General features: G+C 39.2%; 1 long non-coding RNA gene across 1 annotated transcript; it reads left to right on the top strand.

Annotated features, from left to right (window-relative positions):
- Positions 1-38,772: 38,772 nt before the first annotated feature.
- Positions 38,773-60,970, top strand: LOC103280059 (uncharacterized). The gene is made up of 3 exons (XR_507127.3): positions 38,773-44,679; positions 58,912-59,006; positions 59,710-60,970. It is a non-coding gene; the product is annotated as an uncharacterized LOC103280059 (long non-coding RNA).
- The last annotated feature ends 11,119 nt before the right edge of the window (positions 60,971-72,089 follow it).

The following is a 72,089-nucleotide window of genomic DNA, read 5'->3' as shown; positions in this document are numbered from 1 at the left end:
GGTGTTGTCCATAGACATCTCCAAGGTCATGTGGCTGGCATGACTGCATGGAGCACCGTTACCTTCTCACCAACTGCTAGGTTGGCAGAAGCTGGGGCTAACAGCGGGAGCTCACTCTGCTTCCTGGATTCAAACCGCCGACTTTTCGGTCAGCAAGTTCAGCAGCTCAGTCATTTAATCTGCTACACCACTGAGGGTTCCAAGTGCACTACCAAAAAGAGATATTTCACTGCCCGAAGTAATACTGACCTGCTGCCAGCTTCTCCTTATTTCCACCTCCAGTTTAATCTTTTCCTTATTCGTTTTTTGACACAGGTTAATACATCTCCAGCCTTCATATCAGTGCTATGGCCTTGTTCAAAGCAAGAGGCATGGAGAGAAATGCGTTCCTTGATAGTGTCATTGGAGTTTCATTGTCCGTTTGCATGTCATTTAAACTTTACAAAGGATTTGTTCTCACAAAAGCAAAACAGCAATAGTGTAGGCAGATATATCTGCTCACTCAAATTGGGAAGTTTGACTGAAATGCTGACATCTACTTCAGATCATGGTTATGAAACAAAATACAATGAGCACTCCACATTTGCAGTTCTTACTTTTGTGGATTTAATTATTCACAGATTTGATTAAAATGTTCTCTCTTGGAATCTCTAGGTCCTCCAATGAAACCCTATGATCAACCTTTGCTAGAAGTTGACCATACAGTCATCACTTCTCTAGGAATCTCTAGATCCTACATTGCAATTTAAGCAGAAATTGATCATAGTCATACTGGAGGACCTAGAGATTCTAAGAAAAATGTTCTCTCAAGTTAAAAAAAAAACCTCAATCTTATTATTCACAGCTTTTGCAGGTGTGGTGTGCTCCTAATCCCAGCAAATGTGTAGGTCAGGCTATATTATTTGGTTTGGCATGTAGGCAGCGATTACTACTACAGCTCTGAGTGGGTGCAGATATGACAGCCATCTTTTATATGTTCAGTGTGGTCTGTGCTGACGTGCTATTTTTCTACTTGCTAGGCATTTGTTTCCTTGGGAACATGCAAACATTGCATTCTCTGTGTGAAGTGATACGGTCTATTCTGCCGCCTGTTTTGCTCCAGACACAACCTACTATCTTCAGAAACTCAATTAAACCTTTAATTTGACAATTTCCCTACCTTTCATTATTATTATTTTATTTCAAACATGCCCTCCACCACCCTTTCCTATTTTTTTATACCACCAGTTTGTCTCTACTGCCTTCAGGTGCTGCAATCTCAAGATATTACTCCTTAAGAGATCCGTCCTGGTCTTTTTCCTGCCTGCAGTTCCATCTTCTTCCCTCTTTTTTCTGGCAGGAGCTTCCTCCCATTAATAAACCATACTTGCTCATTTATCTTCTTGACTGCCTTCTTGTTGTTGTTCAAGTTCTTTCACCCTTAGCTGCTGTAAAGATTGCTTACTATTATATAACCACATTGAATCAAATTAAATTTTCAGTAGGCTTCCAATTACACTGGGGAAAAGGGATAGTTCAGCCAGTCCAGAAATTACAGTAAAAGCCACTTTATTCAATCAATAGGCACAATACAGGTGTGATATATAATCTTGTATGACTAAGGTAATGCACAATATATACACAGAGGCTAGGACAAACAGAGGCTGGAGGCAAACCAAAGAAACATTTCTAGGAGAAGGAATTCACATTTTTTGCCAGAAAAAATCTCCAAGGAGTTTGGAAGGATTAAAAGCCTCAGATAGTCTTGACCTCTATTTTGCTTAATCCTAATCTAGTCCAGTGTTCTGTTCCCACTTTAGTCAACCAATGACACCAGTTGTCTCCAGTTTTGCCAAGAATGCAGTCACTGGGAGGTTAAGCCCTAAGAGTTTTATACTAGAATAGATCATGGACATTTTCTCAGCAGCGTTATATTACTGAGGCTATCATCTGCTAATCGTCCGAGTTGCTCCTGCAGAATTCTGGGAAATATAGTTCAGGGCAGAGTCTTTGGAATTCTCAGATAGAGGGTACCTTGTGTGCCAGCTGAACCCATAACTTGAGATGCTAGATCTGGCCATGGTAGTCCAAGCCTTGGTCACATCCCACTTGGATTGTTGTAATGCGGTCTACATGGTGCTGCCTTTGAAGAGTGTTCGGAAGCTTCAGCTGATACAAAGATTTACAGCCAAACTACTAGTTGGGGCTCTGTAGAGGGCAAGAACCACTCCCATGCTATGACAGCTCCACTGGCTTCCAGTTTGCTACTGGGCAAAATTCAAAGTGCTGGTTACAACCTTTTAAGCCCTAAACAGCTCGGGTCCAGATTACCTGGCCAATCATGTCTCTATTTATGAGCCTGCCCAGATGCTACGGTCGGCAGATGGGGTCCTGCTCTCCACCCCACCCCCATCTCAAGTATGTCTGGTGGGAATGAGAGAAAGGGCCTTTTTTGTAGCTGTCCCTGTCTGTGGAACTCACTCCCTAGGAAGATCAAAATGGCTCCGTCAATACTGTCCTTTTTTTAAAAAAAAAAAACTACTGGAGACCTTTCTGTGCACACAGGCACATGGAGAGGAGGATATCTGAAATACTTAGTGTTGTGACTCAGCAGCAGAACCAGAGTGAAGATGAGGAAGGGGATTTTGAGTTTCAGATGCAGGAGCCAGAGGATGGGATGCAAAATGAATTCCAGGATGATGTCATGGGGCTGAGGAATCATGGAGTTATACAGGCTGGTTCAGAAGGGCAAGAAGCGCAGCCTGTGGATAAACTCCTGAACCAGCCTGTCATAGATAACAACCAGGGAGACATTCCCATGGGAAATAATGAGCCGGATTTGTCTCAGGCTCCTATTCAGGTGCAAGATAATGAATTAGTTGACCCTGACAATCAAGGAGCACCATTGCTATCTAGAGCAGATCGTTTGCAATGGAAAGGAATGCCTAGGCGCAGCCTGAGATTAGCTGGAAAATGGGAGGCCTCTGAAGGGAAGAGAAATGCATTTTTGGGTTGCTTTTAAAAGTGTGTGTTTAGAGACAATTCTTTGTCAAAGCAAATTCTCGCTTCATCAGAGTTGATGTGTCTTCCTGTTCTTGAATCCTTGCAACCAGTGGATTAATGTTTCTTTGGAAATGGACTCATGCTTTGTGACTAAAGACTTTTGGATTTACTGACTCTTTTTTGCAACTACTTTGGGATCTTTACTTCTGCCTGCTTTGATTACATATATTCTGCCTTAGCTTAATAAAATTACAAAAGACTATTGTGGTGTGTGACTTGGTGTCAACAGCAAGGTGAACTATTCTGAGGTATGACACTTTGCACAAATGGACAAGAAGAAGTGGAATATGGATTTGGCTTTTAAATGCTTTTAATTTGATCTTTTAAACTCTACATTTTAAACATCTGTTAAATATGAAATGGTTATAATGTAAATTTGTTGGTCTGTGTTCAATTGTCTGATTATCTTTGTTGTTTGTGTAAATGTAAATTGGGCTTTAACTTCTGGTTTATGTTATTTTGTATTTTATATGGCATTATATGGCAGTTTGCTTCTCTATATATTTTAAACTGCCCTGAGTCCCCACTGGGGAGATAGGGTGGGACAGAAATAAAGTCCCATTCTCATATAATCATTTCTTGGCTTCCCTAAACTACATTTCCCAGAATTTGGCAGGTGCAGATTGGACAATTGGTCTCCATTCTATAATGCTGCTGGGAAAATGTGTCATGTAAGAGGTTTGTGATTGGGTTAACCATCACTATTATCTATCATGAATGGAAAAAGGTGAAATGCTAGTTGGTTGCATTCTAGCAGACAGAATGGCCACTTCTTTTCCACTCCACATAGAAATCCCAAAGTGAACATCTTTAGTTAACAGCTCCCAGATATTTTCAAGCCATTACTTCTGTGTCATGTTAATTTACATTTTCTTCTACAATTGCTTAAAAATTCTGTTTCTAAGTAGATCAAAAGATCATCTTTTGAAGTGTTAACAGTTAATGAGTTTCTCAAATAAAAATGCAGAAATGTTAACAAAAACAGTTTAATTAATGTTTTAATTATGGGAATCGGACACATTACACTGAACAAGTCTGACCTTTGGTCCAACATTAGAAAAGTCTCAGGCAAAAGAAATGTCCCAGCCATGGTAGAAAACAAAGGTCAGCTCCTATCAAAAGATCTATATCAGCCCCAACTGTCAACAACCCAAGGCCAAATTAAGTGGAGCTTTTGATTCGCTTGACCTTGAATTCTCTATTGCTTTGTCCAAGAACACACAACTTATACAATGCCATAAAACTGAATGAACAACAGGGAATAGGCAAGTGGCTGCTTTTGCATCAAAACAAGGCTGAAGAGGGCATCATTCAACTCATGATACAATTTGTAATTAGAAAGAGGGGGAATTAAAAATTGGAACTGTCTCAGCCAGATTGTGAAAGTTGGGGAGGGGGCTTGTATCCTACGTGCATACACATTTTTGGGGAGAAGGGTTGGAGTGGGGGGGGGAGTCCATCTTATTCTCTTTTCCTCTCTCTTCTCATATAAAATGTATAGTTGTTTCAATGATACTTGAGGGGGTCTTCCACTCTTTACCTCTTCTCACTAAATAGTTTTTTGCAAGTAAATAGTCTTGGCCTCCATTAGCATTTTTATTCTGTTTTCCAAATTCCAATACACTGTTTTTGTGAATCCATGAGCTTAGTTTTTCATAACAAGGTACAACTAGTAACATTCCAGAAGACACCATCCTTTGTAATTGCTACCACTAAATGCTTTCTAAGAATTCTTTATAATTGTTTGTTTGGAATATGCTCCTGAGCTACCAAGCCAGAGTCCTCCGGGCACTGTTTTATTAAATATAGTGGGCCCTTGGTATCCACTAGGATTTCATCCAGGACTCTTCGTGAATACTAAAACCCATGGATGCTCAAGACGCATTATATACAATGGCACAGTAAAATGGTCCTAAGGTAAAGGTAAAGGTTAAGTCTAATTGTGTTTGACTCTGGGGGTTGGTGTTCATCTCCATTTCTAAGTCAAAGAGCTGGCGTTGTCCAAGGTCATGTGGCCGGCATGACTGCATGGAGTGCCATTACCTTCCCACTGGAACACTACCTATTGATCTACTCACATTTGCATGTTTTTGAACTGCTAGGTTGACAGAAACTGGGGCTAACAGCAGGAGCTCACCCCGCTCCCCAGATTCGAACTGCCATCTTTTGGTCAGCAAGTTCAGCAGCTCAGCGATTTAACCCGCTGCACCATTGGGGGCTCAAAAATGGTATATCTTATATAAAAAAGATATGACTTTTTGAATTTTTGGGAGAGTATGAAATATTTTTAATACATGGATGCTGGAATCTGTGGATACAAAATCCATGAGTTCAATCTATTTTTGGCTATTATTACCTATGAACTAGAAATGTGACTTTCCATTCCATATCATTCATATCAGCAGTTTGTATGTAGTGTATACATAGTGAATGTAATGTATGAAAAACTGCTAAGCCTATGCATACATGGCTTGCATGTATGTAACACATGAAGGCATGCTAAATGCCATTTAATAGATATAGGCACAGATGAACATTTTCCTACCAAACAGGGGGAGAATATAGTACAATGTTGGTCTTAGAACATTTTGACGCCAAATTAACTAGTGAAACATTCTATTTTGTGACTTTTGTGCCGCTTACACTGGCCACCTAACTTGGCATCAAGGTAGTTCCTTTATTGTTTGTTTGTTTGTTTGGGTGAGTTCTTAGACTGTATGTCCTTAAACTGATTCTTCAAAATAGGCTGAAAATTCACAGCCTTAAAAACTTTTCAATCAATACACAAAAGTGGTCTGTTGCTTTTATATTTTCATTTTTAAAATCATAGGTCATTTCCATTTTTCATTTTACAAAGAAAGTCATCCCCTCCCTCCAAAACAGTCTTCTGGATAAGTCTCACACACCGGCCAAATTCAGTATGTACAATTATTCCCATTAGGGTTTCATTTTGAGAAAAAGGTGACATATACATTAGTGAGGTAAATAATTTAAAAATATTCTATTCCTATTTGCTACACATCTCTTCAGGTTATATAAGCCTATGAGAAAAGAAGCAGTGGGTATTTGAATTCAGTCATCCAAGCATGGATGAAGACATAGAGATCGCCAACCAGATTGTAAAAGCTAATTACTCAGGAAAATTGTTATCTGGATGGGTGATTCTGTCAGTTTCACTTTCTCTGTCATTTGAGTTTTTTATATTAAAAATTCTCAAATTCTTCAGATTTATATAAAAAAAAATCTCTGCTTTTGCATGTTCAACTGAAAATTGAACCACTTGAATCTCTCTACTCATTCCCAGCAGTTATGAAACAACGATCATGACTGCTGGGAAGAGACACAGGACAATTGGGATGGCCAACTCCAAATGTGAATTTCTACTGTTGATTTTTGAGCACGCTGTGCTTCTTGTACTTCAGACCTTTGCTGTGTTACAAAATGAAACATCTGTCTGCTTTATTCTGTCGTCTGTGACAGTATTATTATTGCCTTTACATGCCAATTGGGTGAAATCTCTGACATTTCTTAGCGTGTGTCAGAGGTTTTGGCCACCACCTCCTCCCTTATCAATTTGTTAGCAGCAGTGTTATGAAAATTTTAGACCAAAGATTAGGAAGGGTGATGAGAGTCAGGATGTGAAGGGTGATTTATTATCTATGACATGCATTTTGGATTTATGCATTCATGAAGGCCATGCCTGCAAGATCTATAATGCCAGCTTGCACACACTGCAAAGATGAATAAATGAATAATTGTTTTGATAATATTAAACAGCATGTGTGATGTCGCAGAGCAACATCTGTTATTAACAGTATAAACAAAAGAAGTTTTTTTTTGTTTTTTAAAAAAACTGATTACGTGTCATTCCATAGAGAGGAACAATGTGCTGTGTCCAAGTGTCCTGCTATGATAGGCAGAAACTAGTTCAGTGAGGTAGAAGCAGCTCTTTTTTGCAAAAGAAGACTCTCCCGTTCTATTAGTCAAGGAAAAGAGAGAAAAATACAAAATGAATACAAAATATACAAGCATGACTTCATGTCTGCATTAATAAGGGACCTTTCAACTCTACTATTCTCTGACAGAGGGGGGAGTTATACAATCTTCCAGACTTTGATGGCCTCCCATTAGCCATAGTCAGTTTAGCTAATGGTGAGGAATATCAAGAGCTGCACAACATCTAAAGGGCCATGTGATTTCCAGCCCTATTTTATGTGATGATATTAGTTGCTACTTGAATCAATAGTGTGATGAGGCAGTCAAAAAAGCCAACATGAACACAGTGATCGAGGCCACTCTCTTCTGCTTTGGTCAGACCTCACCTGGAATACTATGCCCAGTTCTGGGCACCACAATTCAAGACGTTGACAAGCTGGAATTTGTCCAGAGAAGGGCAACCAAAATAGCCAAAGGTCTGGAAGTCAAGCCTATGAGGATCAGCTTATGGAGCGGGATGTTTAGCATAGAGAAGAAAAGGTTAAGAGGTGACATGTTAGCCATGTTTAAATATTTGAAAGGATGTCATACTGAAGATGGAACAAACTTATTTTCTGCTGCTCTAGAGACAAGGACATGGAGCAATAAGTGAAAATGGAGAAAAGGAGATCCCACCTGAATATTAGGAAGAACCTCCTGAGAATTTACTGCCTCACAATGTGATGTTTTTGGAAGTTTTTAAACACAGACTTTGATGCCATCTGTCAAGAGTGCTGTGATGGTGCATTCTTGAATGGAAGGGGGTTGGGGCAGAAGTCCCTTGGGATATTTTCCAACTCAGTGATTTTTCTTATAAAATTGTATGGTTGCTTCTATTGCACTGTAGTATTAGTTAAACAGAGTTCATGTACCTATTTCAATGAACAGACAAATCTTAGATTTAGGTCTGTCATTCTGAGTCATCCAGATCCAAGGTTGTGGTAAAAGTGGAGCTAAGCATTGCATGGCAGGTCAATACTACCAAAAGAATGTGTGTCAAGAAATTCATGGTCCTAAAGCCCTTAATACCTAGGCTACAATAGAACCGTTGCCTTTAGGGCTACAATTCTCAGACTTTCCTGCTCAATATAACCTGTCAGACTGAAGGATTCTGAGACTTTTAGACTTACAGTACCAAAACCCCAAGAACAAGGGTGGAAATTATCTCCCTTCTAGATGATGTGGTACTATATTTCCATGTAGTTGTTTACCTTTGGCTGTGTTGGCTATTCCAGCAATATCTTTTTTTATTAATAGTTTTTATTATGTTATAAGTGATATTTACAGTGAAAGTGGGGGGGGAGGGGAACATTGTGGAGAAAGAGAAGAGAAAGGAGGAAAAGAAACAGAAAAAGACGGCAATGGAAGAAAAAAAAAATATCTTGAAAGCAAATTAATTCCCATCCTTGGCCTAAAATTAACTGACCTGTCCCTTGATCATAATGACATTGCTACATTCACTGCATATTGTGTGATCTAAAACCAACATACATACATAAATGCATACATAAATGGTGGGATGAGTATTGGAAATCTCTTTCTGATCAGTCCATTGGAACTTCTTGAGACTTGTGAGGCTCTAAATTGTTAGGAACCATTATGATTCAGAGTGTCTGGTGTTTCACTATCCAAAATACACATAACATCTAAATGCACAACCTCTTTAAAAATGTAGCTGATGGTCAAGTTCATCAACATAAAGATACAGTTTAGAGAGGTACATTTTTTCAGAGCAGTACTAACCAGACTGTAAGTCTGCAGGATAACGAATCTGTTCCAAAGACTTGATGTTCTTGAGGAGGAATTGTTTGGCAGTTGAATCTCTCCCTTGAAATACTGAAATCTGTGTCAGCTGTTGCCTCCTTATGAATCAGATAATGATGCTTTTACTTCTTGGGACAAATGGAGCTAATGGTGAAATGGAATGAAAGGGCAATTACAGTTCATAAACATTGATTTTGTGTGTGCATTCCTTAATCTCAGGGAAAATGCCACACTTAAGTCTGACAAGGTCACTGGAAAATTCAAAATGCGTATCGCCCCAGTGTCATGCCACCCCATTCTCCCAAGCCACATTCTGAATAGCAATTTCAGGGATATCAATCTAACAGTAGCCAGGGTGCTTAAAGTCACGTATGTTGGCTGTCAATGGCATTATATGGTTCACTAGTTTTCTCAATGTGAATGACATGATTTCTGCTGCTTTGGCAGCTGTAAAAGGGAGTTTCTTTTAGAAGTAATGAAGTGCACAGACCCAGAAATGTATTGTCACTGAGGACGTATAATCAAGGGTATAATGGAGTAATGCGAAAAGGGAACTCTGTGGTAAAGTCTATCAGGGAGGCAAAATGATTACTCTGTTTTCTGCATGCTGATACTCAAAGCACTGGAACAAATATGCATTGGGAGGGGGAGTTTTTCATGTGAACATTTTAGGATTTTGTTTCACTTAGATTTGAAAATAGCCACCTGCCTCAACTATGAAGACTTTCATTAACCTGAAAGAGCATAGTGAAAGGTGCCTAGTTTACAGTTCACCTTGCCCAGATACCCCATATTTTTAATACAGTGAAACTTTGACTTACGAGCATCCCTACTAATGAGCTTTCCGAGATACGAGCTGTAGCTCCTTCAATTTTTGGCTTTGAAATACAAGCTGAGATTAGAGTTACGAGCTCCCTGAGTTGCTTTCATGAAGCCCTCCGGAGAGGCCTAAAAGGTTGTTGCCACCTCCACCACCATTTTGGGTATGAGAAGGAGGCCGTCCTCCCTCCAAACTCACATATGCCCTCTACCCTCACACACAGAAGTTCTCAGATGCAGGAGAACAAAGGCAGAGAGAAGTTAAGGAAGGAAAGGAGGGAAAGGAGGAAAGAGGAAAGGAAGGAAGGTGAAAGAAAGAGGGAGGGAAGACACACAGGCAATAACAGCAGCAACTCAGCCCCATCGTGCAACCCACGCTACATGCCTTTGGAGCTGCTCCTGGCTCGCCAATCATGAGCGGAGCCAGGAGTGTGGGAGGGAGCGGGGGTGGGGGAAGCAAGGTAGAGTGGTCTCCTCCACCTCCATCAGTATCTTCTCTGATCTTGAAGATAAATAACTTAATAAAAAATAGTGTGGTTTTTGGGAGCCGAAACAGATTAATAGCATTTCAATTCATTTCAACTAGAAAAATTGATTTGACATATGAGCAAATTGGTGACAGAACAAATTAACACTTGCATTTCAAGGTTTTACTGTACTCTGAAACTTTTACTGATAGGGAATACACCCAAATACTTCAGGAGATTTATTATAAGGCTAGTATGAATCCACCTGATACATGTCTCCCTCCTTTCCACCCCTCAGTTCCAAAGACTGAGATAGATGTACAATCCAACCCTGTATCTGGGGGACATAATATCCCAGCCTTCACATGAAACACATGAAATCACAGATAAGAGCAAAATGAGGAACTCTGGTCCAAGAATCCCATAGAATTGTACTAAAAATGCTAAGAGGTTATTATTATTATTATTATTATTATTATTATTATTATTATTATTATTATTGACTCAAAGACATAGTATGACACAGCAAATGAGATATATATGCTGAATTTCGTATCACAAAATCACAAGTCGAACACTTCCCAAGCGCTTAGGACTGTGTGATGTATTTTCGGATGATTCGCGCAGATCCCAATAAGGTGGCCTTTTGCATACAGATCGTGATTTTGTCCATGTTTATTATTTCCAAATGCTGGCTGAGATTTTTTGGCATGGCATCCAGTGTGCCGATTATCACCAGGACCACTTGTATTGGTTTATGGCAGAGCCTTTGCAGTTTGATTTTTGAGGTCCTGATAATGGCTTAGTTTTCCCAGTTGTTTTTCATCAATTCAACTGTCACCTGGTATGGCGACATCAATAATCCAAACTTTTTTCTTTTGCACAATGGTGAAGTCTGGTGTGTTGTGTTCCAAAACTTTGTCAGTCTGGATTTGAAAGTCCCATAGTATATTTGCGTGCTCATTTTCCATTACCTTTGAAAGTTTGTGATCCCACCAGTGCTTTACTACTGGCAGGTGGTACTTCTGACATAAATTCCAATGAATCCCTCTATTCTGCCTTGGTCAGACCACACCTGGAATACTGTGTCCAATTCTGGGCACCACAGTTGAAGGGAGATGTTGACAAGCTGGAAAGCGTCCAGAGGAGGGCAACTGAAATTATCAAAGGTCTGGAGAACAAGCCCTATGAGGAGAGGCTTAAAGAACTGGGCATGTTTAGCCTGCAGAAGAGAAGGCTAAGAGAAGACATGATAACCATGTACAAATATGTGAAGGGAAATCATAGGAAGGAGGGAGCAAGCTTGTTTTCTGCTGTCCTGCAGACTAGGACATGGAACAATGGCTTCAAACTACAGGAAAGGAGATTCCACCTGAACATCAGGAAGAACTTCCTCACTGTGAGGTCTGTTCGGCAGTGGAACTCTCTGCCCCGGACTGTGGTGGAGGCTTCTTCTTTGGAGGCTTTTAAGCAGAGGCTGAATGGCCATCTGTCGGGGGTGCTTTGAATGCGATTTCCTGCTTCTTGGCAGGGGGTTGGACTGGATGGCCCATGAGGTCTCTTCCAACTCTACCATTCTATGATTCTATGATTCTATTAATCATTTGGGCCACATAGTTGTGCCTCTGTTTGTAATACATCTGTGCGGTTTTCTTATAGCAGCAGAGGATATGATCAATAGTTTCATCAGCTTCCTTGCATAGTCTGCCTTTTGGGTCACTGGCTGATTTTTCGATCTTGGCCTTCATTGCATTTGTTCTGGTTGCTTGCTCTTGGGCTGCAAGAATCAGGCCTTCTGTCTCCTTCTTCAATGTTCTATTCGTGAGCCATAACCAGGTCTTCTTCTTATCAACTTTCCCTTCAGTTTTATCAAGGAACTGTCCATTAAATGCTTTGTTGTGCCAGCTGTCAGCTCTAGTTCGTAGTGCAGTTTTCTTGTACTGATTCTTTGTCTGCTGTGCTTTGAGGAGTTTCTGATTTTTGACTTCAATCAAAGCAGGTTCTTCACTGTCCTTTATATAGTCTGCCAGGTTATTATTTATACCCTGCTTTATCTCCCCAGAAGGGGACTTAAAGAGGCTTTGAGATAAATATTTTGTCAGACATGGATTAAAAAAAAACTGCAGATTCCGCATATACAAGGGTCATACTGTGTCTGACATTTTTGTTATGGCAACTGAGATGTAGAACTCTCCTTTTGCAGTGGGTTTTGTTAAATGAGCTGGAAACTGTTGTTTGGAGTTGGGGGTTTTCTGCTGCTGGAATCTGAATTATTAGCCTTGATATTCCTGAACTGTATTTTTCTTATGTCTTTTTATATTTTGTCAGTCTAATTCTAACTAAAATTGTATTACAATCAAAGACCAGCACAATTTTGCAGGAGAAAAAAAACTGTAAACAGTAACAGGCAATATTCTAGGTCAAATCACGTACAAACCTCAAGATAAATACACATGTATGCATATGTATAAATACTAAATCTCCAGAATAATATTCATAATCATTTTCCTAGAAATAATAGCAGATGCCCTACATTTTGCCACATTATATGTTACCTGCAAATTCAGATCTGGCAATAGTTAGTCTACACAAAACATGTTATCAGTATCATTGTAGTTGGCACATGTTTTTGAATTATTTTGTTTATTATTACTTGTTTGTCATTTTGAGCATTGCTTCTATACTGAAAAGAAAATACAGTTGTCTTTCAGTAACTATACAGCTACAGAGCCTGGCCTATGTTTTTCCTGCATTGACTATTATACTTATAAAGCCCTTTTTTCAAGAGACTATTCAGTTATTTGCTTCTCCATTTACATTTATATTAGTAGAGTATAGCTGTATTGTTATGCAAACTACTTCTCTCAGGAATAATAGATATAGATATAAACTTCATATAACAAGCAATTTGTACAAAATGGCAGGGATTTTGGCATGTAGCTTTAGCCCTACCTATAAGCCCATAGAAGAGTTAGTGTGTGTTTTGCCTTGCAGAGCTACCGTGTTTCCCCAAAAATAAGACAGTGTCTTATATTAATTTTTGCTCCCAAAGATGCACTAGGTCTTATTTTCAGGGGATGTCTTATTTTTCTATGAAGAAGAATTCACATTTATTGTTGAACAAAAATATGAACATTTTATATATACTGTACAGTAGTTGTCATCACAAGCCAGCATAACCAGACAAAATGTGAATCCTATCAAGAATTTCTTGTTACTGCCAATATTTCCATGTACAACACTCTATGGTACGTACATTTACCAATCCTGCATGCTCTGGTGTTCTGTTCAGCAGGCATGCTTCCAAACAAAAACTTTGCTAGGTCTTACTTTTGGGGGAGGCCTTGTATTTAGCAATTTAGCAAAACCTCTACTAGGTCTTATTTTCTGAGGATGTCTTATTTTAGGGGAAACAGGGTATGTACATAGGTGGGGGGAAAGTTACAGAATGAGTTTTGCATATAAAAAAACAAGATAAGTGTTTTCATGACTTATATAACCTATCTTTCTCACAGTTTGAGAACCATGCCAGAAAAAAAATCCCAGACTTACTTAATGATCCTCAATTAGAATCATTTAATGATGCCTTAATGGTTTTCAAGTGATGAGGAGATCAGGTGAAAGAAATTACTGGGATTGATTAAACAAACTGCCATACTAAGCAAGAATCAGCCCATCGAGTCCAAGGTAACATGTTCATGCTGTAAACCAGCCGTGTCAAACTCATTTTAATCAAGGGTCATATTAACCTTATGGCTGTCTTCAAAGGGCCTTCTAATTCATGGATGGAGAATGTATGGACACAGCAGACCAACTATAATTGTTTTACACAGTGGCTGGTGCTCTTTCATTTTTACACATTTTGGGTCCCCGGGTATTACTAAAAGACAACTCCCATCACTTCTAATTATTCAACATGAGACTGGGGATAATGGGGATTGCAATTCAACAGAACTCAACAGAACGTTTTTTTTAAAAAAAATTTTTTTTTATTGTTGTTTTGTCATCTTATCCCACTCCCACCCTCCCACCCTCCCCTCCTTGTACATACACTTTATACAACAAACTACAGAAGTTACATTTGAAATATCAATCTCAATCTTAATTTTTCCACTCCACATCTTAGTACATTCTCTAAATAGTTCTTAACTGGTTCCCACATCCCCTTGATTATTGCAATATTTTCAATTTTATCTATATTATTCCATTTGCAATTTGTGATTTCTACATTTAACATATCAATTATATACTTATACCAATTCGTCAGAGTCCATTTTGTTTTATCTTTCCAACCGCTCACTAAAACAATTTGTGCACATGCTATTAATTTGTCAATCATTTTTTCTTTTTGTATATTCTTCACTTCTGTTATCCTTGCATGTAGTACATTTCTATTAACTATTACTATTTGTAGATTTAGCATTCTATTGATTTCTCCTTCAATCATTCTCCAGTATTCTTGCACCCGATCGCACTCCCATATCATATGATTGAACACCCCTCTTTGTTCACAACCGTGCCAACACCTATCTTTCATCCCTGGTAAAAACCGTGAAAGTTGTGCAGGAGTTCTGTACCATTTTTGTAACATTTTCCTTCTTGCTTCCCTTAATACATTGTACTTTTCTTTTGCTATATTACTTATTTCCCTTTGTATATCTTCCCTCTCAATTTCCATGTCCATTCTCCATGTTTGGAAAATTTCCTCTACTATTTCTTCTTTTACCGTTATAATTTGTTCATACAGATCTCCTGCCACCTTCTTTTCCTCTCTCAAACATTTCCTAATCGCCTTCTCAAATGGACTGTCCTGTTCTCTAATTTTTTCTCTCAATCTAAAAATTTCCTGTCTTATAGCCCAGCTTTGAATCCAATTCCCTGATCCTATCCAATTCTGAATTTCTTTTTGTTCTACAGGGTCTCCATCTATTGTGTAAAAATCCTCCACTAACCTTTCCCCTCTACTTTCAATTGATCTCAATGTTCTGCCTATAATTTCGTTGTTATTGTAATTAATTTGCCATATAGTTGCCATCTTATTCTCATTGCCTGGACTTAGCTTCTTCTTTCTTTTTTTCCACACTTTTATTGTTCCTTTAAAAGGTTCCTTAAATTCTGCTTCTTCTCTCCTACTCCATTCCCTAAATATTATTTCTTTTTCTTTAGTATTATTTATTATCTTCTCCATATTTGCCCATTTTTTTTTAGTATACTGTATTTCCAATAATCTTTGGATTTGAAACGCATCGTGATAGACTTCTAAACTTGGAATCCCCCAGCCTCCCTCTTCCTCTTTTGCATTTAACCATTTGTCCCTTATTCTGGGCCTTTTTCCTCCGACTGCCCATTTTCTTATTCTCCTGTCCCATGTCTTTAGTGTCTTCCTATCTACTGTGTTCGGTAATGTTTGAAATAAATATGTCAATTTTGGTATTATGAACATTTTTAGTGCCCTTATTCTGTCCACTCTTGTTAATGTTTTTCCTTCCCAATTCTTAAACTGTTTCTCTATTACCTTCCATTTTTGTTTATAATTCCCCTTGACTATACTCTTTGGGTTTTTATATATCCATACTCCTAAGTATTTCAGCTTCTTTAATCCTAATCTTAACCCTGATATTTTCCTAATCTCCAGTTGTTCCCTTGGTGGGGTATTAAGACATAGTATCTCTGACTTTTTAATATTAACGAATAGTCCTGATATATTTTTAAATTCTTCCAGTTTTTTAATAATATCTTTTACCATAATTAACGGTTGACTTGTAATAATCATTGCATCATCGGCAAAGAAATTAAGCCTTATTTCTTCCTTTTGTCCTCCTCCCTTTTCTATTTTGTACCCTGTCCAATTGGTGCTATTCCTGATACTTTCAGCTAGCATTTCTATCGCTATTACAAATAAAGTGGGGGATAATGGACAACCTTGTTTTGTACCATTTAAAATTGGTATCTCTCCTGTCCTTCCATTATTCACCCTTATTTTTGCTTTACAGTTGCTGTACAATTGTTGCAGCGTTTTGCAAAAGTTTTCCCCCATATTCAACTGTTGACATAATCTTAACAGATAATTGTGATTGACTTTATCAAATGCTTTGTAAACATCCAATTTGAGAATTCCCATTTTTTTCTTATTCGAATTTGCATGATTCATTGCAATTACTACATTTTTTATTGGATCCCCAATTTTTCTTCCCTTCACAAATCCATATTGATCCTCTTTGATTATTTTTGGCATTATTGTTTCCAATCTTTTTGCTAAAATTTTTGTAAATATTTTATAATCTTGATTGCATAGACTAATGGGTCTGTATGACCCTGGTTGTGTTAAATCTCTCCCCTTTTTGGGTATAGTTATAATTTCTGATACTTTCCATGTTAGGGGGACTTTTTGCTTAGTGTATATTTCATTGAACAATTCTGTTAGGTGTGGTGCCAACTCTTCCATAAATGCTTTATAATATTCTGCTGGAAATCCATCTGGCCCTGGTGACTTGCCTCCCTTTAACCCTTTAATTGCCCTTATTGTTTCCTCTTGCGTTATTGGTTGGTTTAATAACTCTCTGTCTTCCTCTGCAATTTTTTCTCTGATATTTAAGTTCCCTTGCATTACCCTCTCTTCCTTATATAGATTTTTATAATATTTTGCCATTATCTCCCTAATCTTACTTTGCTCCTCTTGTTCTTTCCCATTTTCGTCTTTCAATCTCTTTATCCATGTTTTTTCTTTTTTCTTTTTCAAATAGTAAGCCATCCTCTTCATTGATTTTATATTCCAACTTTGGGAATAGCTTTTAACGTATAGATATTTATTTATTATATTCCTTTCCTCAAATGCTTCTAATTGGTTTTTTTTCTCCTTTAGCTCTCTCCAAATCTGTCTATCCTTAGTCCTTTTATGTTTGTCTTGCAGGGTTTCTATTTCTTTTATTCTCTTATCCTGTTCATTCCTCCATCTTCTTCTAAGATTTACCTCTAAACTTATACAGTGACCCCTTATCACTGCCTTACTTGCATCCCAAATTATATCTTTAGTTACTTGTCCATTGTCATTGGTCTCAAAATACTTATTTATTTCTTTCCTAATTGTTTCATATTCTTCCTCTCTACTGTTTAAAACTGTGTTATATCTCCAGGTTCTTTCTTTTCTTTCTATTTCTAATTTTACTTTTACTCTTAATGGTGCATGATCCGATAAATGTATTGGAAGTGTTTTTGCTTCTAGAATCACTGATTGGTTTGTATTTTTCCCCAGAATATAATCTATTTTGCTATATGTGTCATGTCTTCCCGAGTAATATGTCCATCTATTATTCTCTGGTTCCCCTTCTAATAAATCATTCATGTTGTATTCCCTTATATTTAACTTTCTATTACTATTTTGCCTTGTTGTTACCAATTCCAGGTTATAATCTCCTGCACAATACACTTCTCCTTGTGCAAACTTATCAATTTCCCCAAATAGCTTTTTTAAATACTTTTTTTGATTTTTGTTTGGGGCATATATACACACTAAAGTGATTCTAATTTTTTCAATTTTCCCTTTAATCATTACCCATCTCCCATCTGAATCCCTTTTTACCATTTCCACTTGGAAGTCTATTGTATTTTTAATTAAAATTGCCACACCCCGTGCTCTATTTGAACCTCTCGATTCATACACCTGTCCCCAAATCCTATCATTAAATAATGGAGTATGGTCCTTTCTCTTATGACATTCTTGTAAAAGCAGAATGCCAACTTTATAATCCTTTACCATTTTCATAACTTTTGCCCTTCTTTGTGGAGTTGATAAACCATTAACATTATGAGACATTATTACTACTTCACCCATAACCAGGTATTATTTGCATTTACCCTCCTGTAGTTTCTTTCCCCTGTCTGCTTGTCTTCCCATCCTCCCCCATGCCCCCCAGAGTCCAGACCTCTCCCTCCTCCCATCAGAGGGAGACCTGAAAGAGTTTTCCCTTTGTTCTCTTCCATTCCCAGACTCCCTCCCACCGGTGACTGCGTTGCCATCCACTGCTCTCCCCTCCTGCATCATCTTTTACCCCTTTAACCCCATTTGTCCAAATTTCATTATTCCACAAATGTTAGGCTGTTCATTCTTAAGTCTCTGTACTAGATCTCGTTTCAATTCTTCTATTCTCCTCTCTAATTTTCTGTTTTTTAAGATCTCTTAATTGTTTTTCTATAGATTTAATTTGTTCTAAATCCAGGTCCTTCAAATTCCTTAAAGTTCTCTTTTCTTCCCTGTCCTTTGGATCTCCCATTGCAAATAGACTCTGAAGTAAGTCTGTCTCTGTTGGTCCGCCTCTCTCTGCAGTCTCCAGCTCCCTCGATGCTTCTTGTCCAGTCGGCTTGTCCTTGGTCTTATCTGATTCCTCCTCCAGACCGTCTGTTTCTTTTCCGTCTGTATCCAGTTTTAACTGTTTAAGCATTTTCCTCCCACTTTCCAAGTCGGAAGCTTTATATAATTTATTGTCTTTATATACAATTAGGGTGGCTGGAAAAGCCCAGGTATAACGTTGTCCTTTCCTTTCCAAAGTTCCTGTAATTTCCCTCATTTCTGCTCTCTTTCCCAATGTCTCTGAAGATAAATCCAGGAGTGGCCATACTTTACTGCCAGCCAAGGTCAGGTTCTTCATTTTCCTCAATTTTCGATAAACAATGTCCCTTTCAGCCTCCCTTGTGAACCGTATCAAAATATCCTTGGGTTTCCTGCCTCCTCTGAAAGCCCAATGTATCCTCTCGATTCCTTGCGATGGGACCTGAGCATTTGTTGCAAGCCACTCAGCTATAACTCCCTTCAGATTCTCCTTTATCTGAAGACTCTCTCCTGCTGCTCTCAAACGCAGATTGGCTCTTCGGGATCTGTCCTCGAGGTCAGCAACTTTATCTAGAAGTTTTCTATTAATGTCTCTCAGAGTGATTAATTCACCTTTTTGTCTTCTGATCTCCGCTGCTGCCTCCTTAAACTTTTCTTGGCATTCTTCCACTTTATTCTCTATCAGCCCGAGTTTGCTATTAATTTGTGTGATTTGCTCTCTTGTCTGCTCATTTCCCTGTCTTAAAATCTCCATGTTTAATTTAAGATGTTCCAATGTAGTTATAATTTTGTTCAATTTTTCTTCCTCCCCTTCCTTCTCCTTTCTGTCCGCCATACTCACAGTTGTCCGAACTTCTGTTTGGATTCTGAGATTTATGGCTTCAGTCACCTTTGATTGTGACCTCCCAGCCTTCTCTCTTTTCTCCTTTGATCCGGACTCCAGTTAAGGAGAGATTTATGACCCTTTATGGGCTTTTTGAGGCTTTAATTGCCTTTATAGTTAGGAGAGCAATTAGGCACGTCTACTCTCGTTGACGCATGCGCAGCTCCCCCAGAACTCAACAGAACGTGTGACTCTGAAGTTGAGGAAAGGTTAATGCACATTTTAAAGTCAGACATATCCACAAATCTTTTATTCAAAGTGCACTATTCTGACTGAATAAACTGCAGGCTTCCAAATGTTACTGTATCACAACTCCCATCAGCTCTAGTTATGATGTCTTAAGATGAGGAATACAGAAGTTATAGTCCAGCATCTGGAGGACCACATAAAATGATATGGAGGGCCAGATTTGGCCCGCAGGCATTGCAATTGACACATTTTATAAGTGGACATTCAGTGTTTCACAAACATTTTTCTGGGAACTACAATTTAAAGGCCAGCCCTACCTTTAGGCGAAGTGGGTCAGGGTTTATTAGATTGTAAACTCAACTGACCATGACAAACCAGTTCACACTATATTATATGGTCAGTGTAGAACTACCTAAGTATGTTGTTATATTTATACAATTATGCCGGTAGATGCCATTTCAGTTTTTCTGTCCCAGGAACCAAAGTAATTTCTATCATCTTGGGTTTCCTTGAACTTGTCATTACAATGAAAATTCATGATTGTTAATGACAGATTATGGATCAGTACAACCAGAGATGTACTGATCTGATGGTATACCATCGGAAGATAGGACTCCCAGGTCGAAAGATGGTCAAAATGCTGTTGGGGAGGAGCAGAGGACTAGTCCAACTATCCCCAGATGTGATGACACAGTTAGCTCAAAGCCGAAAGGAAGGCTAATGGCCAACGGTGCTGGAGGTGAACGACGAATCAGATGTTCTAAAGATCAACACACTATAGTAACCTGGAATGTAAGATCTATGAGCCAGGGCAAACTGGATGTAGTTATTGGTGAGATGTCAAGATTAAAGATAGACAGACATTCTGGGAGTCAGTGAACTGAAATGGACTGGAATAGGTCACTTCACAAAAGATGACCACCAGATCTACTACTGTGGACAAGAGGAACACAAAAGAAATGGAGTAGCCTACATAGTTAATAATAAAGCTGTGAAAGCAGTGATTGGATACAACCCAAAAAATGATAGAATGATCTCAATTCGAGTTCAAGGCAAGCCGTTTAACATCACAGTGATCCAAATATACGCCCCAACCACAGCCGCTGAAGAAGCAGAATTATATCTTTTCTACCCTGTTTCCCCTAAAATAAGACATCTCCAGAAAATAAGACCTAGTAGAGGTTTTGCTGAATTGCTAAATATAAGGCCTCCCCCAAAAGTAAGACCTAGCAAAGTTTTTGTTTGGAAGCATGCCCGCCAAACAGAACACCGGAGCATACAGGATTGGTAAATGTACGTACTATAGAGTGTTGTACTTGGAAATATTGGTAGTAACAAGAAAATCTTGATAGGATTCACAGTTTGTCTGGTTATGCTGGTTTGTGATGACAACTACTGTACAGTATATATAAAATGTTCATTTTTTGTTCAATAATAAATGTGAATTCTTCTCCATGGAAAAATAAGACATCCCCTGAAAATAAGACCTAGTGCATCTTTGGGAGCAAAAATTAATATAAGACACTGTCTTATTTTCGGGGAAACGCGGTATGAGGATCTGCAGCACCTACTGAATAACACACCAAAAAGAGACATTATTTTCATTACAGGAGATTGGAATGCTAAAGTAGGCAGCCAAATGACAACCAGGATCACAAGCAAGCATGGTCTGGGACAACAAAATGAAGCAGGACACAGGCTGATAGAATTTTGCCAGGAAAACTCACTGTGCATAACAAACACCCTTTTCCAACAACCTAAAAGACGGCTTTACACATGGACTTCACCAGATGGTCAACACCAAAATCAGATTGACTACATCCTTTGCAGCTAAAGGTGGCGGACATCCATCCAGTCGGTGAAAACAAGACCTGGAGCTGACTATAGTTCAGATCACGAACTTCTTATTGCAAAATTCAGAATCAAACTAAAGAGAATGGGGAAAATACACAGACCAATTAGATATGACCTAACAAACATTCCTAGTGATTATGCAGTGGAGGTGAAGAATAGGTTTCAGGGACTAGATTTAATAAATAGAGTCCCAGAAGAACTATGGACAGAAGATCACTGCAGATGCAGACTGCAGCCAGGAAATCAGAAGACGTTTACTTCTTGGGAGGAGAGCAATGGCCAACCTTGACAAAATAGTGAAGAGCAGAGACATCACACTGGCAACGAAGGTTAAAGCATAGTCAAAGCAATGGTATTCCCTGTAGTAACCTATGGATGTGAGAGCTGGACCATAAGGAAGGCTGAGCAAAGGAAGATAGATGCTTTTGAACTCTGGTGCTGGAGGAAAATCCTGAGAGTGCCTTGGACCACAAGAAGATCCAACCAGTCCATCCTCCAGGAAATAATGCCCGGCTGCTCACTGGAGGGAAGGATATTAGAGTCAAAGTTGAAGTATTTTGGCCACATCATGAGAAGACAGGAAAGCTTGGAAACGATCATGATGCTGGGGAAAGTGGAAGGAAAAAGGAAGAGGAGCCGACCAAGGGCGAGATGGATGGACGGTATCCTTGAAGCGACTGGCTTGACCTTGAAGGAACTGGGGGCGGCGACAGCCAACAGGGAGCTCTGGTGTGGACTGGTCCATGAGGTCACGAAGAGTCAGAAACAACTAAATGACTAAGCAGCAGCAGGTTTTTCTTCATTGGGTTGTATCTGGATAAAGGCATGAGCATTGGGCAACTATAGTCACTAAAGGAGATTTTCCTATCTCTTTTTCCCATTTCAGCCATTTGGGCCTTCTGAATGCGCAACACAGATATTATTTTAGATATTAGAGGGCTCTCATAAATGGACTAAGCTGAAGTTAGGGAAGGAAGAGGTATTACTCTATGGAATCCAAAAATAAATGGAGGAAGGAACCTTCTGTGTGAGAGAGCCAGCATAGTATCATGATCTGAGTTTTGGACTATGACTTGGCCATGGAAACCTACTGAGTGACACTGGACAAGTCACCTTTTCTCAGTGTGAAAACCCTGTGATAGTTTCACTTTAGGATCACCATAAGAAAACAATGACTACAAGGCACACAACAACCACTCTCTATGACAAGTGCCCTTTTATCAATACTAGATAGATCCCTAATCTGATCATATCTAAATTACTAGGATGAAAGGAAATCATTTTTAAATGGAAACAGCACCTCATGGAAGACTATACAGAGTGTGGAAAAGTTATGGGGAAGAGAATTCCCAGACCTTTTTTGCCCCTGCTGGATGGGGAAATCTGGGAGATATGATTTTTTAAAAAGTATATTTTCCTAGCTCAGATTGTATAATACAGTGGGCTTGGTAGCATTTTCAGAAAAGACAATAACTTTTGAGTTTGACAGCAAAGGAAAAAGAAATAAGCATAATTTGTTTTTGTTTTTTTTTTAAATCTAAACATCACTTTGCCTTTTATCACCACAATGAAAAGTGCACCACACACTTGCATCAGAGATTTGCCTTGCTCAAAACACGGGGTTGTTATGGCAGCAAAAAGCAGGGATGCCAACCCTCCCTACATCTTAATGTTAATTAATGTACTGCCGTGTGTGAAGTAGCTCTCAACAAACTAATTCTTTAAAATTCTTGAGAGTAATTGGAGGACTGGGGGGAGAAGAGAGCACCAAAAAATGGAAACAGGTGCTGGGCAGATCAAAGAGCAAAGGAAGAGCTCTCTGGCAGGTTTGCTAATGGAAAGATAATGGCTTTTATAAAGATGATGTGGTGGAGGGAATAAAGTGACAGACCTAAGGGCGAATTAAAAGAAGACAAGAGTCCTTGTAAAATGAAGCTGTAACTCAAATCCATTAGTTGTAAACATTGGATAATAATAATCCTGTAAATGGTACTCCACTTCCATTTCATGTATCATTCTGGGTGAAAGGTGGCAGCCTGCCATAGACAAATAGGCTCGGCTTTATTTTTGTGCAAATGGCCTTGGATCAATGTGCTGGATGGACTGACAGCTGTATCAAAGAAGAGCTGCTAGAGAGGAAAGAGTGTTGAATTTGCAATGTCGTGTCGTCGATGCCTGATTTTAAAACTGCACAGGAATCCTGTGAATAGATAGGTCATGGGTCACATCCAATGGAAGGTGGAGAAGTATACACCTCTTCAACATCAAACATTAACAGCACGTCAAGTAGATATAGATATAACACAATATAGTATCATGTAATTACCATGGCTCAATGCTATGGAATCCTGAGAGTTGTAAAACGACATCTCCCTTGATTCTGTAGCATTGGGCCACGACAATTAAAGTGATGTCAAGCTGCATTCATTCTACAGTATAGATGCAGCCCAAACCTCCCTTCCAGTTTTCTGAAATAATTTCTGCATTTGAAATAAAATACCATTCTAGTTAACATAAAAGCATTCAGCTGAAAAAGACAGAGTGGCATATTGTCCCAAATTCATCAATCACATCTGAATCAGAAATGCAGAAAGCCCTGGTTACAAACTGAATACATGGAAAGGTGAAGGGTGAGAATATCCTTTGTAAAAAGAATAATTGCTGTGTTATTTCCTTGAGATATCAACCAGTGGCTGTCAACAACCACAAAGAATGAGCTCCCTGCAATGAAGTGCTGTGATGGCTCTACTTTTGGCTGCCCTCACCCATCCTTGTCAGTGTCCTGCTGCTTGTGGTTTGGCTGCTGGCTTTTGATTTATCTGCTGGGCTGGCTATTTCATTTTCCTCCTGTTGCTGCAGCTGGACTGTCGGCAGGCTATGGGCATTGTGCCTGCTGTGTTTTCCTAGCCGCGTTTTCCCATTGTGGCCTCAAATGCCTGAGGATGACTCTTCATTTAGAAAATCAGTAAACTATCATCTGCATTGAAATGCACCAAATGTTCACCTATTTTGATTTTCAGGTCAAGACCATAGAGCAGAAAAGCATAAAGAATGGAGAACTACTTCCTGAAAAATATCTGTAATGGTTGGAGAACTGTTGCAAAATTCAGATAACATGGGCTCCATCTATACTGCCATATAATCCAGTTTCAGAATGCAGGTTGACTTTATTGAATGGGATTATATAGCAGTGTAGACTCATATAATCCAGTTCAATCTGCATTATATTACAGTGTAGAGATGGGGCCTATTTTTTTTTTTTGCTTTAAGTATCAGTTCAAATAGAATAGAATAACTTTATTGTCATTGTACATTGTACAACAAAATTATTATTATTATTATTATTATTATTATTATTATTATTATTATTATTATTATTATTATATCCCACTTTTCTCCCATGAGTATGGTTCAAAGTGGTGTACAACATATACAATTCATACAAATACATCAGACAGCAATACATAATCAATTAAAACATCATATTCCGATGTAAAAACCCAATTACCAAATCAAATAAAACAATTTTAAAACTTACAACAAACACCATTTAAAGATATCCATAATATCCGGCCACTGAAGTTATTTGTCAAGTATTATCAAAAATTTATCTGACTGGCAGTGCGTATTTTCATTCATCTGGGAAGGCCTGGCTACACAGAAAGGTTTTAATTTGTGAACAAAAGGCCAATAAGGAGGGGGCTGATTGTACCTCATTAGGGAGGGAATTCCAGAGCTGTGGGGCCACCACCAAAAAGGCCCTCTCTCTCGTTTCCACCAAAGGTGCCTCCGATGGTGGTGGAACCGAGAGAAGGGCCTGCCCTGAGGATCTCAGGGCTTGAGTGGATTGGTAGAAAGAGATATGTTCCCTCAAGTAAGCTGATTAAATGCTTTCCCCAGCGCACATCACAAAAACAACACACCCATCTCTCCACACTTCAACCACCACTGCACAGCTCCCAATGCCACAACCATGCAAAACCATGGAGTTCAATATAGGTACTGCTCTAGAATAAAAGCTATCTCTCATCTGTTTGTCTTTGTCTTTGTCACTCTGTACCATCTGCCAGATGGCAATAATTCAAAAGAAGGCTATGCAGGGTGAGATGGATCCTTAAGAATGCTCTGAATTTTCTTAAGGCTGCAGGACTTTAAAAGTTCTTCCAAACAGGGGAAAGGCCAATCAACTATTCTCTGTGCAGTAGTGGTGACCCTTTGGAGCACCTTCCTACTTGCCACTGTGTTGAGGTCTGTGAAATCTCTGAAATATACATTTCAAACATAAAATCAGATCCGTTCTTCCTCATGCTTTGTCCATAGTTCAGTCTGTGTCATCTTCACCATTTATTGATTAGAAGCCTGGGCACACAGCCATGTTTTTAGGGCTTTTCTGAAGCCCAACAGGGTTGGAATTTGATGCATCTCTCTTGGGAGGGGGTTCCACAGCCACCACTGAGAAGGCCCTGTCCCTTGTTCCCACCAGCTGCGCCTCCGAGGCAGGTGGAATCAAGAGCAGGGCCTCTCCAGATGATCTCAGGGATCTTCCTGGCTCATAGGAGGGGATACGTTCGGACAAGTAGATTGGGCCGGAACCGTTTAGGGCTTTATAGGTCAAAACCAGCACTTTGAATTGGGCTCGGTAGCATATCGGCAGCCAGTGGAGCTGGCTTAACAAGGGGGTGGTACGTTCCCTGTAAGTTGCCCCAGTTATTAATCTGGCTGCTGCACGTTGTACTAATTGGAGCTTCCGGGCCGTCTTCAGAGGCAACCCCACGTAGAGGGCGTTGCAGTAGTCTATAACTCAACAATTACAATTATGAAGAGATAGTGTGAAGCGGCTAGGAAATTCGTTGTTCCTAGAGGCTGAAAAATAAGCAAAGGAAACCCAGGTGTGAGAAAGTATGGTGTCATGAGTAAGAAATAGAATTCTTAGGTGTTTTGAGATAATGTTCATCAGGAAATCAACGTTGAATTTTCATGGGTCAAGACGCCTGTCTTGGGAGCTCCAAGTTAAGAGTTCTTGTCTTTGTTTCTATATCTTGCTTTCCTGTTTAAGATGCCTCTTGATTGGATTACAATTCTTGGTTCAAGTTTTCTAGCCTTTGGATTATAGTTATGTACAAGTTTTCAAGCCTTTGGATATAATTTTGGTTTAAGTAAGCTGCTCTGAGTCCCTTTCGGGGTGAGAGAAGGTGGGATATAAATGCAGTAAATAAATAAATAAATAAATAAGTTTTGAAATCCCTGAATTACAGGAAATGGTGTCTTTTTTCTCAAAAGGAGTCAACAATTGAAATTCTGCATTGAAAGAAAAGCTGCTACATGCAGATCTAAATTAGTTATAGAAAATGGGTTAGAATGTGTGCAATGGAGGGAAACCCTGTGCACATTCAAAACAAAGAGCTTTCTACGTTTTTTGAAATGGTGCATGTTAAAAAAATAAATATGCTCATTATATTTGGAATCATTTGTTATGCTAGATGGAACATGAGAGATTTAGAAGGATACGTACTATGTTTAAATAATGGATATTATTTTCAGTAATGTACAGCAAAGGGACCATGGTTCCTAAATGCTATTTATTTCTTTCCTCAATTGAATCATATTGTATCCTTGGTTCTAATGGGAATATGTTTTTACAGGTTGAGCATATCTTATCTAGAATTCCAAAATTCAAAATACTCCAAAATCATCCACATGAGTTGCTGAGAGAAGTAACATCTTTGTTTTCAGCAGTTCAACAAACTCCATGGACTAGCAATGATGGCTATTCCTTTGTTTGTCATCACCACCTGGCTTTCCAGCAGACTAACAGAAACTTGGAAGTAATAAACTAGAAATAATTAGTAACTTGCAATTAATAATTTTGCCTATAACACCTATAAAATATTGCAAGTAGCCTATTTTTTTTTACATGTTTGGGGAAATAAACTGTCTTGGCCTCCCACTTTTAAGAATAAAAGCTTTTCAGAGATTCAAAAATAAATGCAATATTTCCCACTATTCTAAAACTTCTGTCTCCTCAAGTCATAGCTTTTGTTTCCTTTGACTTCAGTACCAACTTTTTAGAAATGTGCAGTGCCCTTTGGAATAGGACTTTGTTAATCACAAAAGATATTTGTGGTGTGTGCATGTTTACCAGTGCTGTTTGTAGTCCCATGGCTTCAGACAAACTAATGCAAGCCATTGTTGTCAACCAGCTTGATCCTGGATTCACACAATCCTTAATCAGTTTAATATGCTTCACGTTGCCAATTTGAAAAACACATAGGAAAGCTGCCTGTGCCGTACAGATAGGACAATTGGTGAAACAATCCTTTTTTTTCTTGCATTTGGGTAGTACAAATCTTACCACTGAGTAACTTTGTTTTGTTTTACTGAAGAGAGTAAAATGAGACAGTTGTTCTCATGCCAACAACTTTTGGTGCCAGGCTAGTGATAGAAATATGTTGCCTCTGGAGGTTCAAGTGCATTTAATAATCCCCCACAACACCACCCACTTTTGTTTTCCACTCTGGGTCCCTCTTCTCTCTTCCTTGTTATCATGTTGTAAACAGACCAAACTTGCCTATACAATTAAGAAATGTGGGGGGGGGGGGGGGGGGAGAGAAACCTTTAATATATTTTGCTCTCAGTCAAAATTCAGCACCTCCCCTCCTTTTCTCTAAAACAGAAGGAGAAGGAAACAACGCACATTCAGAGTTATTCTCTGAAACTGTGTGTAATACTTAGGTATAACACATACAAATTGCTCTGCTAACATTCAAAACATGTAATATGTTTTTGGTAAGACTTAGATATGACAATGATTTATTATTTTTTGTTTCACAAACAGTTTTAAGCTATATTAATCTTAACTGTTCATATGTTTTTAACTGCATGTGATTTTCATGTATTTCTTTTTATCTTCTGCATCATCTTGAGTCCCAGTTTTTGGGAAAGGACAGGTATCAATAAAGTGATAGACTGGTAGATTATCCTTTTTTAAAGTACTTAAAGCATAATGCATATAATTTTTGTAGTTATCTTGAAAACATTTCTGCATCATAAATCAGTGTCACTGTAATTCAAAAGGTTTAAAGGTAAAACATCAAAGAGTGAGCCGTCCCCTGGATATCATCCTTGCAGACGGCCAATTCTCTTACACCAAAAAATATTGTGGTAATAACTGAATGGAAGAGACTAGATTTAAACCTGAATTGATTTGTACCTCACTGTCCCAACTGATGTATTTTGATACCACATATATAATGTATATCATATATTTGTAGTGCAATGTGAATTATAAGAAATATAGTCATATGACAGGTGCGGCATATCTCCTAGCTATCTTGATCTGGCTGGGACAGATCAATTAATCCACTGTCATTCCACTTTTTCAACTGCATTTAAAATATCCTAGTTTCTATCACCTGGTCCCACTTTCCCTTTTTGTCCTTACTTCCATTGCTGCAAATTGAGTTCAAATTAACACAATGAAATCCTAATAACTGGTAAACTGGCTGGGATTTCTAGGAGTTGTGGACCAAAACACCTGGGGACCCACAGGTTGAGGACCAATCTTCTAGACCCAGGTAAAAGCAAACTGCTGCAGCATCCTCTAGGTGGTCTGCTCTTCCACATTGATAACTTTAGCCATGTGACTCTTGATTTCATGAAGATATGATGCTGCAAATAAAAGAGATCTGAACAAGTATTGAAAGACTTTTAGATCCATCTGAAATGGTTCTTTGCAGATCTACACTGCTGCTTTTTTCTTCCTTTAGCAGACCAAGAGTCAAACTGTACCAAGGCCTTCCCAGATTAATAGGAAATCTCCAACACCAAGTCCCATAAGCACTTTATTAGAACTAAGATCGTATATCGCACTCTGCACTTGCCCTAGAAGCCTTATATATCACCTGTCACTTCAGCACTTTTAATCTTGTACCCATTACTCTGGCCCGGCCCAGTTTTATTGTGTTTTAGCGTATTGTTTATTGCTTGTTGTTTATACTGTTTTAATTGTTTTTAATTTGCCTTTTGTTTTGTATTGTTATATTGTGTGTTGAGGCCTTGGCCTTTGTAAGCCGCATCGAGTCCTTCGGGAGATGCTAGCGGGGTACAAATAAAGTTTAATTAATTAATAATTAATAAGGCAAAATAGAAAATTTCCATATCTGCATGAATTGAATACAGTCCATGCCTACCGATGCATCCAAGGATTCAACCATCCATGGGTAGAAAATGTTCTCTCATCCCTGCTCTCAAATTCTAAAACGATTTTGCCCTTTTATATATGGGATACCATTTGACTATGCCAATCCATTCCTGGATTTTGGCATATATGGGAGGTCCTGCCCCCAACTTCCCTATTTTAAGTGTACATGTGTATGAGAAATGTCTGTATCCATTCCCTGTGTATTGAATCAGATCTAGCAATATATCTGTGTCACTGGACGCAAATTTTGAGTCAAGGGAATGAAATGGGAGATCATGGCCAGCAGGTTTATCAATTATTATCTTATGGTGACTACTTTCATCTTCTATTGCTGCAATTCCCAAATCTTTTAGCTGCACTGGTATTGGAAGTTTTGTGAAGGTGGCATCTGGTTCCATAGTGTGGAAAAGATGAGGGAGCAGATAGGCCTTTCATAGATATTTTTTGTATGTTTAGAGTAAATGATCACAATTAGAAACACATTATTTTCTATTATTCATTCTCACATTCTCAAACTTGAGTACTAGTATTATAAAACACTATACAGGACATTTTGGGGATAAGCCATGGTGAATGCTAGTTCTAAGGAAACAAAATAAACTTTACATTATATATCAGAGGCACTGAGCACCAGGGAAAATCACATTTTGCTTTTTTAGAAATGAAAAGCTATAGGTAAATATGATACTGCATTATATCCAAGTATAGTGTTTATATATGATCCTAGCACCACATTCTGACACCGTGAAGTTTCGTTGACTTAAGTGAAACATACTTCCAAGCAAACATGCTTAGGATTGCAGCCTCGGCCAACATTTAATCCCTGGACATTTCACAGTTCATTAGGAGCAGCATTCACAGCCATCTGACAGTTGGCCAGAACACTGTTCTAAACTGGAAGATAATGAGGTTTAGAAACTATCTTGGAGGAATGTGAAATCTCGGGAGTATCATTGGATTGTACATGGGGAAATTGCAAATTGTTTCACAGCTCTCTTTGTTTGGAAAGCCTCTATGATGATGCCTCAGTGGCACAATTGAACTAATTCCATTTCAAAATGTTCACTGATGAAAAATATCCCCCCTCTCTACCACACTTTTTTGAGTTCAGAAAATTGAAAATTCAGTGTCATCCGTATATCCTCATCTCAAGCGGAAAGGTTTTACTTAAATTAACTTTGCCCTCTAAAAATTATACAAGAAGACATTAGATAACTTATTTCATGTCAAATGTTTGAAATTCTCTTTTATAGCAAGAATAATTTATGACTATTGTGCATGTATAATCTTTAGATATACAGTAGAGTCTCACTTATCCAACACTCGCTTATCCAATGTTCTGGATTATCCAACACATTTTTGTAGTCAATGTTTTCAATACATCATGATATTTTGGTGCTAAATTTGTAAATACAGTAATTACTACATAGCATTACTACATATTGAACTACTTTTTCTGTCAAATTTGTTGTATAACATGATGTTTTGGTGCTTAATTTGTAAAATCATAACCTAATTTGATGTTTAATAGGCTTTTCCTTAATGTCTCCTTATTATCCAACATATTCACTTATCCAACATTCTGCCGGCCCGTTTATGTTGGGTAAGTGAGACTCTACTGTAATAATAATAATCATCATCATCATAATTTTAGAGAAAGCAACCCTATAGTAAGGACAGTCTCAAAACTGACTCCGAGACAAGATCCAACTAAATTTAGCTATGTAACTATGGTTTTAGCATTATGCTGAAAAAAGCATGCTCTACGTTTCTACAGAAATCTAGAAACGTAAAATGTGTTCTACGTTTCTACTGAAAATCATTGGATGTTAAATCCTGTTGTGCAGGTTTCAGAGGGACAGACATGTCATTTCTCTATGCATTTACTCAGAAGAAAGTCCAACTGCATTAAATTGGTCACTCAGTCCAGGGAGTTTGCTAAAATTGTTGTTTTTGCAGTGACTAAATTTAACTGAATGAGAGACCAACCTTTCATATCCTGATCTTTGCTGTGGTTGTCGTTATCTCTCTTCTACCAATCTCCAATAGTTTGCATAGCCTTGGTTGGATTTAGGGAGGCCAGGCAGCCATAGTGATCCCTTTCACGCTGCCCCTATATTTCAGGATCTGATCCCAAATTATCTTCTTATCCCGGATTATTTGGCAGTGGAGACTCATATAATCCAGTTTAAAGAGGCCAACCTGGTGTCAGATCCTGGGAGATAGGGCAGTATAGAAGGGCCAACTGTCTCTTATTACAGAGATGGTGGTGTTGCTGGATTTCTGCACATAAGAACCACAGAAACCCATATAAACACACAGTATCAGTGAATCATGAAACCTTTGGGTTTCTTGATGGAAAGAGAATATTATTTTAGTCTACCTCTGGAAAAAGGTTTTTAAAAAGCTCAAATCAATATTTGGAAGCTCTGATAATGTGATCACAAGAATCACACTTAATGGGTTTCTTAACAGAATGGATCAGTTCTGCCTGTTAAGCTAATCCTGGTTCTAGTTAGCTGGGGTTATAGTCCCAAAAGGTGACATTTCCAAGCTTTGCTATATCCACTTAAACATACTGTTATTGCTAAAGCAGCGGTGGTGGATGTAAATTGGTATTCACCACTGAATGCCATCACAGCAACTATTCTATTATCTCTGATCAACATTAGAAAAATGCCAGTCACATGACCTTGGAAGGGTTTATGGGCAACACCAGCTCTTCAATGTGTTGTCAAAGGCTTTCATGGCCGGGATCAAAGGGTTATTGTGTGTTTTCCGGGAAGTATGGCCATGTTCCAGAAGTATTCTCTCCTGGTGTTTCACCCACATCTATGGCAGGCATCCTCAGAGGTGTTGAGGTATATGAAGTGTACCTCACCACCTCTGAGGATGCCTGCCATAGATGTGGGCAAAACGTCAGGAGAGAATACTTCTGGAACATGGCCATACTGCCCGGAAAACACACAACCAGCAGCTCTTCAGCTTAGAAATGGAGATGAGCATCACACCCTAGAGTCAGACACGACTAGACTTAATATCAAGGAGAAAGATTTACCGTTATCTTACTTCTGAAAGAGTAGGAAGAGAAGGAGGAGGAAGGGGCCCAATCATTTTGACCTCAGCCTTATCAATCCAGATGAAATAAACGTCAATTCCTACTTCTCCTTTCCTCTTCAATGCACATTTTGTTTGCATGATTCTTTTTTTTTAACTAAGTCTATTGCCTTGTGCATGCAGAGGAAGTTCTAAAAGATATTATGCATGCATAATTTTTAGAATTTTCTTTAAAAACACTTTCTTTTCCAAAATTGAAACTTCAGAAAGAGAGGGTGCATCTTACATTTGATAGCACTTTAGATTCAGTTAAATGTTGTGGTGCACAGGTTATAAAAGTAAATGCTGCTTGCTAACCAAACTCCAAGAGAAAAGTGCTTGAGTTGTTGGATGGAGAAATAAGCATTTGGGGTGGGGGTGGGGGGGCTTAGCCCTCTCTCATCCATTTCTTTTCTACTGTAATGCACATATCTGCATGTATGTGTGTGTCGGAGGGGGTGCTCAGGGACCTGACACAACAGAAAATCTTGAAAGAAATTGGAATAGAAAGGCACCAGGTGAGGAAAGAATGAAGCAGTTGAGAAAGATTTAAGTAATGTCTTGTGGCTGCTTCTCTGCCAACCTTCTCCTGAAAGAGGTCTAACCCAAGACATTTTTTGTAACACCCATTCATTTACCAATTTTTACCAATTACATTTTTCACCCGCTATGTTGGATGGACTTCAGTGTGCCTTGGCAGCTTGCATTCATTTCATTCTGTGTAAATAGTTATTATTCTGTTGCTCCACAGTCTCATATCAGACTGCTTCAACAGCCTTACTAGCTGGGCAAATGGTTCTGTTTTATACCTAGTTTTCACAATGCCATGCCTCCTCTCTAGCCATATTAGACCATGTAATTGCCACAGAGCAAGAACAGGTCAGCTGAAATGGGTTTTTTAAAATCAATATTCACATTTCTGTGCAAGGAGTAGATTTTAGAAGATTCCAGAGCAAAAACTAATAGCATATAGAAAGATTAGATCGATATATAGATAGATAGGGAACTAATTGTGACAATTTGTTTACACTGCTTCTCGGGATTAAATGATTTCAGAACATTTTGGCTAAATGTGTGGATTCGAGCTACTTTTTATCACTCCCCTTTTCATCTTCTCTTGGCACCAGCTGTGCTCATGATTCTGAAGCAACATCGCCAGCCGGACTGAACATTCGCAATGAACATTTCAGCAGTAATTTAAATGTTAAAGGGCAACATGATTTTTTGTAAGTGCTTCCCGCATGCCCCTCCCTCCCATGGCCAGTTGTGGCCTAACAGCTTGTGGGAGAGCAGGAGGCAGCCTGCAATTTTCAAGAACAGTAACAAGGGCAGCTTGTGTTTACTGCAATATCTTCTACACCACAGAATGTGAGGTGTTGAATATGGAAATGGAAGCAGTGCCAAGGAATGGTATTAATAGACAGCGAGAATTCTATGTGTTCAAAGGGAGGGGGGAACATTCCTTTTTTTAAAAAAAATGTACCTTACACTTTTTTATTCCACGTATGCAATCAGCCACTTTCATATGGAGATCTTTGAATTCCAACCAAAGTGCCAGTTTGAAAGTGTAGGGAGAATATACACACACAACATTAAAAGGTTCCTGTAAAGCAATCCTGCACAAATAGGAACTATAACAGATCGAATGTATAATAAAGTGTGGGTAGGAATTCCTTTGAAATGAAATTTGAAGGGGTTTTCACTTGTTCAAATTCTATATTGTCAATTTTGCATTTAAATAATTAATCAGGTTAAAATAAACATTAGCAACATGCTATTCTGTGACCTTTCGTTACTTACTTAGTCCCTGCCTCAAGCATTCAGAAATCATATTGTTAAGTTTCATCTTTTTCCAAAAACTGAATTGACTGATTGATTGATTTGTTCTGATTTATATCCCAGTATGGGAGCCAACTCTCTCACAGAGCATTTGGGCTTATGGAAATTGAGAAATGGTCATACTTTCACTGACCTATTTGGAGGAGCAGGTGGGAATGGCATGAGAAGGGAAGAGTTATTTTCCTTTTGAGAAAAGTAAACCTTCTAGTCAGTGTTATGATATGTTCCCATGTTTGTGTTATTCCCACAACTCAGATTTTCAGGAATTTCTTTGGCTCATTGTTATGTGAATAAGCTGCTGAATAGAAGTCTTTTGTTTGGGATGGGCAATGGATACATAGGGCATAATCTCATAGAATCATAGAGTTGGGAGAGACCTCATGGGCCATCCAGTCCAATCCCCTGCCAAGAAGCAGGAAATCACATTCAAAGCACCCCCGACAGATAATGTAGCTGCTGTTTTGTTGGTTTCACTGCTGGAAAGACAAGCTAACTTGAAGCAGGTTTGCCATTTCCACTGCAGGAATTATTTCACTGGAGTTACATAGCTAAAGAGTGGCACATTCTCTTGGTTAACATGGTAGAAGAATATCTTAGCAAAGGAGAAATCAGCCTGTCCTGATCCATTGGCCAAAATATTGGCTTTCTTTTTGCACCCCATGCTAGAACGCACAAAGAAAATCACATCTATGTCTACACACACACTCATTCCTTCTGTGTGGTTCCCCTTAAACTGTTAGTTGGAAATCAATCATTCCAAGGGCCTCATCACAAAAGCCAGATGAAGCATCCTGCTTCACTTGACTTTGGAGAGAAAAGAGAGGGACAGCAAAATGAATTTGTCACCACCCGGACATCTCCCTCTCAAGTGACGCTTCCTACATCATACATGGAAGTGTCGCCCCTCTGCAGAGAATCTGTACTGGCTCCATTGGGGCCTCCTGTGTTGTGAGCAAAGTTTCTATCTCAGGTGGGGGCAGGGCCTCCACTGGAAGTCACACTATATCGTGTGATGGCTGGCGTGGGGCTCCACCTCCATGTGCTAAGCATCCTAAGACACTGATTCAGGTAAGTGTGATGAGGTTGAGACATCTTATGATCCTGTATCCACCCCTTTTGGCTGATTGGCAGGATTTATTTTTATTTGTGTTTTCAAATACTTATTTTTTTATTTATTTACATGCTGCCTTTCTCCCAGCGTGGGAATTAAGGTGAGTTTTACAAAACAATAAATTAAAACATTTCCTATACAATCTAAAATCTAAAAGCAATTAAAAAGTATAATTCATTTCAAATGCAATTAAAAGTAATAATACCATGTAAAGGTATATGTATATATGTGTGTGTGTGTGTGTGTGTGTGTGTGTGTGTGTGTGTGTATACACAGGGGCAATAAAAAGCCACTTTTAAGTGCCACCTTTATCCCAGAGTTGGATCCAAGGCAGCTTCCAAAAACAATACATTAAAAGCAGTCACAATACAATTTAAAAACAAATAAATGTGTTTCATAAGGCATTTTAATATCAGTTGAAAGCATAGAAAGATAAAATATGTCAAGTATCAAGCCTACTCGTTTATATATTAAAAATTTGCTTATATAAAAACTCACAGCAATCCAAAAATGTCTTTACTTGCCAGTGAAGGGTAAACAGGGATGTACTCTCATCTAGCAATATTTAGATCAGGGACCATATCTTTAAATGGAAATTATATTCTTTTTGAAGAAATAAGTAATTTGTGCACGTGGCAGGGCTCAGAGAGAAGCCTCCCTGCAGGATCGTGACACATCCGGGTGTCCCCTGGGCGTATATAGATGGGTTTTATGACTTGCCTTGTCCATATATTGTCCAGTTATATTAAATAATAATAAAACTTTATTTATATACCACTCCATCTCCTCAAGAAGACTCAGGGTGGTTTGCAACATAAACATAAAAAACATTCAATTGTCAAAAGACACCATACAACAAAGCTAAATGTAATAAACATAATAAACAACATCAAAAAGCAGAAACAAAACAATTCTATTAAAACAGACACAAAATTAATCCAGATCAATATATTCCATCAAGAATTCAAATACCAGTAACCAGAACTTTGAGGTAGACATGGTCAATTTTAAGGGATAGGTAAAGTCTTGTGCATCAGAGTATCATGGGGCCAGGGAGTGGATAAAGTGCATAAAGTGCAGAGCAGGGTCCTAGTTGACAACTGGGGGGGGGGGGGTGTCTAGGGACTAATCTTGCTCAAAACCCTGCAGGAACCACCAGGTTTTCAATTCCTTGCAGAAAGAGGACAATGTAGGGGCTTGCCTGATCTCTATGGGGCATCACTGAGAAGACCCTCTCCCTCATCCCCACCAGCCGCGTTTGTGATGGTGGTGGGAGTGAGAGGAGGGCCTCCCCGGCAGATCTTAAAGCCCGTGCTGGTTTGTAACGGGAGATGCAATTAGATAAAGTCCCCCTTTCCTTCCTGAAAAGATACATGTAAAATTAAAAGAATGCCAATACCTCCCTGCCCCTTCTTGTAATCTGAAATGCAATTGTTAATATACTTAAGGGGTTTTTTTGTCCAGTAAGAAGGCTTTTTTAAACTTAGTTAGGTCTACATTTCAGATTCTAAGAGTGCAAATCAGAAAACACAGCACCTAAGCAAATGTAATTTCCTGTGAATGATAATGTAGACTTGGTGCAGCTTAACTAAATACATTCTAAGTTGATACATATGGCTCATAATGAGTGCGGGTGTTGTTACTTTCTGCAATTTATATGGTGATTATCAAAATCAGAAGTTGTTATTAATCCAGCAAATTTAATTCTTTATCTCTGCTGATCTTAAAATTTGAAACTTGTGACCTTCCAGTATGAATTCACAATTTGCTATTGCTCTGCCTTGTGAAAGGGGTCTTTCAGCTGTGGCTCTTTGTGGGGCAAATAAACAATAGTAAATTGCTTGCTGTTCAAAACGTGTGAACCAGATTGCTGTTTTCTCTATAGCTTATAAATGTCAGAGCGATCACAGACTGAACAGACTTAATTGTAGTTTTTGACAAAGAGAGGAGGAAAGGAAGAAGGACTCTTTTGATGGCATAGCTTGGGGAAATGACATATTTTTGTACTATACTAAACCTAGAAGATTTGTAAATTTGGGGGATTAATCTATTAAAATGTTTTTGGGGTGTGATATTTTGTTTGGTTGCTGATCTATCTTAATGGGAGACTATATGAGCTTTGTATGACTAATGCTCTGAGAGATCAGGGTTCACATCCCCAATTGGCCATGGAAACTCATTGAGTGACCTTTGGCGAATCACACTTTTGGCCTCAGAAGAAGGCAATGGCAAATCCCCTCTGAACAAAGCTTGACAAGAAAACTTTGTGCCAGGGTCACCAATTTGAAGGCACTTTGCAACACTGAGTTCAATTTAAGTTGAGCTTAAAGTCTGAGATAGTTAACCAGTTTAAAGGACACAATGCTCTATATTTGCATGCCTCATTGTAGTAATTTTGCTTGCTGAGACAAAGAAGAAAGAAAATACTGTACACTTGTATTTGAGAACTGGTATCTGGAAATGATATCCTTGTAGCACTCATGACACAGAAAGCAGTCTGGCACAACTGTGGTCACTTGATTAAATTAGCTAGTTCATGTTCAAAATGGAAATGGAAAACAACATCAAGGGAAATGCATGGTCAATATTTTACGATAACAGATAATCAGCAGAAGTCAATCCCATAATTTTTTATGTTTTCTTTTGTATCCCAGTCTTCTTTCAAAGAGCTGGGAGCAGCCCACAAATGGAGGACAAGCTGTCTTAATCATTAATCCATTAATTTGTTCATCCCAGGGCCAATTCTACCATGAGGCTGGGTGAAGCAAGTGCCTCCAGCAGTGGAGTGCAAGGCAGTAGCAAATGCTTTCTCTGTCTGAGGAGAGGGGAGACAGCCGCTGCGAGGCCAGTTCTGTACAAGCGAGCTATTTCAGTTATGTCCAGCCTTGGCACAGTATGCTCTAGTCTTCTCTGTCCAATCCAGTCTGGCACTGTTCTCCTGAGCTTCCCCTGTTTGCTCTCTGGGGGCTGCATCTCACATAACACTACTCCTTTTTCCCAGAGGCACAAGTCCAGCTGCAAATCCCTGACCCCCTCTTACTGGCTCAACTGCCTTTGGCTTCTTGAGAGCTTGTCTATATCAGTGAAAAACTTTCTGTGCAGCATAGCATTTTCCTAGTCTGCATTGGCTCTGCAGGCACACAATTAACAACACACACATATACACACACAAATACACATTGCATGCTATGTGATAGGATCACCACAACCTACTGTGATACATATGAATGAATATATTTTCAAATAAGTGAAAATGCTGCTGACATGGCTACCTCTTCCCATGATTGGTCCAGATAGATGACTCACTTTTCAGAGTGGCAGCTTCATAAGGCAACCCATACATAATGAGATGTGAAAAAGACTTTTCTTCCTGCCTCTGAATGTGGTGAGAGATTGGGCAAAGCCTGCTTTATTGATCAGTATCCGTGCTTTCCATCAAGGAAATCATACTCCTTCCATAGTTTCATGTCAACTTCCACCAGAAACATGCCATAGGACTGTGATGGAGAACCTAGACATGCCTAGAGAGAACAACTAGTTCTATGGAACTCTCTTCCCAGTGAAGTTAAATGCCCCCCTCCCTCCTGACCTTCAGGAAAAAACTAAAAACATGGCTTTGGGACCAAGTCTTTGGTCAGTAAATGGGAGCAGTGCAATAAGAGACTATAAATAACACAATGACGACTTGGATCGGTCCTGGAATATGACCTGGATTGTGTGATTTTTAATTGATGTTTTCATGTTTATGTTTTTAATTGGTTTGGATTTTAATGGAGTTTTAATGGAGTTGTTGATATGTATATGTGGCATCGAATAGTTGCCTTTGTAAAGCCACCCTGAGTTCCCTGTGGGGTGAGAAATACGGGGTACAAGTTTCGTAAATAAATAAATAGGTCCTCCAGCATTACTCTGGGCCTTTCCACACAGCCCTATATTGCAGAATATCAAGTCAGAAAACCCCACAATATCTGCTTTGAACTGGATTATCTGAGTCCACACTGTCATGGGGAACATAGAAAATGCCAAGTGAGAACATCTTTTGGGGGATGAGGATAAGTGAAGTAATAGGTACTGGCCCCAAATATGCAAGAATCATACAGTATTGTACATGCTCCTGTAAAGGACTCAGATCCATGTGTCATTATCTATCTATATATATAAAAGGGTAATGGAATCACAGCCTAGGACTAAACAACAAAACTACAAGTTCCAGAACCACGAAACTTGGCAACACAACCCACCATCCTTGCCCCTAGGTTCCGACAACAAAAGAAAAGAAAAATAAAGTCCTAATTAGAGGGAGAGGAATAATTGTTTTTATCCAATTGCTACCAGTTAGAAGGCTAAGCTCTGCCTACTTGGTCTCCTAGCAACCCATTCAGCTCAGGGCCTCTTCAATCAGGCCTCTTCCACACTGCCTATAAAATACAGATTATCTGATTTGAACTGGATTATATGGCAGTGTAGACTCAAGGCCCTTCTACACAGCTATATAACCCATTTAGAATCTTATATTCTGCTTTGAACTGGATTATCTTGAGTCCACACTGCATATAATCCACTTCAGTGTGCATTTTATACAGCTGTGAAGGGGCCTCATATAATCCAGTTCTAAGCAGATAATATAAGATTATCAATATACACTAGAGTCTCACTTATCCAACATACACAGGCCGGCAGAACATTGGATAAGTGAATATGTTAGATAATAAGAAGGGATTCAGGACAAGCCTATTAATCATCAAATTAGGTAATCGTTATACAAATTAAGCACCAAAAAATCATGTTATACAACAAAATTGACAGAAAAAGTAGTTCCATGCACAGTAATGCTATGTAGTAATTGCTGTATTTACAAATTTACCACCAAAATATCACAATGAATTTAAAACATTGACTACAAAAACATTGACTACTAAAAGGCACACTGCGTTGGATAATCCAGAACACTGGATAAGCGAATGCTGGATAAGTGAGATTCTACTGTAATATGAAATAATTACTGTGGTAGAATAATACAGAACAATATAATCTCTAAAACCAGGGCAGTAAATAAAGAGCAACACTCTGAAAGCAGGGAAATTGGGAATTCCACAAAGGAAACAATCAGGGCCAGCTAACACCTCCCAAGAAAGGATTCTTCCAGAAAGGAAGCTGAGAAGGGAGTGAAGCAGTGTGTATTACCAAAGTCATTATTATTACTATCATTACTATTATTATTCGCATTATTATTATTGTTGTTGTTGTTGTTGCTGTTGTTGTGTTGCTGTGAACCATGAAAATGAATACAATCTGGCTCCAAGTATTCAAAAACACTAAAATCAGAATATGTAAAATTACCGTGGTATAATAAAACAGAACAATACCATCTCTAAAATCAGAACACTAAATAAAGAACAACACTCTGAAAACAGGGGAATTCAACACAGGAAACAATCAGGGGCAGCTAACACCTCCCAACAAAGTATTCCCATCACCAAAGTCTGGCAAATCCTCTGTTTTCTGAGGGCCACAGACTTTTTTTTTTTGGATTCTTTATGCCTATAGGATGGATCATTTAGAAACTTGTATACTTCATTTACAAAATATTTGTAAATTGTCTCCACAGGTATGCCTACACGTACAGCTGTTTTTCTGTTGCTCTGCAAGAAGCATCTGTAGAGACTACTGGGGTTCTTTGTGAGATATCTGCAAATGATGTTCTTGCTATACATCCAGCTACAGGAAAGTGGTTGGATGCATCCACACTCAATCTTTCTATTCCCCTATAACATTTGAGAGGTGGGGGCATATTGTTTACAATATGAGTTTGAGGGGATTGGGGCTGTTGCATAATCAGAACAGAATTCCAGTCTATGCACTTACCATAAAAGTGGAGTAGCATGAGTTTGAATTATACCATCATGCCACCTGTAGACTGAGGTGCCATATATATACACAAAGGAAATCCAGGTATGCCTCTTCTAATATTGAGGGGGCTCACAGGTATTCTGTGTCTCCTTGGTTACAGTAATGGATTATGGGCAATAAGTCAAGACGCAGCTCAGCAACACATTAGTGCTATTAGTATTTGCTGTATTCCATAAGGTGTTGCATTCACCCTACTGGGGTGGATTCATAGTTTTGGAGGAGCCATTGATCCAGATTGCCACTGGAAATTCAGGTAGCCCCAGTAGATTAAAGTGACCTATAAATAAGATTGATAAACTAGTTGTGACCCTACCAGAATTGTGAATACAGTACAGATATGTGTGCATACATACATAAGGATAACTAATCACTCAACTAGCCAGACTTTGTATATGTCACTGAAAAAAGTGTTGGTGACAATAGCTGGCATCCTATTGATCAGTCTTAATTAGATAATACTGATTAACTCAACTGTTGAACTGTAGGTCAATAGTTAAGTAGATCACATTGTTTCAATGGATCTAGTCTGGTCAGGAGTAACAATAAGATTCAGGTCAACATCTTAAAAGAGTAAATTTGCAAAGTGATTAGATAGCAAACAAGAGCGGGGTTGGGTATGGGATGTATCCTTGAAGTAAAAAATATCCCATAATAATATAAGTATCAATGGGTTCTTAGCTTTTCATTCTAAATAACTTCTTGTGACCTGAAAAGTACAGTCATTGTTACTTCTTCCCTACCTTCTTCCTGGAGGAAAAAAAAATATCCTGCCTGAAAATTATATTTAAGAAGAATGACTAAAATGAAGCACTGAATCCATCCATATTTGAGCAGCAACAGGATGATGCTCTGAAGCAAAGAGCATCAACCTATTGCTGCTCAATTTTGGATGGATGCAGAATTTCAATGTATTCATCCTTCTTAAAAGTAACTTTCTCAACTCTGTTCCAGACAGATAAATGTTAACTCACAACCTATGGCATCCACATGGACTGGCAGCCATCCAACTTATGCACCTGCACCATTACAGCCTGGCTTTCCCAAATACTTTCCCTTTCTAACAGCTTGCTCTCTTTGGAGGGCAGCTGGTTGCTGCAAGTTCGCCTAGTTGGTTTCATTTTCTTTTATTCTCTCTCTCTCTTTGTTTCTTTTCTTTGTGCCTTTACACTTTCCTTTTTGTTCCCAAGTTCTCTCTCTCTCTTCTTTCTTTGGTGTCAAACACTTTAAGGCAGGCATAATTTCATTTTCCCCAACTGTTGTTTTGGCGAGCTTATTGGAGCTAATCATATATGTCCCTCGAGAGGCGCTGTGAGACTGGCCCACACTGAAGCAAAATAGTTCCAGCAAAGATAGTGCCGAAAGAGAGCGGCAGCCACCTGCTTTGCCTGAAGGGCAATGTAAGATTCTGCTCAAGAAAAGGCAGAACGAACAGCTGCTTTCTGCTCAGGCCATTCTGACAGTTCCCATTGTACCAATAAAACATAAAGCTATCAATTCCTAAATAAGACCAGGCAGAATTTTACCATTTTCCATCTCTGTCTCCATCCTACCCACCCCCAGCCCCCCACTCTCAGCTGCAAATTGTTCCACATCAATACACAGTCAGGTGTGTTTACATACAATTCATTTGCATTAATACACAGGATCCACTAAGACAAACAAAGGAAATGAATGCCAGCTTGAATCCTGTCTTCTCCAAAGTGACTGCACTCATTGGGAGACAATATTCCAAATGGTATGAAATGGAAAAGGAAAATTATGCTGGTATACATCAACAGAACTCACCTCATCAAAAAAACTATCAAATGACTCAATTTTCCTACTATTCCATATTTTTCCAATTCTGCCCAACTCTCCTCAAGCTAGAAGCTTTCACATTGAAGAAACAGTATCTGAAGTGTTGGGAAGATGTAGATTGAAGCTGTCTTTGTTCTCAGTCTTGAGAACTGTTGTTATTAATTGTCATTAGGCTGAAATCAGTGTATGGTGACCCTATGAATGAGAGACTTCTGTTCCCTGTTCAGATCTTGAATATTCAGGACCATGGCTTCCTTGACTGAGTCTATCCATCAAGAATGTGGTCTTTCTTCTTGCTGCCTTCTACCTTGCCAAACAGTATTATCCTTTCTAGTGAGTGAAGTCTTCTCAGTTTAGTCATCTTAGTTACTAGGGAAGGATCAGGCTTGATTTGCTCTATAACTCATGCATTTGCCTTTTTAGCAGTCCACAGTATCAGCAGGCCAGCACCAGATTTCAAATTATTTGATTTTCCTCCTATCAACTTTCTTCAATGTGCAACTTTCATAACAATGCTAATATTGTGAGATAAACTAAAAAAAAAAAACTGTAGGGATGAATTCAACTAGAATTACAAGGGCAGCAGGAAGGTTGCTGAACTACAGACAGGCCCCAAGTCATGAATAATACAACAGTAGATCCAAACTGCCGACTGCCGGTTACATCATGATATAACTTCGCTGCCACCAATCTAATTGCATTGGTCTACAACCACACCGTTCACTCTTCCCTGTCCCACTGGCCCTCCGACCACCAGAGTTAGTTCACAGAGCCACTCAAAAATGAAGGGAAACTCTGACTCAAAGAGTGAAGGCTATTATGCAGACAGGCCTCCTTTCTGTGCACAGAAAGACACACTGAATTCTTGTGGTGAAGTATAAACAGATTTGTGAAGTTTATTTGAACTAAAACAAGAAGGTTGCTTAGATATTAGGAGAGATTTAGACATGTAATGGTTTCAGAAGATTATCAAGCTGTTTCCTTAAAAGAGAATGGTTCCTTAACTTATCTTCCACAGAACTATGTTCACTCACAGGAGAATTAATCGGGCTTTTCAAAACCCTTCAGTCTTCCCTTCCAGAGGCTCCTAATATCAGCCCTCTGTCCCTTAGAGGCTCTCTAAAAATGCAGCACTTCTCCCCCGAAGGCTATCTTTAATTCCCCTCTCACAGAGGTTTTTTTCTCCGAGCTCCAAACACTTCCTTTTTCCTCCTCAGCCTCCTCTCTCCGAATTCCCTCTCTCCCCCTGGCGCCCTCTACCTTCTGTAGCTAGACAACACTCTCCAACTCCCCCACCAATCAGGCACCACTACCATATAAGGAGCGGGCTGTTCCCTCCTCCTTTAGCTTGGAATGGGCCTTTTCTCCCAGGGCCTAGAACTTTTCCTACACAACTGGCCTGACAAGGTAAGCCCATTCCGTTACAAATAACATAAATTCTGTAGGTTTGTTCTTATGTTGATTTTGTATGTAAGTCAGAACAAGTGCATTTTTCAAAAGTACCTCCAGCCAAATATATATACATATTATCTTTGGAAAGCATAGGGAAGGGTTAACACCCCTGTGCTGTTTGCTTTGTTGTCTGTGACCCGGTTCAGAAGATTTCACCTCACTTTCTATCCCTGTGATAACTGGATTTTGAAAAATTTAGCTTGTTGTGGAAACAAGGATTGGTGAGAAAACTTCAGTGGAGACACCTTTCCCAATTATAACTCTTTCAGGAGTGAATTTATCTTCCGAAGGGGTCAGTTTTTCTCACTTCCTGTTGTTTCACCCCCATTCTTAACTAGGAACCCTTTGTAAGTCAAATGTTTGTAACTCAGTGACTGCCAGTACTATGCCAAGTGTGTTTATTCATTTCACACCACATCTCTTGCTACCATTGTTAGTCGCATCTACCACTGTTCTGTGTTGCTTTGATGTTGGAGGAATTTGCCACCTCCCTCACACAACAGCCCCCACCCACTTAAAACTCAGATGTCTCTTGCTGCTATTTCAGACACTGCTATGTGGATGCTTTTTGTGCACCCTGACTTTCCATAAGGCACTATTTGGGGACAGCAAAAGACAGGCAACATTTAAGGAAGGGGAGAGGGGAGATGAAGTGCAGTTGCACCTGGACAGAATCTTATACCTCACCTCTCAAAGAAGGATCATAGCCTTCAAATAGTTGCCCCTCAATCCAAAATGGAGAAATGTGTAAAGCTGCATTCACGGATAGTAAGCTTTTCCCCAGGGATAAGATGAGAAAAAGTATAATATGTCTCTCCACACTTTTTCTTCAATCCACTGGCACTTCATGGATCTTCCCTCTATAGATGTTTCCTATCTTAGCTATGCTGCCATCATGATCCGCCAGACAGGTTCTTCATTGTGAGTGATCAAGAAAAGGTGAGTCCTTGACAAGCAGACCATTCTGAGCTGGCTTGTACCACTCATTTCATAGCAGTGACAGTGTGACTCTGTTTCTGGAAAGACAATTACAAACATTGAATAGACAGACATCAATATCACTAACATATAATGTGCTAATACCTACTTTTGCATCACTGGACAGTGAAGCCTGGGTTATATAATTTGTTGTTATTCTCATTTTAATGCCAATAATTGGAAGAAGCGTTAGTTGAATTTTCTACCTGATGTGGCCAAATAAACTGGCCTATATTTAAGCCATTGTTAGGGCTTATAGGGCTGCAATGGTCCACCATGGGATTTTGGGGGCTATTCTCCACTTCTCATGGGAAGTGATTAGGGACCCTGCAGACCTCAAAACATTCATAGGAGCAGCAATAGCCCATACTTTCCATACCTTTATTGGAAGAATATTGAAAGAGACTGAGACCTCCCACATCTTTTTTTTTTTTTTTTTTTTGGTTTGGCTTATTGTCAGAGTGGCAGTATATCCAGATAATTTCAGTTTAATTCATTGGTTTGTTTCTCAGTTATAAAAGCCACTAAATCAAGATATATTTTTCTTTCCTCTTCCACTGACCCCAATTTCCATACAAGAGAGAGTATCCTCTAAAGATAACCAACATGATGTAGTGATTTGAGTGTTGGACTACAACTCTGGAGATCAGGATTTGAATTCCCATTCAATCGTGGAAATCCACTACCTGAGTTTGGGCAAGTCATACTTTCTCAGCCTCAGAGGAAGGCTAAGGCAAACCCCGTCACAATAAATCTGGGAAAGAAAACCACATGATAGTTACATCTTAGGGCCACCATAAGTCACACTATCACTTCTCAAGTGTGTTGTTGGTTTTTTGGCTGACTGATTACTGGCATCATACCATGAAACCAGATCCCCGGAGTTACTCACAAGGGAATTAGATTAAAAGATCCTTGGATTTATTCCATGGATTCATCCTCAGCATCAGAAAAACCTCTTAACTTGTAGATTAGCTCTAGCAGTTACATGTTTAGAATGTGTTTATTAGTGTGTGTACGTGTTGTTTTCCTGGTATTATTCCTGTTTTCTTTTTTCTTTTTTCTGTATTTCTGAATCAAAATGAATAAATAAAGGAAAATCCTCTTAACAGAAGTTATATGTATTCAGCAAGTACTGTATTAGCATTTTTGTTAAGATCATTAACATATAGCTTTCTTTGTGACATCTAGACATGAAATTAGCAGAGGAGTTAGTGACATGCTTTGAGACAGTAGACAAGGTCACAATTGAGGCGCTTGCACTTGACTGTCAGGTGCCCAAGACAGGCATTGTTCAAAGAGAACAATGAATCACAAAGAACACTGTCAGAAGGATATGAGAATTGAAACCCTTCACATTTTTGCTCCCAGTCCTTTGCTCGTGAAGTGTATTGTAAAACTGTGTTCCAAAGACATGTATCCACATCAGTGTCAGACTTGAGTCCAGTTCCAAATTTGAAATATGTCTCTGGAATGTGTTTACCAGATGTTACTGTGATTATATGAATAAAAACCAATGAAATTATCTACTTGTTATATGGGCACAGATTAGCTTTGCATAAACATAATAGATTTCTCCAAACTGGCATTTTCTAGGTGCATTGGGTTTTCATTACCTCCAACCAACATGGGTATTAAAAAATCTTGGAAAATAGATGCACTTGTCCTGAACACCTTGCTAAGTCCAGCTTGGACTATTTCAATCCCCTCTTTCCTAGGCAGCCGTCAAGAGCTACTAGAAATTGTAGTGCTAATGTGTTCCTATCATCACAACTTTACTACATCATGTGAAACCGATGTAAAAGAAGATTCTTGGAAATAGGTCCATTGTAGATTAGGACCAGATGTAGTACCACCCAGTTATGGTCTCATTCCTTGCATGTAACCTCCAGCAGCTTCCAGAGGGCTGAGCAATGCTCCTATGTCAAATCCTGAAATCAGTGTGGACAGTGTGGCCATCTAAAAGTTGCAATATCTCGCCTTGCTGGGCGCTCTCGAAGCGGCAGTGGCGGCAGCAACCATTGGGTCGCTCGCCACGGAACAAAGAAGTACTTGCGATTCTCACGAGATTTCGCGAGTTCCCTGAGATTTCAGCTATGCTGACCTAACACCTGGCAATCCTAGTTGTGACTTACCTACCCTATGTGTAGATAACACTAAGCACCACAAACAAATCACTTTCAGTTTAGTTCTACTCAAAGTGGTGACTAGTACATAAGAGTTGCTAGTCTGTGAATATTTTCTAGGAATAAAAGAAACAGTTGTTGCCAGTGGGAAGAAATATAATATTGGTTCCTGATGAGTTTGTATATCAAATAGATTAAGAAGCAAAGGTATAAAGCAGCATTTCTATCGTTCTAGAATGTAGATCCCATCAATTTGTATAAAGCCATTTTTTAAAAAAATCTCTGGTTTGCTACCATGGCCTGAAATTATCAGATAGCCAGTAGGTTCATATTACAGCATGGTAAAATATTATGTGAAAATGATCATGCCCATTGTAAATAACCATTTAATTTATTAAACTAACATGGGGACAATCCTATGATTTCAAATAATTAACATCTCCTATAAACTGGAGTGCAGCCTGAATATGACTACATTAACATCCAAAAACATGAGAAATACACAATGAAATGTGATAACTAAAATTTGATAACTATTATGGTTTAATAGGAGAATCTTGGCTTAGCATTGCCAAATATCATGAAGGATTATAGCCATGGAATTAAAATCAACAAAAATGTTTCTTTTCTAAATAACGGCTGCTTACAATTTGGAGAAAAACAAATTTTCTGGGTCAATAAAATTATGTTTCTTAAAAAAAGACCCACTGAAGTTGCTGACTAAAGCTTCTGTAAAATATCATTTTAATACTTTATGTTTTAATTAAATTGTATAGCGACGCTTATTCAATTCCCTGAGCACAGCAGTATGGTAATAAACCCTTCAATACTGAGAACATCCTAGTTTCACAGTAAGATGCTCAAATTGATCAAATACATTTCTTTTTCTTTAATCAGAAGACTTTTTCATGCACTTTTCATAGATGATACAGAATTTGATTTCATTCCCTGATGATTTGTTACAGTTAAGGTCACCATAATACACCTGCCTCAAATTTTATATATGTGGGCTGGAATTCAGTCTTGCAGTTATGGAATCATAACTGAAAGTTACAGGTCTGTAAATGCTCAGTGTTCACTAACACTATATGGTCACAATCATGATGCTATTGCCGCAATTGTAAATGCTCTTGTAAATCCACTTTACCAGGCAGTAATTGCACCAAGAGATGGAGGTCATTTCTGCTGGTACTGTAGACTCACTCATTGTTAGAAGAGGTGGAAATATCATTTTCTCATGCCCCAACTGCCAACTGGGCAGATGATCTCTAGGGAATCACTCTATTCACACAAGAGAATGATTCCTTTTTGGATACAAATTATGGTACAATTTCTTACGTTGACCCATGAATAAGTCCATCCAGGTTTTTGAGGTCAAAATTTTGGAATAAAATTTCTAGACCTTTCCCCAAATATTGGGTCTATAACACTACACTGTTATAGTGCTATGTCCCTCTTTAACTGCTGTAGTAACGTCCTGTGGAATTCTGGGATTTGCAGTTTGGTGAAGACTAAATAAATCCTAATTACACACACACACACACACACACCTGTCAAACATAAAGCAGATGATGATGATGATGATGATGATGATGATATTTATTTACACTCTGTTTTTTTCCCCATAGGGACTCAAGGCGACTAACACTCCATTTTGGAAATGGCAACCTTCATCAAGTTTACTCTAGCAATCTGTTTGTCTATAATCTTATTGCTTACTGTTTCCTGTATGTATATGCTGGTGTACAGCTTCCTTTACTCCATGGTTTTTGAGAAATTATAAAAGGGGCTGCAGACTACATGCCCTCTCTCTCTCTCTCTCTCTCTCTCTCTCTCTCTCTCTCTCTCTCTCCTTTTGACTATGTGACCTGTTGATAAATGTTTTGTTATAAGAGAGATGCCCTGGCTGGATGACACAGAGAATTATCTCAAACATATATGAAACTGGATGGATAGGTTTTGTACCTGTGTATGCTGAGCACATGAAGGTTGTGAGAAACCCAAATATGTTATTTCCATCAAAGTCTACTTCATTTTTGTTTCTTGAGTGCATGATATAAAACAAGTTGTTATATGGGAGAGTATACATATTTTTGGGCACTGAAAAACACTTCCAAAGCTCTGATGTTTTTTTTTTTATGCCCTGACAATCTCTGTTTTCCTAACAGATCAAAGATAACAGGTTATTATATTATTATGTTATGCCTTGCATAATTATATTTGGTTGTATACCACAAGACTTTTTGTTGGTGGCCTCGCAGCTATGGAATTCCCTCCCCGGGGAGATCAGATCAGCCCCCTCCCTCTTGATCTTCCTCAAGAAGGTGAAAACATGGCTCTTTGACCAAGCTTTTGAAAACCTGATGCAGCAATAGACATGAAAGACTTGGAATTTGACCAATGGAACGGCCCGGACCTTGCTCTTGGATCACGTGATGCTAATAGTTTTAACTGTGTTTTATTGTAAATTAATGTGTATTTTAAATTACTTTTCTGTAATTCTTTGTAATTGTTTTAAACAACATTGAATTATTGCCATGTTGTAAGCCGCCCTGAGTCCCCTCCGGGGTGAGAAGGGTGGGGTAAAAGTATAGTAAATAAATAAATAAATAAATATGAGAAGATTCTACTCTAAAGGATTTTTGGCTCTTCTCTGAAAGGTCATGCTTTTCTAAAAATTTATGATCTCCAAATGGTGTTTTCCAAAAGGTTATGAATGCCATTTTCCAAAACTCCACACTAGGAAAGTTTAAAAGGTTCAATACAAAAGTAAAAAAGCAATTAAAAAGCAATCAAATAGTAGCAGTGAGGTAAAAACAAAATTAAAATACAGTAGATAAACTAAAATAGCATTTAAAACTCATATCCCCCAATCTCACCCACAGCACCCCCGAATTAAAAACCACAATACTCCCTGAACTGATCTTAAAAACTTTCATCTTTAAATGCCTGTCTGAATAGAAAGGTTTTAGCCTGCTGCCAGAAGGACAGCAGGGAGGGGCCCATTCTAGCTTCCCTGGAAAGAAGGGAGTTCCAGAGTCAAGGGGCAGCCACCAAGAGAGAAGGCCCGCACTCTCGTTCCCACCAAACAAGCTTGAGATGGGAGTGGGAACAAGAGAAGGGCATCTCCTGAAAATCTCAGGGCCCAGGCAGGTTCGTACAAGGGGATGTGGTCAGCCAAATAGCCTGGACCTGAACTGTCTATGGCTTTAAAGGTCATAACCAGCACTTTGAATTGTGCCCAAAAACTGACTGGCAGCCAGTAGAACTGCTGCAACAAGGGGGTTGTCCACTCCCTGCAGCCAGCCCCAGTTAGCAACCTGGCTCCAGCTCTTTGGACTGAAGTTCCCGAACACTCTTCAGAGGCATCTCCATGAAGAGGGAGCAAGCTAGTTTTCTGCTGCCCTGCAGACTAGGACACGGAACAATGGCTTCAAACTACAGGAAAGGAGATTCCACCTGAACATCAGGAAGAACTTCCTCACTGTGAGAGCTGTTCGACAGTGGAACTCTCTCCCCGGGGCCGTGGTGGAGGCTCCTTCCTTGGAGGCTTTTAAGCAAAGGCTGGATGGCCATCTGTCGGGGGTGCTTTGAATGCGATTTCCTGCTTCTTAGCAGGGGGTTGGACTAGATGGCCCATGTGGTCTCTTCCAACTCTACTATTCTATGATTCTATGATTCTATGATTCTAAGCGCACATTACAATATCCAGACATGATGTAACTAAGGCATGTACTACAGTGGCCAGATCTGGCTTCTCAAGGAACGGGCGCAGTTGGTGCACAAGTTTTAATTGTGCAAAGGCCCTCCCAGCCACTGACAGCTGGGACTCCAGGTTCAGTCCAGGAGGACCCCCAAACTGCAAACCTGTGTCTTCAGGGGGTGTGTGACCCCATCCAGCACAGGCTGGATCCCTATCCCCTAGTCTTCTTTCGGACTAACCAGGAGTACCTGTGTCTGGATTAAATTTGTTTTACCTCATCTAGTCCATTACTGATGACAGAAACAGGTTTAGGGTCAGGACAGCTTCCCTGGCATTAGGTGGAAAGGAGTAGTAGAGTTGGGTGTCATTTGCATACAGGTGACACTGAACTCCAAAACTCCGGTTTACCTCTCCCAGAGGTTTCATGTATATGTTAAACAACATGGGGGGCGGGGGGGAATGGGGAACCTGAAGAACCCCACAGGTCAACTGCCAGGGGTTCGAACAGGAGTCCCCTAGCACTTCTGGGTAAGGCCCTCCAGGAAAGACTGGAGCCACTGTAAAACAGTGCCTCCCAGTCCCATCCCAGAGAAACGCCCCAGAAGAATACCATGGTCAATGATATCAAAGGCCACTGAGAGATCCAGGAGAACCAATAGGGACACACTTCCCCTATCTAGCTCTCTTCGTAGGTCATCTACCAAGGTGACCAAAGCTGTTTCTGTTCCATAACCAGGCCTGAAACTAGATTGAAATGGATCTAGATCATCCATTTCATCCAGAAATCCCTGAAGTTGGGAGGCCCCATACGCTCCAAAACCTTGCTCAGAAAGGGAAGGTTGGGCACTGCCGATAGTTGTCCATTGTAGAGGGGTTCAGGGGTGGCTTTTTAAATACAGGTCTCACAACTCCTTCCTTTAAGCAAGTTGGAACTTTGCCTTGGTCCAAGGAGGCATTGACCACCACCTTCACTCACTCTGCCAGTCCCCCTTTGGCCTGTTTGATCAACCAGGAAGGGCAATGATCTAGAATACATGTGGTAGCTTTCACCCCTCCAAGGATACTGTTCACATCCTCAGGCTGCACAAATTGAAATTGGACAAGCCAGAGCCAAAGTTACATCCATTGGAACTATATTAATAACAGCACCTAAGCCGGAATGGATTTGACCAATACTTGATTCTGGATGAGCATGCTGACCTGGTTTGTGTCACAGAGACCTGGCTGGAGGAGACTGGGGATGGGGGGTTAATCTCTCTCAGCTCTGCCCACCAGGATTCTCTGCAAAGCAGCAGGCGAGGTCTGGGGGTCAGGGAGGTAGAGTTGCAGTGGTGTAGTAATATACATACATACATACATACATACATACATACATACATACATACACACACACACACACACACACACACACACACACACACACACACATATATATTCGTTATTTATACATAACTAAGTAGATGATGCAGAATATGAGCTATTAGGTACCAATGAGTAGAGCTCTATAATAAATAATGATGGTTATCAATAAACTTTGAGGGGATATGAAGCTAATATTTAGAAATCTGCTTATCCAGAAACCTGATTTCATGTTTTGTGGTTGTCTGATTGTGCTTGTTTCTTTGTTCCTTTATTTTGCATATCTAAATGCTGAGAGAGACAGAAAAGACAGGCAATACCCTTTTCCCAAAATCGACTGACAATTGTAGTGTATATACTATGAAATAGAAGATGCCCTATAAGAATCAAGGCTCAAATTAGTGAAAATTCACTTTTGTGTTGATGTCTTCGCAGTTAGATGGGAAGATAAAGACACAAAAGAACATTTTGACACATTGCTTTAATATGATACTTTGTTTGAATGTCATCGTTTATTTGTCTTTTGAGCGTACTTTGGACGGTCGGGTTGGGGGTGGGGAAAGACTCTGTTTGGTTTAACTCGCATGAAGTGCAAGATAGGGTTGCACCTGGGTTACTATGGCACTGAAATATACAGTTTCCTGGCTGGAGTGGGAGCAGGGGAGATTGGCTGTCCTTATCTGGGGACTGTGCCAGGGATTGTTGTGGCACACCATCTATTTCAGACTTCTCTTATTATGCTTCTATTCATATGGGGAAGAAAGAAAGAAAGAAAGAAAGAAAGAGAGAGAGAGAGAGAGAGAGAGAGAGAGAGAGAGAGAGAGAGAGAGAGAGAGAGAGCATCTCTTGCTGTCGTCTTTGCAAAGCATAAGTATGGCACAATTGACTGAGGCTGGATGCAGAGAACCTTCAGCTAATGTTATTGACCTCAAGTTATAATTAACATTTTATAGGCAAGTGACAAATTCTACTAGATAACCTACTATGGCATCACTTATACAGATTGTATGCATTATTAAATTATTTTGGCAAAAGTACAAATCTGTAGTTACATACCTAAGGGAAAACTCAGTTTAAATGAATGGAGTTTCTTCTAATAAGCATGCATAAGGTTCTTCTGTTTGTACCTTCAGCAATTAAAGTCCTTTTCATAGTCTTTGTATATCATTTCTTAGTTCAAAGATTATGCAGCCCAGTGTCTGTTCAGCGGCAAAATCATTGATATAGGAAATTGTGTGATATGTTAAGGGGATCATGCCAGTTGTCATTTCTGAAAGCAAAGTCCTGAATTCTATTCTTAATTCCAATTACAGTGGACCCATCGAATCCATAAGATTTACTTATATGTTAACTAGACAGTTAAATTGCTGTGTCTTCTGTAGCTGGGACTAGCCAATAGGATTCAGGATGCCATTTCTCTTATGGAGAATTGCCTGTGTTCAGCATTCAAGCCACAATATCCTGCCACTGGGTTCATGCCTTACTATTCGTGGATTGCATCTTATGTGGGATACAACAGAATGAAAGAAACAAGCACCTCTTGGCCAGTACTAGTTACAAAGCTAAGCTAGTGCTAGGATTGTTCTTAATTTCCATTAACTTGATTTCAACTTCTGGTGACTCCATGAATGAGAAACCTCCAAGTCATCCTATCATCAACAGCCATGCTCAGATCTTTCAGACTTAAGGCTGAGGCTTGAAAGAATCTGTCCAACCAGGAATGGAGTCTTCCTTCCATCCTGTATCCTTCCGCTTTATCATCTAGTGAGCCACGTCTTTTCATAACATGACCAAAGTATGATAATCACAGTCTCTCAGCCTCTGATAGTAGCAAAAGCAAACCTTCTTGAACAAATCTGGCTAAGGATTGCTTTCATTAAATTCTGAAATGACTCAAAGGTACAAAACAAGAAAATTGTAAGCCGGTTCCTTAGAAGGGGGCTTGCAAAAAGTTAATGTGTTTTGGAGAGTGGCCGTAATAGATCACAGAATGAGTAGATCTTGGAAAAAATGTAATGAAAATAATCTTTACAACTTTGGACATAAGGGTGGTGTCCGTTTACTGTCTGAGAAGCCCTGTACAAGCAGATGGATGGACTTATACCAGCAGTTTTCATATACCTATTCAGAAGTCCTGAAATTGGAATGCTATTTTAAGTTGTATTTAGTAAAGCCATATTCTTGTCATTATAAACATAATGATTTTTTAATTACACTGCAAAAGTAGTGAAATTGTTACCTATTAATTTACTATCATAATGTAATGTAACTAATTTTGCTACCAGAAAAAGGAATTCTTCTTTCTAAACTATTTTTCCAATGGAGGGGTTAGCCTTGTGACTATCATTTCCATGGGGCTTTGTTTTGACCATTCTCAGGTCTTAGGTCGGCAGTACGCATGTCTTCATTGATGGTGTCCATCCATCTTTTCTTTGGCCATCCACATGGTCATCCTGCAATCTTCAAATGTAGTGCTGTTTGTGCTATTAATGTTGGTTCTCTACTCATGACATGGCCGTACCACCATAGTCTTGCTTCCTGCATTTTCTTGCTGATTGCTTTTATTCCCAGTCTTTGATGGATGTCATCATTTGACACATGGTCAAGAAGTGTTAAGACAAGTGTCCATCCCAGCATTTTCACTTCCATTGTGTTAAGGGCTTATTCATGATGCTTTGTTGCTGGCCAGCACTCTGGCCCTTAGAGGGCTACTGGGCGAACGACTGTAGTGTAGATTTTAGCCTTGAGTTGTTCAGGCATTTTTTAGTCACACAGAATGCCAGTAGTTTGCCACCATTTCAACCAGACTGCATTTATTCATGACCATACGTCTGCCATTGTGTCATCATGTATGGAGACTAGTAACCCTAGGTATTTAAATTGGGTGGCTTTCTTTAGTGCTTGTCCATTAATTTGAGTTGTTTTTTTCCACTTTGAAGGCCACATTCCAGATACTCCATTTTGGGTATGTTAAATTGAAGTCCATTTTCACTGAGTCTATCACTCCATGTCTGCAGCTATTGTTGGAGGGCTTGCATGTTTTTGGTGGCCGAGTGCTATGTCTTCTGCATATAGGAGTGTCCAGGGATGCATAGTCTGCAAATCTGCTGTATCAGTGTCCATGCAGAGTATGAATAGTAATTGTGGAAGTGCTGAACTCTGATGCACACCAACAGTGATGGTGAAGGGTGGTGAAATCCCTGCAGGGATTCATTACAAGTTATTAAGCTATGTAACCATTTGCTTCTATTGTCTGAGTATATCTTATTTTGTATTCCTTGGTACATCTGCATAGGACTGAAGACCAGAAAGGTTTTTTTTTCAAATGTGGTGATTTAATATTTAATTCATAAAATAGTATATCAGTTCATTTGTTAATATGTGCCTATGGAGAGCTTGACTGCTCTGTATTGAATGAAAATGTCCCTGCTTTGGTTTAAAGTTCCTTTTTAATGTGTGTGCTATTATTTGAGGAAAGTTGAATCATAACACCATCTGAATTCCTGGATTTCAGCTGCAATTGTGTTTCATATTAGGCCATTCCTGTGGTTGGTTTTAATTGTTTCATTGTCCTATCTGTTTACCTTGCGACATATGGTCTTCTTCACAACAAAGAATGATAAAATGTGTATACTATGAATAGTCAGACATAAACTCAAGACCACAGAATGTCCCAATGGGAAAAAGGCTGGTGTCCATTTTATTCTTTGTCATAATTTGCACTGCAATATAAGCCATATCTTGAATTAAGGAATGGAATGCCAAAATACATATAATCAGGGCTAATTACATTCTGTAGATGGGGGGGGGGGGGAGTCATTGAGAGAAGAATCTAATCCTGCCCTCACAATAAGCTATGTGAATGTTACAATTTTTGCTAATATTGCTTTGATTAAACTAAGCTGATTTTGATGAGGCAATTTCTACAAAATGTGGAAATGTTTATCATACAGTAAAGCCTAAAGATGCATCTACGCTGTAGAATTAATACAGTTTGGCTCCACTTTGACTGCCATGATTCAATGCTATGGAGTTGTAGCTTGACGAAGCACCAACATGCTTTGGTAGAAAACTACAGGTCCCAACATTCCATATCATTGAGCCATGTCAGTTATAGTGTCAAACTGCATTAATTCTACAGTGTAGATGCACCCCTAAACTGCCTGCCAATCTCTGCACTCGCTGTAGCTTCCGAAGTATCTTCAAAGGCATGTAGAGAGCATTGCAGTAGTCCAAATGGGATATGACTAAGGCATGGACTACCATGGCCAAGTCAGGTGTCTCAAGGTATGGGTGCAACTGAAACACAAGTTTTAACTATGCAAACGTGCTCCTGACCACCACCGACACATGAGGTTCTAGAGTCAGCAATGAGTCCAGGAGCACCCCCTGACTGCGCACCTGTGCCTTCAGTGGGAATTTGACCCCGTCCACCACAGGCTATAACTATATACACTGTTCTGCCTTGTGACCAGGAGTACCTCTGTCTTATCTGGATTTAGATTCAGCTTGTTGGCTCTCATCTAATCCATTACTGATGACAGGCACCGGTTCAGAACCAGAATGACATCCTTGGGTTTTGGTGGAAAGGAGTAATAGAGTTGGGTGCCATCTATGCAAATTTAACACCAAACTCCAAAACTCTGGATGATATCTCCCAGTGATTTCATGTAATTATGGGGGACAGAACTGAACTCTGTGGGACCCCACAGGCCACATGCCAGGGAGTCGAACAGGAGCCCCCCAACTGCACCATCTGGATCTGCCCCAGGAAGGATCGGAGCCACTGTAGAACAGTGCCCCCAAGTTCCATCCCAGAGAGATGGCCCAGAAGGATCTCATGATCGATGGCATCAAAAGTCACTGTAAGGTCCAGGAGAACCAGCAGAAAAAGGAATTATGGTTGAAGTTAACACATGAATAATGTAATCAAGGTCAGAGGAAAGGGAGGACTATTCACAAATTGTATCTGCAAACGTTAAAACTCTTGAGATCAACAGAAAATGTATTGCCACTTCACAGGCAAGGAGAAAAGATATATTTTTCATGCTCTCACCCAAGAACGAGACAAATAACTATTTATACTGTTAGTTAACTGCTAATGTGTTTTTAAATTTTGATTTGGTAGAATTACTGGCTACATACCATAAAAAGTGACTGTAAGCATCATTACCAGACCCTCACCCTGGTTTATCTATGCTTCAACATCATGTGGCTTGATCATATTTAATTACAATATACTTCATGGCTAGCAAGGAAAGGAACATGAACTGCCTCAACTGTCAAGCAGTGCTGGTGGGAATAAGATGTAATTTTGATCTGTATTGTTCAATGTGTGCTGAGTCCACCCATAGAACATAGTTTTCAAAAATACATCCTTATTGCCACTGTTCCTGAGATAAAGGACAATAGTATATCTCCATCCTACATCTAACTTGTTGTTGTTGTTGTTGTTATGTGCTTTCAAGTCATTTCTGACTTATGAAGACCCTAAGGTGAATCATTAATGGAGATTTACTGACAATATTTTTTTCAGAGGAATCTTTGCCATTGCTCTCCTCTGATGCTGAGAAAGTGTGACTTGCCAAAGGTCACCCAATGGGTTTCCATAGCCAAGCAGAAATGCAAATCCTGATCTCCAGTATTGTAATTCAATGCTCAAAACACTGGCTCATATTGGCCTCTGGAAATAATCTTTTATTCAAAAGTTTGGAGGAGCTATCTACAGTAGTTAAAACATTGGGAGGTAGAGTTCAGCACCTTGGATAGTTCACTTTGCCACATCATTGAGATGGAAGGCATCTGTTGTTGCTCAGTATATTTATTTCATTTTCAATACCAAGTATATTTTTTGTTGCTCACTTGCTGCTGCTTTGCGCAACAAGCAACTACATGTGCAAATAAATCACTGCAATTTCTTAAATGCAGGTGTGCCTTGTCAGATCTCTAAACAGGACCCAAAATTGCATTTAACATATAAAATATTGTGAATATGTATAGAAACCTCCCTTTGTCTTTCAGATGTTTTGGACAATAACTTCTAGCATTCCTGATTATCAGCCATGCTTTCTGAAGACTAAATGAAGTTGCATCTGGAAGACACTACACTGAAGATGGTAAGTGTCAGAAATGAGAGAAAATCCGTATAACTCCAAAGAAATTAAACATTTTAAAAATGCAGTTTTCAGATCTTATATTAACTAAATCTAGTATCTGTATTCTTATTCAAGGGCACTAAGGTGCAGTTCTAGGTTTGGATATGGGAAGCTCAATAGTCACTATCTATGACAATTACCACTTTTTATTCAGACACAAGTGAGACTTTTGATGTCAAGGGTGATTCTACATTTGCACATGTAGGCAAGCAGCACAGTCGCACAAGCAATTAGCCTGCATTTACTAGTGAGCTCAGTTTTCACATTTTGTGTCTTTGACAATGAAATCACATCTTGCATTGCACTCTTGAAGGGACATTAACTACATGCATCACATGTGACAGCAAACCCATTATAGTTTGTGTCATACCGTGTACAGCAAAGTAGGCATGAAAGAGTCAATTGTGCAGCTGAAGTCTCTTGTAGTATAGCTCTGAACGATTCTACTCAGAAATAAGTTTTATTGAATTCAGCTGGATTTATGCAAGCACGTATAGGGGTACAGGCTATGTGAGCATATAGAAGGGATCCAAGCATTCTTTTTAGCATCAAAGGGGCTACTCTCAATTAGTAGTCACAACTAGAATAGACACAGTGAACCAATGGAATTTTCTACTATAATATTGCTTAATATTTGGATTTAATCAAAGAATTCTCTCCACAGCAGAAGTTCTTCAATCAGACACCTTCTGCTGGATGAAGGAAAATGTAGCTGTTTGCACATATTCACTGAATATTAGAGGAGGTGCTCCATCATCCATTCATCACTTTAATTATATCTCACCTTGGGACCCAAGATCACTTACAAAGAGGCAGAGAAAAAAAAATATAAAGTGCATATAGTTAAAACTTGCAAAATTAATATTAAAACATATCAAATAATAACGGAATTAAAATCAATTAAAACATTATCTTAAGACAGGTTAAAAACAGTATAGCAATGTAATCCATAAGAAGATCTTAACATGCAGAGGGAAATAAAACAAAGACATGCTAATTTCTTTATGGATGGAGTTCCAAAGTGTGGGAGCAGCCATAGAGAAGGTCTTCTCCTGTGTTCCAACCACTGTGTCCATGAAGACAGTGGGGCAGAGAAAAATTGCTTTGTTGTAATTCTTAAAGCTCTGAGAGGCTTGTATTGGATGGGATGGTCCTTCAAACAATCTGTTTTTGACAATGGCAGAAAGGAGCATCTGGGCTTAGGGCTGAATCCAAGAGTGGACCTGCATTGTTGTGGGAAATGTAACCTCATCCAACACAGGCTGAATTCCTGTGTTGTCATTCAAGACTGGCTGGGAACACCTCTTTCTGGATTAAACTTCAATTTCTTCACCCTCATCTGGTCCATTAAAGCTGCCAAGCACAGGCATAGCAGGGAAACAGCTCCTTGGAATTAGGTAGAAAAAGTTATAGAGCTATGTGTCATTTGCATATTGGTGGCATCTGATCCCAAAATAACCTCTACCAGGGGCTTCCGTATAGGAGGGTGACAAAACTGAGCTCTGTGGAATGCTAAAGGCCATCAGCCAAAGAGTAGAGCCGGATGGCCATTTGGGTTTGCCTCTCCTGAAAGGAACAGAACCCCTGCAAAACAGTGCCTCCAGGGGTGCATCCATACAGATTCAGGGAATTTAAGATAGCAACATGCTTTGGCAGAGATGTTGTAAAAGCTAAAAGTACCATCATTCTATAGCATTGAGCCATGCCAGTAACAGTCGTGTCAAAGTATATTAACTCTACAGTGATGCACCCCAAGTCCCAGAAAGATACTATGGTTGGTGGTATCAAATGCAACTGAGACCCAACATCCTTTATCTTGTGAAAATTTGGGTTTTAAAAAGAAAAATGCTGGTAAGTGGTATATCCTACATTCAGAGAAAACTTCCTGTGCCAAGGAAAAGGAAAAGTTAGTCATTGGATCATTTTTTTTAAAAAAAAAACCAGCCATGATTCACTAGTTGGCCTTGAGCATGCTTGTGGAGATAAAATTACCTGTATTCTTATTGTAATCTGTCCTGAGCCTTTAGCAAAAAAGTAGAAAAGTAAATTAAATAAAAACCCAAGGTTTCCAAATGCCATTATCTAATTTATTGGCCTAGATAATGTCCAAACAGCAACTTCAACCCATGCCTCAGTGGAAAATCACTTTTTAAAACACCTTTATGCATTTTTATTACATGACAAGAAGAAGTTATTTGTATTTTGGATTATTTATTTGGATTTTAGAATACTTTCATGGAGATGAGACCCGAGTGTAAACATAGGATTCATTTGTGTTTCAAATGCACCTTATTCACAGAGCCTGGAGGCAATGTTATACTTCTTTTTTTTTAATTTTGTGCATGCATCTGAGTAATCAGAAAGTAAAGATATCACTGTCTCAATTTAAGAGTATTTTGGATTTTGGAATTTCAGATAAGTGATGCTCAACCTGTACTACTACTCAAAGGTCTATCTGTCCCTCCTTCTGTTGAGTGGGAATCTGTTTAACTTCCCAAAAAAGGTTGTAGGGAGGATTTTTTGGATTAAACATTTAGAATCTCACCAAGTATAAGGCCCATCATACTAGACATGATGGTTGCATGTCATCTAGAAGATTTGAAGATGCATGCCCCTCAGTGCACTGCTAGGAAGGATAGGGGTATTCTTGTACTTGCTTGCAGGTTTCCTCAGAATCATCTTGTCTTAGACAGGAGATGATGTTAGATCATAAACTTTTCTTATGACCCATCAGGATTATTCTTAGTCTAATCTAATGGTTATTGGAAAGCACACACACACACACACACAAAACAGTGGTCCACAAGCCATTGGCTGCCAGTTTCTGACAAATTTCCAGGTATGAAAGAAACAATGTTAGCCAAAGGGCACAAATAGGGGCTTACTTACTTACTTAAGTGATCCCTCATAGTTCGTGGATGATGGTCCTCCATTTCTTGGAAGACGCCTGTGCGTGATTTTTTTTTTTAATGTGTGGAAGTCGGTGCACGGCCGGTCAAGACATAGTCTTCACAGATTGAGGTCCCAGCAGTGGTGTGATTAACACAATGAGAGTGGCTTCTCAGTCTGTTGCAGCCTTCTTCCGCCTTCACAGCCGTTGTAACATGTACCATGTTATCCTCCGCCTGCTCCGCCGTTGAGGTCTTTGGGTCTTTGGATTGTGCTTGGTCTGGATCCTCCCCTGTGGCCACTCCTGGGAGTGTGTGACTCCCATGGTTGTGCCCTCAGGTTCATTGGAACACGCAAGCCCCCTCACCACGTCAAGGTGACAATCCATTGAGGGGGCACAGGACCAGTCATCTTAAATCTCTGCAGTTCTGTAAACAGCATATCAAAATTCAGGAATTCCTTGCTTCCAAAAATGGAAGGCAACAGATGGTGGCAATGGGCACTGATGAGCATGTATCCCTCAACACCTGAAAAACAATAATGTAGGTTTTCAGGTTATGTGAGGAGGGAGTGTTTCGTACACTTAATTATTGGTTCTGACTCTTTGATAGGAGCACTATTCTCTCAAAATAATGCAGTGATTTTTCACATGTTGGTTGAAAAGTATCAACTACTTTTGGAAACGGTGTTCAGGGATAAATAATTATACCTCATATATGCTATATAATGCATGCAACTTGCCATGTGGGGGGCAAGGTGGAAATGCTGCCTTTGGAAGTAGGAACTACTTCAAGGACATAAAATATTTCCCAAACATAATTCAACATGCTGGGTCTTTAAACTGCTATAAAGCTTGGGTCCTGAACTGAATTAATGCCATAATGGCAGCTGCTAGGGTCCTGCTATCTATTGTGTGTTAGTCCAGTAATACAACATCTCATCTTTAAAAGAAAAACTATCCTCAAACCTAAGCATGTCACTAAAGAGATTTACATATATGGTACGTAACTTGAAGTAGCATGATGTCAGGGAAATTTAAATAGCCACAAGGCCCTACCACATGATGCTCCTCTGTGTTTGGTTGAAGATGGCCTTGGACATTGGTATCTGCCTATCCCACATGAACTACCACTGATACTTAGGACCATCTCAGGAGTTTCTGTCTGTCTCCTTTCAATGCTTAAGGAGAAGTAAGTGGTGACTATGGAGAAGGATTTGAGAACCTGTGGTCCTCCTTTGGATTGCTCCTCATTCTGATGTATTTTCAGAACTCCAGGCAAAGACCTTCCTAGCTTTCCATGATATTTGTTCTTTTCTGTATTAGTATGGCATTATGCTGTTTTCCTCTGAATTGCTTTTAGATTGTTACTTTGCAATCCTCTCTTTGAAGGACTATAGAATATTGTTGCTCTTGGGCAACTGATTGAGAACATACGCAGGCCACCTAACTGAATTCTTCAGACTATGAAGAAACATACTATATTTCTGTTTAAACTGGAATGATGTGTTCCTCATTTGCATCTCTACACATGAATTAGCCTATGTACATTTGTGTACTTTCAGATTATCTGCTGATTTAAAATGATTCCATCAATTTCAAAGTAGACAAACACTACATAGATGTAGTTTCTGAAATATAACCTACTGTACCTGGTCTTCCTTGGCAAACTCCCATCCAAGTACTAACCAAGGCTCACCTTACTTAGCTTCCAAGGTTGGATAAGATTTAGGGCAGGCCCTCTACAATCTGTGGTCCTCCAGTATTTAGGCCTCCAACTCCCAGAAGCCCTAGCCAGCTTGTCCAATGGTCAGGAGTTCTGGGAGCTGAAGTCCAAAACAACTGGAGAGCAACAGGTTGTATAGGCAATATACCTAAGGTGTTTAGGTATATTGTGTCATGTGACTTCATGTTGCTTGTCAACTTAAGTTGACTCCATGGTTTTCATTGTGTTTTCTTAGGCAAGAAATATTTGAAGGTAGTTCTGCCCATTCCATCCTCTGAAATATAGCTATAGCACCTGGTAATAATAATAATAATAATAATAATAATAATAATTTTATTCTTATATCCCGCCCCATCTCCCCGGAGGGACTCGGGGCGGCTTACATGGGGCCATGCCCAGACACGACAGCACAAATCAGATAAAACATTAAACCGAGCAGTAAAACTTCAACATGATTAAAAACAGTCATAAAAGTCAATATACACAATAATATTAAAATCCCGATTTGGGTCAAAAGATCCAGTATTCATTAATGATCTTATATCAAAGTACTAAGCAGAGCTGACTTTCTTTAGCTTCCAAGATTATTCAGGCTCCTTTAGGGGCTTTAGGTATACCCTTCATAAACTGATCTCCTGTTTAGCCTTCCTTCTTATTTGTATATCAAAAAAATAAAACCAGGATGATGATGATGATGATGATGATGATGATTTGGTGAAACACAGCAAACACATTCTAATTGTGCATGTATGTTCTGTTGTTACCAATGTATGGTGTTTCTGACTGTTAGCTTTCTCAATATGTCTGCACAAAATACATTGTTAAAATAGTAAGCAAATGGAGTTAGGTATAAGGCCAACTTTCCATTATTCTTTCAGTCTGTCAGGAAAGTAAAAGTTATGAAATTATTTTGTTGTTGTTGCCATCATCACACCTAGCTAAATTACATTATGATGGGCAGGCCCGTAGCCAGGATTTTGATTCGGGAGGGCGGGGGAGACTGGGATTTCAGTTTGGGGGGGGGGGCTGAGTCTGAGTGAGAGGGGATCTACCCTAGCAAACCTTTTGTATCATTATCTCAATACCCTATGCATATGGGATATATTGAGCATGGTGATCAGATCATGATATGAATAAACATAACAGTTTAAATAATAAATTGTTCTGTTTAACATCTTTATTAACAACTTAGACGAAGGGTTAGAAGGCACGATCATCAAGTTTGCAGATGACACCAAACTGGGAGGGATAGCCAACACTCCAAAAGAAAGGAGCAGAATTCAAAATGATCTTAACAGACTAGAGAGATGGGCTGAAACTAACAAAATGAAGTTCAACAGGGATAAATGCAAGATACTTCATTTCGGCAAAAAAAATGGAATGCAAAGATACAGAATGGGGGACGATGCCTGGCTAGACAGCAGTAAAGATCTTGGTTTCCTTGTGGACAACAAGTTAAACATGAGCCACCAATGTGATGCGGCTGCTAAAAAAGCCAACGGGATTTTGGCCTGCATCAATAGGGGAATAGCATCTAGATCCAGGGAAGTCATGCTCCCCATCTATTCTGCCTTGGTCAGGCCACACCTGGAATACTGTGTCCAATTCTGGGCACCGCAGTTGAAGGGAGATGTTGACAAGCTGGAATGTGTCCAGAGGAGGGCAACTAAAATGATCAAAGGTCTGGAGAACAAGCCCTATGAGGAGAGGCTTAAAGAACTGGGCCTGTTTAGCCTGCAGAAGAGAAGGCTGATAGGAGACATGATAGCCATATACAAATATGTGAGGGGAAGTCATAGGGAGGAGGGAGCAAGCTTGTTTTCTGCTGCCCTGCAGACTAGGACACGGAACAATGGCTTCCAACGACCGGAAAGGAGATTCCATCTGAACATCAGGAAGAACTTCCTCACTGTGAGGGCTGTTCGACAGTGGAACTCTCTCCCCCGGACTGTGGTGGAGGCTCCTTCTTTGGAGGCTTTTAAACAGAGGCTGGATGGCCATCTGTCGGGGGTGCTTTGAATGCGATTTCCTGCTTCTTGGCAGGGGGTTGGACTGGATGGCCCATGAAGTCTCTTCCAACTCTACTATTCTATGATTCTATGAAATGTAAGGCCTTCTTGCAGACCACCCCTGAGAATTTCAGGGGGGGGGGAGCTGAAGCCCTCAAGCCCCCCCCCCCCCCGCCCGGCTACATGCCTGATGGTGGGCTAACACAACTTGTTCTGATGTATAACTTCAAATATTTGATTGTGTTTGCATAACAAAGAGTAAGATAAAAATTATAAAAATAAGCCATTTTGAAGATTTTGGAGTTCTGACTGTAACTAATTACTTTTAAAAGTAGAATTTTATATTCTGTACTTTTCTCCCTTGGCACTCTCAGCATTTTCCTCTCAGATAAGACAACCACAAGGCTGCGGGTCAGACAGGGAAACTTTTTTTTCTAGATCTTTCTTTATGTAGGTTTTGGGTGCCTTGGAATGTGAGCCAGCATCCTAGCAATTCTTAATATGAACAGAAACATTATTTTGGAAAATCTGTGCTGTGTCCATTTTGTCAGAAAATTCATCTCAGTTACAACTTCACGGGGGTAGTTATGAACCACTAGAAAAAGTAATGCTCAATAAAATCAGGTTTTTTAACTCTCTTTTTCTCTCTTTTTTTCTCTCTTTCATCATATCAAATTTTTGTCTTTATATGAACATGTGCTGCCACCTCTAGATGATTTCATAAAATTACTCCTTATGGTTTTGTTTCAACAGCAATATACACTTTTCCTAAATCTTGCAGCAGTAACTTGTCTGTCAAAACATCTCAAAATGTAAGAAGTTTCATCAACATTCTAGACGAAATATAGAACCACAAACATAAAATTGGAACATGATTTCAAGTCCACTTCAATAAACTGCAGAGGGAGGATTGTATGACAAATTCCTTGTGAATATAAGAAAACTGCATCCTGTTGACACATGTTCACCCTGTGCCAACCAAAATGCCAAGCCTTCCCTGCCTTTAAATGGAGTAAGTTAGACATCTCAGATGATTGATTCGGAACAATGTGAGTTGTTTCATTTCATATGATTGTGCTGTGATTCTCAAGTGATTGTAGGTGTTTCTACCCCAGATGCCAATATAACTCAGCCATCTCAAATATGGTGTTTTTTGACTTGTGTGAGGGTGGCCCATTGGCCAGCATTGACTGTACCACCTCAGACAAGAAAATGGACCAATTTCTCTAAGTTGAACGCTAGCTGTGTTTTCATAAGCATTGCAGGAGAGTCTGTAAACAGTGAGAGATTAGGGATAAAGAGTGCCTTCTGCAACCATCTGCAACCACACACCACTCCCCTCCAGACAGTATAATTTTTGGACCACATAAACAAGAACTCCTGTGTCATCATAACAGAACTAGTCCTACCACTAAGCAGCATGAGACAATTGCCACAAGAGGCAAGAGAACAGTGTCAGCCTTCCAGCTACCACTCTGAGACTTCATAGCTCTTCAAAGATACCAAACCATTCATCACCACACATTAACCTGATGGCTCTGATGTACTCAGAAAATTCTCTCTATCAACACCAAGATTAAACTGTCGACTTAGCTGGCACTGAGAAGAGGTCCCATCTTGCCCTTTGCTCCAGAATGCAAAATACTTTGAGCCACCAGTGTAGAAAATTATCATTGATTTGTTGTGTGCCTGTGCCTTCAGGTTGCCTGTTGACTTAGGGCTACCCTATTAATTTCATAGGGTTTTCGTAAATAAGGGGTGCTTAGTGGTAGTTTTGCCAATTCCTCCTTCTAAAATACAGCCTGACAACACGTGGAATTTATTAGTGATCTCCCATCTGGGTCCTAACCACAGCTTTTTTTTCATGTCAGAACCGACTTGAGAAACTGTGAGAGAACTGGCCATCTGCAAGGATGTTGCCCAGGGGACACCCTGATGTTTGATGTTTTTACCATCCTTGCAGGAGGCTTCTCTCATGTCCCCTAACCAGGGCTGACCCTGCTTAACTTCCAAGACCAGACAAGATTTGCTTAGCTATGTAGCCCACTGGATGACCTTGCTGCATGCACAGTTTCTCAAACCAATCTATTTCAAAGGATTGTTGTTTAAAAAATGAAGTTGTGGGTGATATAACTACTGTGAGCTCCTGGGAGGCCGCATACAATTTTGGGGAAAAAACATTAAAAAAATAATGGTTTCAGTATTGCTTCCCCACTCAAATGCTAAAAGCACACTTCAGGGGGTTGTGATGTTGTGTCAACTACCCTGTTTCCCCTAAAATAAGACATCCCCAGAAAATAAGACCTAGTAGAGGTTTTGCTGCATTGCTAAATATAAGACCTCCACTGAAAGTAAGACCTAGCAAAGTTTTTGTTTAGCAGCATGCCCGCTGAACAGAACACCAGAGCAGGCAGGATCGGTAAATGTACGTACCATAGATTGTTGTACATGGAAATAGTGGTAGTAACAGGAAATTCTTGATAGGATTCACAGTTTATCTGGTTCTGCTGGTTTGTGATGACAACTACTGTACAGTATATAATAAATGTACATTTTTTTGTTCAACAATAAATGTGAATTCTTCTTCATGGAAAAATAAGACATCCCCTGAAAATAAGACCTAGCGCATATTTGGGAGCAAAAATTAATATAAGACACTGTCTTATTTTCGGGGAAACACGGTAGCTCTTTTCTATTAAACTGGATTTACATAGGGCCTCTATAAGGGAGGGTCTAGTCTGAGAAAAGTTTTGGTATGAGCAGCATGTCCTTAGAAAGGCAGAGCTATTTTCCACTTCTTGGGGGAAAGTCATGTGTACCCCACTAGTTACTATGTAAGGTATAAGAACTGAATACTCATAGTTGTTTCCTTAATTAGTCCTGGAATAAAATCACTGTACAGTATTATTTTCACATGTCACCTAAATCAGGAGGATAGAAATCCATCCAGTCACAAAATCATAAACTGTATGTAAAATTTTAAGCCCATAATTTGATATCTACCACCACCCTGCTTGGACCAAAGGTCAAAAAGCTTTGCTTCCCCATATTGCCAAGATCTTCCTTTATCCTAATATGTCTTGCAAAGTGGTTTACAATGGGGTATGTGTCGAAGCATCTTTTGACACAGAAGGAGAACATCCAGGCAGCTCAAATCAGACCAAAAACTTTTTTCTTCTTGCCTGTCACATTTCTGTGTTTTTTTCCCTCCAAAAAGGTGAGGAGGGAAATCAGGTACTCAGTTCCTATGCCCAAACGGCCCGTTTCCTTCCTCATTTCCACATTCACGAAGAGCAGTTGGGCAGCAGTTGATGGAGGACACACAGCAGACAGCTACCTTGTAAATGAGAAGCACTGGTAGTAAAAAGGAATCTGCATATCACCAGGAGTAGAGAGTGTGTCCGCCTTATAAATTTAATTAAACAGCAGGTGCAAAATCAGGTCATATGGCTTTCATGTGCCCCATGTGAGGATGACAACTAAACAATGATTCTAATATGAAGAAATTTGCATACATTTGCATCAGATTCCATGGAACACAGGGCAACTCTCACCTTTTCCTTGCATGTCACTTCTGTTGTCCCTTTAGTTTCTCCTTCCAAAACCAAGAAATAATTCCATTCTGGCATAGCTAAGGCCATATGGGGAATTTGCTTTCATTTAAAAGGTAAAAAGGAACTGCTGCCTGATAATTGGGCATTTCAGACAACAGAATGCCTTCCTGTAATTGCTTTAAACAAAACGAGAGGAAAGAGCAGAGGTACAAACATGAAGAAGTATTTTTAAACACAAACCACATCTTTGTTTATTGACTTTTTTGGTATGTTTCATTCATTCCCTTTGTTTGTTGCTCATACTAATTAATTATGTTTTGAAATATCTCGCTGTCTCACTCAAAACATATTATTGATGAGAGAACGATCTAAAACTTGAAATATTCCACCCAAAGTGAGTCTAATAGCCTGAAAATTCCCTTGGAAAGTAACTAGGAAAAATAATTTTTAAAAAATCATTGTCACACCAAAATTATGTTGTCACACCACTTTTATAATGTAACTGTACTATTTATTCACTACCCAAGAAAAACCAAACAAAAAGATAACATTTTGGGGATAAATCATGTCTTTTCCCCCTTAGTTTTGGTTGAGATAATTTGTTTAACGTGTCCAGGCATTTTGCCAATTTTATATCCAGCCCTTAAGAGAACTCTCACCTCCAGTGTGAAAACAATGCACAAACACTTTCCATTCTGACTGTATCTGCCGTAATTTGTGTAAAAAGAATGACAGATGAACAAGTTTTTTATCCCTTTCTGTAGCTAAGAATGCAGGAAACATAAAAGGATAAATTGACCCATTCGAAAATCCTTCATCAAACCACTTATCCAGTGCTGCTACTCTTAAATAATCCCTGCAAAAATGCAATTTATCCTAAATCTTGGAAATTAAAACCAACCCATTTGTAGGTGGGAATAAAAGGTTGTGGGAGGATCGTATGGAAGAAGATGTACGGATAGAGATAGATAGAGATATACAGACAGACAATGAATGTCCTGAGAACTACAAAAATATCATAACCTCCAGCATTTGCCTTGTATGGAAGAACCTCTTTATTTTATCTTCTCATTTACTGAGAAAATCAAGGTATGTCAGAATGGACTCAAAGAAATCTTTGTACAAATAATATAACAAATAATACAAATTGTTTTATTAGTTTACTATGCTAAACAAGGACCTTTGTCAGTTGTCATGCTTTTCAGATTTTCCAGTTGGTGTCTGTTACCAATTATGTTTTCATTAGGAAAGGCTCACATTGTTAGCTTCTCACTGCTTATTATCATCATTATTATCATAGCCATATTTTGCTACATTTTTTTCAATAAACACGGCTCTCATGGGACTGCAGATTATTTTAATGAGGGAGAAAACACTTCATTCTGCATTGATAAAAAATGAAAAAAGAACGAAGTCATCTTCTCTGCATAGGCTAGAATTTACACTCAAATTCAAAATATTTATTTGACTAGTTTTTCATCTGTTTGTTTATATGCTATCAAAAAAGTAGCAACAATAGTTTTAAGAAATTAAAAAGTGAATATAATTAAAACACAAAACAGGGGAAACATATATATTTTAAAAATATGCTATTTAAATATAACCAAAGGTTTTTTATTGTTATTTTTATTTATTTACCATATTTGTACCCCGCCTTTCTCAACTCCAAGGGGGACTCAGAGCAGCCTCACATATCTGCAACAATTCAGTGCCTTAAAATAACATATAATTAGAAAACATTTACATTAAAACCAGAGAATGAAAACATATAAAAACAATTACATCAGTAGTTAAAATCACATTATCCAAAGTCATAATCCAGGCCATTCCAGTTGTCATTGCACAGATTCTATGTTCATTTATTGCACTGCAGTTATTCTCTAAAAATGTGGTCCCATAACCATGTTTTAACTTTATTTCTGAAGGCTAGAGGGGAGGAAGCTGATCGAATATCACTGGGGAGGGAGTTCCACAGCCGAGGGGCCACCACTGAGAAGGCCCTGTCTCTTGTCCCCGCCAGTCGTGCCGAGAGCAGGGCCTCCCCAGAAGGTCTTAATCTCTGTGATGGTTCATAGAGGGAGATACGTTCGGAAAGGTAAGCTGGGCCGGAACCATTTAGAGCTTTATAGGCTAAAGCCAGCACTTTGAATTGTACTCGGTAGCAAACTGGCAGCCAGTGGAACTGACATACCAGGAGAGTTGTATGCTCCCTGTACGCCGCTCCAGTAAGGAGCCTGGCTGCCACCCATTGGGTCACTTAAAGTTTCTGAACAGTCTTCAAAGGCAAGCCCACATAGAGCGCGTTGCAGTAGTTTATTCAGGATATAACAAGAGCGTCAACTACCATGGCCAATTCTGACTTCCCATAATAGTTTAAAATTTAAAAAAACAAATACAATTAAAACACAAGATGGGGCAAATGTATATTTATTTAAAATATACTGTTTAAATATACCCCAAGGGGATATAACTGGGGAGAGTTTGTTGTATGTTTTTGGGCTTACTGAATGTTTGCCTCTGAGCTTACTTGGTGTAAGCTCTGTCTTGCAGCCTATTTGATGTTGGCAAGTTTGTCTTCCATACTAGTTTCCATGAAGAAATGAAGATTGGGAGAAGACATATTTCCTGATGGAAAGCACTGCGTGAATTAAATGCAAGGACGCTACGTGAGTACGATACTCCAGAGAAACTATAACTGTATTATTACTAGAAAGTTTGTGTTGAAGTTGCTGTTTTTTCCATGCATACTTGCTGCACAAGAGTAAAGTTTAAGTTTTGTGTTTCTTCAACTTGCATTACTCTTCTTTGCAATATACAAAGGACTAATCTTCTGCTGGTCTGCCTGCTTCGTCAAACTGTCACAAAATG

Source organism: Anolis carolinensis, chromosome 1 (assembly GCF_035594765.1).
Source record: "Anolis carolinensis isolate JA03-04 chromosome 1, rAnoCar3.1.pri, whole genome shotgun sequence".
Lineage (NCBI taxonomy): Eukaryota > Metazoa > Chordata > Lepidosauria > Squamata > Dactyloidae > Anolis > Anolis carolinensis.
Note: the sequence above shows the minus strand (reverse complement) of the source record. Positions and strands in the feature narration are given on the sequence as shown.